The sequence below is a fragment of the Poecilia reticulata genome, chromosome 6 (genome assembly GCF_904066995.2).
Source record: "Poecilia reticulata chromosome 6, P_reticulata-male-v2, whole genome shotgun sequence".
Lineage (NCBI taxonomy): Eukaryota > Metazoa > Chordata > Actinopteri > Cyprinodontiformes > Poeciliidae > Poecilia > Poecilia reticulata.
Window position 1 is genome coordinate 24,560,814 of NC_088835.1, and position 60,948 is coordinate 24,621,761.

At 39.4% G+C, this 60,948-nt stretch overlaps 3 protein-coding genes and 1 long non-coding RNA gene across 6 annotated transcripts; all 4 read left to right on the forward strand.

Moving 5' to 3' along the window:
- Positions 1-963: 963 nt before the first annotated feature.
- On the forward strand, positions 964-8,865 carry LOC145552002 (uncharacterized). Its single transcript, XR_014087929.1, has 3 exons — positions 964-7,405; positions 8,358-8,384; positions 8,466-8,865. It is a non-coding gene; the product is annotated as an uncharacterized LOC145552002 (long non-coding RNA).
- A 10,942-nt stretch (positions 8,866-19,807) lies between these two features.
- On the forward strand, positions 19,808-26,091 carry skor1b (SKI family transcriptional corepressor 1b). 2 transcript variants are annotated; one of them, XM_008412185.3, is made up of 8 exons: positions 19,808-19,926; positions 20,238-21,958; positions 22,299-22,392; positions 22,508-22,612; positions 22,716-22,775; positions 23,243-23,317; positions 24,716-24,790; positions 25,148-26,091. In XM_008412185.3, exons 2-8 carry the CDS (start codon positions 20,252-20,254, stop codon positions 25,243-25,245), a joined length of 2,214 nt encoding a protein of 737 aa, XP_008410407.1. In that variant the 5' UTR covers positions 19,808-19,926; positions 20,238-20,251; the 3' UTR covers positions 25,246-26,091. The 2 variants fall into 2 exon arrangements, with proteins under 2 accessions (XP_008410407.1, XP_008410408.1); XM_008412186.3 differs by having other exon boundaries at positions 25,151-26,091.
- A 199-nt stretch (positions 26,092-26,290) lies between these two features.
- Positions 26,291-39,310, forward strand: pias1b (protein inhibitor of activated STAT, 1b). Of its 2 annotated transcripts, none has more exons than XM_008412184.3 (14): positions 26,291-26,418; positions 30,350-30,782; positions 30,967-31,051; positions 31,178-31,225; positions 32,130-32,220; positions 32,336-32,470; positions 32,583-32,688; positions 33,836-33,909; positions 34,121-34,281; positions 34,932-35,065; positions 35,158-35,335; positions 35,586-35,722; positions 35,859-35,896; positions 37,291-39,310. In XM_008412184.3, exons 1-14 carry the CDS (start codon positions 26,395-26,397, stop codon positions 37,615-37,617), a joined length of 1,971 nt encoding a protein of 656 aa, XP_008410406.1. In that variant the 5' UTR covers positions 26,291-26,394; the 3' UTR covers positions 37,618-39,310. The 2 variants fall into 2 exon arrangements, with proteins under 2 accessions (XP_008410406.1, XP_081464352.1); XM_081608226.1 differs by having other exon boundaries at positions 30,464-30,782.
- A 109-nt stretch (positions 39,311-39,419) lies between these two features.
- morf4l1 (mortality factor 4 like 1) lies at positions 39,420-45,439 on the forward strand. The gene is made up of 12 exons (XM_008412183.2): positions 39,420-40,274; positions 41,780-41,826; positions 41,923-41,990; positions 42,077-42,163; positions 42,303-42,380; positions 42,492-42,517; positions 42,626-42,717; positions 42,842-42,943; positions 43,525-43,613; positions 43,732-43,904; positions 44,827-44,911; positions 44,989-45,439. The coding sequence occupies exons 1-12, from the start codon at positions 40,235-40,237 to the stop codon at positions 45,071-45,073; spliced, it is 972 nt and encodes a 323-aa protein (XP_008410405.1). The 5' UTR covers positions 39,420-40,234; the 3' UTR covers positions 45,074-45,439.
- The last annotated feature ends 15,509 nt before the right edge of the window (positions 45,440-60,948 follow it).

A 60,948-nucleotide genomic window follows, 5' to 3' on the forward strand; every position in this document is an offset into this window, starting at 1 on the left:
CCTGGCAGTGAGACAATGGCTGGGGCCACGAGGGGCTCGCCAGCACCAGGGACACAGGACTGTCCTACCTCCTCCGTCAATGCAAGGGGACCAACAAAGGCTACCCGTCATTCACCGCGCACAGACGTTTTTAATTAATTTTCACTCGGCTCTCCTCAAAGTGCTTACGTGGGGATGTTGACCCCGAGATCTGAATGTAGATCCTCAGCTCCGGCTGTCAGAAGGTCAGCAGTATGGACTCCCTGAGCTGGAGCCCTGTTTTCTATAGCTGTGGACTCAGGAGGCCATGATCATTGTCCTGACAAGAAGGTCAGCGAAGAAAATGGCAACGCTGTTTCATAAGAGCACGCCTCACACGGTAAACAGCACCAGCTAACTACTTCATATCAAGGTTATCTGGAGCAGCTATCCACTGGTGTGCCTTGAAAAGATTCAACAGAATGCGCTACTTTTATTTATTTCATGTAAAAAGGTCGAAGCTGTTGATAAGATCTTTGGGAGTAAAAAAAAAAGCAGTAATACGACTAGTGACATTCCTTTGATATTTCTCAATGATAAACCTGTGCATGTGGATTATGCTGTAACAGTATTCCACTTTATGATTTGTAAGTAAACTCATGTTTTTGTTTGGCTCAACGGATCAGATTTGAAGTTTGGTGCAAACTTTTGGAGGGCCACATTTTACATTCACCCATCCAAAGTACGAGACCCAACAAACATGGAGCAAATCAAAATGAAAATAAAAACAACTTTACAAATAAAGCTACTTTGGTGGTGAAAAATATTAAATCACATCAAAAAATAATTCTCTTATAAACCCACAAACACTGATTAGCTATAATTAAGAAAGAAAATAATTATCAAGTTGTATTTTAATAAGTGTATCCCAAAGGTTGTTTTTGGACAGCATTTTTTCCTGAGTGAAGAAAATTCTTAATTACTTTCTTTTGTATTTATAAAAGATTATTTATACTTGAAATTAAAATTTGTTTGCTCTTTTGAAACATGTTGGTGTGAGAAAAAAAGTAGAGAGGGAGACGAATACTTTTTACAGCAGCTGAACTATTGAAGACAGTCAAAGAATGGAAAACTGAATACCACCAAGTTAAGACAACTCCATTCTCAAAACTGTCAGAAATGTTTATAAACATACAACATGTTGTCATATGTGCATTAGATGGCATATCATACAGTATAAATATTTTGGTGTCCATATTATTAGATCATAATCTGTAACAAAAATGTTCCCATTTGGAAAACTAACTGAAAAGCAGAACATGTTGGGTAAATCCAGTCAACTGTTTCGAAAGTAATGCGATGTGAAACATGTCTATTATTACAGTTCAGGTGAGTAATATTTTATTGATTTTCACACTATTCAACAGACCAGGAAGTTACAGACCACTTCCCATCCCTTCACTGTCTTCAGCGAACACATCTGACATCGTTGAGGTTTGCTGGCTTACTGTTAACATTAAAACTCTTCTCTACAAGTGAGATATTTACTAATCATACCGTCTTAACAGAACTCCATTTGAAAAAAAAAAAAAGTCCACCTATCCCCTTAAGTACCATTCTCGCACTCTAAATGCGAGAGTCTAAATCGGGTCAGCCAGAGGATAAGCAGGATGGAAGGTCATCAATGTGCTGTTGTCTTAAAGCTGTTCTTATTTGGATTACAACACAGCAGTGGTCACAAATACTTTGTAAGTGTATGGGTCTGTATGTGTCCACCTTGCATCCCCTGTAGAGCTTTCTGATCTGCAGAGGCTTTGGTGGATAAAAGGAAGCGGGATTTGTGACATTTGTTGAACGTTCCAACTGTGGCCTGGGGAGCTTTTTAAATAAGTGCCTCTGGTTGTGTTCTTTGGTTTATCTCTGTGTTAACCCTCTTTTGTCTCAGCAGGGGCCCATATTTGGTCTGATTAGCAAATGTTACAAAAGAGGGTCAGGTGGTGGCAGGAGATCTCTCTTCAAAGCCATGTCATCATGTGAAATGCTCCTTCTTTCACCTTTCCATGGTGAGATTAAACTTTTGACCCAATGATCTACTTTTATCTCTCTGTTGGTCATACTAAGATGTCTTCTGGTCACATTTTCTTTACTTTTATGTAACATTTATGCCTCTAGACCAAATCAGTCTCAAATAAGTCCATCCCGGATTATTATTTTGGTGTAGATTTAATACGATCTCTGACAAATATTTTAAGATGTCAGAGGAATTTTGTCTGATTATTTTCAAAATCTTTTTGAATCTGGCCCCGGTGGCCGGGGTAAGATGTCCTCTGGTCCCTAAAACCTTTAGATCTAATGGTGGACCATTTTGCTCACAATTAATAGAGCCCCCCACGAGACCAAGAGCCTATAGACTCATGGAAAATACTGAAGCACCCCTTCAGGCAGCCAGCTAGACGTGGCTTTCTTCCCCGTCACTCACATTTGCCGTAATGGCACGAGAGCCTCGCTGGCTATTCCCAAACGTGGTGTGTTTGGATGAGTGTGTGTGTGTGAGAGAGGGAGAGAGAGAGAGAGAGAGAGCCCACTGCCCCAAGCATGTCTCATTTCAAAGTGCTGTCACTCCTTGCTTCCTGGCATCTATTAACATCCACCATTATCATGCTAATCTACATTGTATGATTACATAAAGTAATTTATGCACACTTCTACACAGAGACTATAGTTGAATGTTTAAAAAAAAAAACATTGCACAATTTTTGACATTTTTTCTGTTATGTTTTACTTGTGCTTCTTTTTTATGACTTTGCTTGTAAATTGTCCCATCAAAGGTTTCAGTGTCCCTACCTGGTGAGAAAATTATAGCTCACATCGCAAACTGAGCCATGCTGCTTTGTTCATGAGGAGAGGACTTTCCCGGCTGTTCTCTTCAGCTCCATATCGGAAGTGGCAAAAATGTGTTTTGTGCTGAAAGTGGAGGGCAAGAGATGAGCTCTCTTCCTCATTTATTCACAGCTAGTGGACTAATTAGGAATGCAGAAGGCTGTTAAATTAAAACTGAATTGCACTTATTAACATTTTAACTACCAACCCCACCCTCTTTAGACACTAAACAAGGACAGTTTCAGCTCTAATATGCCTGAAGAATCCCGCTGAGGCGACTCTTTATGCAACTCTAAAACAAAAGACGTTCCTTAAAGTAAAATCTCCCTTTTGTTTAAACAACCGAGCACTTAACATTCTGCGTTACATGCCGAGGCTCCCTGCACGCTGTCAGGAGATGCACCACCAGAGCTTCTCAAACTCTCTGCTTAATGGAACGCTATTTGTGGTCAGATTGGATGGCTAATGGTGGTCCCTTTGAGGGTAACTCTCCAAATTAAATAGCATGGATTCACATCTGTCAGACAAAACCAGGAGGCTCTTTGTAATCAATGACCCAAACCAATGGGGCTCCATGGGGGGGCACCTCTGCTACGAAGGCAGAGAGCATAAGAAGCCACTGGGGATGGAGGCGACTCACCTGCCCTAACCGAAGCAAACAAGAACCGGAGGAAGGAGCGCCAGCAGGGTTAATGTACATTTATAGAATGGGTCAAGCTGCTTCAGCCAGTCGCTGATTTATAATGCAGGATTGCAATGTGACTAAACTGTAAAGGGAATTCTTGTTTTTCTGTGCAAACATTGCCGTCGGTGTTGTGTTAGAACGTCGAACCCCATTAATTTTATCACTCCCCCTCTCTTGTTTCTCTACGTCTCTAAATTTTGTTTGGAGGAGAGACTAGCGAGACCTCCCGCTGTTGTGGAGAATTTCCTCTCGTTGTTAATTTTCCCCGCTCCATATGGCGCCGCAGACACTTCACCTGCAGGCTGTGGCAGGCTGTAGCAGGCCGCGTGGCAGCCAGAAGACGTCCTCGGGCTCAGGCTGTCATTTACGCAGGCCCGTGCATCTGTCTGAGCAGAAGAGAGCACAGCAGAACAGAGAGAGTTCTTACCTTCGCCTCGCAGCCTGGATCCGACGCTCCTCGTCCGATTTAATCAGATTCCTAAATATCCTTTTACAGCCTGACACAGGATAAAATCGACACAATTCTTTGATTTATTTATTTTTTTTTAGAATTCTGTCTATTTGGTGCTTTTAAGAAAACAAAAAAGCACTGATTTATTTTCTAAATGTTCTTGTATCGTAATTGCTACATTAGGCTTTTGCAGTCGTGTAACTATCAGATGTCTTTATGCACTCTAAAAACCAAACATTGGCCCCATTTTTCCATGGATTTTCTTAGTTGATACAGCAAGTTTTTAAGACAAAGCTATTAGAAATGTCTGACACTGAGGTTGTAAAGTTACTAAAGTCCTTTTCGTAAGACACAAGATAAAGTGTCAGAGTTTTCTCCAACTGTACGAATCCCCAAGCAGATCCAGATGCCTCTTCCCTGATCTTTTGCTACACACTGTTTGTCAGCTGGCTTAACTATGGCCACTGTACACTTTTATCTCAAGCACAACAAAAATAAATTTGTGCGATAATTTTCCTAACTTTTTTCAAGGTCAGGTAAAACCTTCGTGGCTGAGAAATTAAATCACTGTTTTGCTGTAGCTGAACAGATAGCCTGATTGATTAGCTAACATAAACTTGTTGTATTCTCATTCTTACTTTACAAACAGCAAAATACTAAATTTAGCAAGTAAATTTATGGAATGATTTTTTTTGTCTGTGTTTCATAAGAAAAATAACAATAAATTTGGTATTAAACTTATAACTATTAAACCATTATTTTATATCTATATGTGCCATGAGAATCTCCCACCAGCCGATGCCTATGCCGAAATGTGCATCGCGTCTGTCAGTCTGTCTACGTGTCTACGTGTTTGTGTGTGTGTGTGTGCGTGTGTGTGTGTTTTCAGGGGCCTTGGAGTTCGCCTATGGCAGATCCACGGAAGAGAGGGTTTCATCCTGGTTTGTCATTGATTAGAGAAGGGTCTTTAATTCCTTCCCACCCCATGTTGTGATTCATTTGCATTTTGTGTCAGGAGGTAATGGAGTTTTGCTCCACGGTTTGCTCTGAAAAATCTTGAAGATGTGGCCTAATGTGTATGCAGCCGCTAGCAAAGAGCTTTCTGATTGATTAAGTCTGTTGCGTCGGCTCATTTTTTTCCCCTCCTTTCTTTCTCGTTTTTGATTGGACTACATGCTTCATAAATACTTGCGTGAGAATAGATATAAGACTTAAAAATACATGTCAAGATGATTATTAGACAAATTTGTAAAAAATAAAATTGCTACTGCTGTTTGTATTTTGATTTTGATACATATGCTGCTTAATAGCCAAGCTCTTGTAGCTAAAGCCAACTGTAGCTTCAAATCAGCCAGTGTCAGTTTTTGAAATGAGTGATATGGCTCTGTGCCCAGGGCAGAATGACTTTGTGTAGTGAAAGGTGCCATTTGTTGTTGTACATTTTGTACTGACCCTGCTCTAAATTATACCTGCTAGTAAAGACGGTTATTATTTGCCTCCTCATAGCTCACTGTAAGGAACTGACTTTATATAGTTTCAATAAGATGCACCATCTGGAGGTGAAGGGTCAACCAGCCCAAACAAGAGAATAAGAATCAAAGAGAATAAGAAGGAGCATTTTACTAAATTTTCAGATAATAAAATGCAACTGAATTAAATTACCCATTAGATTTTAAGCATTTTTATGATCATGTCAACAGTTAAATCATACGCCACTACAGCAAAATAATAAACTGAGACACAAAAGTTCAGCCCAGATTATAAGTGTCGTGTATCTTGAAATAAAGAAACGCAGATAGAATTTCTAGCTGGAGTTATCTGATAGGAATCTCATCTTATTCTGTCTGGAATGGGATTTGAAGTTAGGAAAAGCACCGTTACACTTGGATTGGCTTGAGTTTTTAATTTAAGGTTGTTTATTTTTGAGCAAAGATTTGAAAATATTGGAAATAAATATATGTCACTGTTTGGCATGTCATGTTGTGGGTCGGGGTTAAATCTGTGTGCAAAACTTTCATGACTCCACAGAGAAGCAGAGTGGATTCCTGTAAATTGCTTCAAACTTGTTTGAAAGTCAGCTGGGCATCAATCAGGGCAAAAGAGGAGAAGTGTGGGCATTTCATCTGTACATTTACTCCTGGTCTGCTCTATTCATACAGGAAAAATAAATATCTTTGCCACAAAAATGTACAAGGAATCCACAAAACTCCAGTATCTAAAACAACCTGCGCTCACACCTATTTATTCATCCAATTGAATTTCTATTATATTAAAGTGCGGCATCAGCACTCAATCACTTATTGTGAGATGTGACTCATTCATCTGATAAATATGTAAATTGAAAATGTTTTATAGTTGATAGCCAGCAATAATCTCATTTGGAGGACTTAACACAAATTGGATGAGAAAGTGCAGCTCATAACAGTTAGCAATGAGTGAATTCATGTCTGAATTAAAAAGAAAATGAACAGGGGACAGAACTCCTCTCTTTTTTTTTTCTTCATTATTACAAATGTTAATGAAAAAATGTTATTGACTTGAACAAATGGAGAATACACCTGGAAATGTATATTAAAACCTCACTTTCCAATTTCTCTCTCTGTGTAGTTTGCAATTATAGTTATTTCGGCGGCAGTGGGGGGAATTAATTTTCCGTGCAGACTGATAACACGAGCGGCGTAAGGAGAATGGATATTGTGCAGGATGGGGGGTCTCTGGGTATTTACAAGGTGTGGAGGGAGCAAAGCTTTATTTAATTGAGAGGATGAATCAATAACAGCTGCGGCGCTTTTGTCGGACAAGGCCTCGCGAAATGAGCAAGTGATTTAATGTGGACAATCTGCAGCCAGACGGACGGCTGATTGAAAATGTTTTCGCTCTCGAACATCACGAGTGGCTTAATGCAGGTGGAGAGCCTCAAAAACTTTTTAGAAACCCAGGAAGACCAGCACTTTCTATTGATTAGAAGGTTTTTTTTTAATTATGGCTTGAAAAGTACCGGGAACAATTTGTCTCTCGATGATGACAAGCTCGCTTGCGGCTTCTTTGTTGCTTGTCGCCTTTTTTGAAATGCGTGAATATTTTTAAATCAAGAATGAATAGTTTCAACGTGTCCTTCTTAATTTGAAGTGATCCATTTTGTTAAAGCCATTACCAAAATAAAAAAATCACTTGCTGTTAATGGCTTCAACACTTGTGTCCTTGTGAGGTTTTTGAAAGTGTTTTTTTTTTTCTTTTCCTTGTTTTAACTTTACAGAAACTCTTTCCATCAGTAAGAAAAGCTCTCAGACATCTCCCCAGTTCAGCTCCCTTTGTTGCCACTGGATTTTTGGTAAATGTTTTCTCAGATCTCACGTATGCATCATTGCTCCCACGCCATCACTGAAATCCTTTCTAGAAAGAAGAAGAAGGAAAAAAAATCAATCTTAAAGGTAAATTAGCCTCCCCTTGCACACTGGCAGGCATCCCAGTATGTAAATTCATGTGCTAATTCACAACATGATTTCATCTGAACTTACAAGCAAATGAGGTTTTAATTGAAAATAAGATTTTCTGCAGAGTCCCTCACAGAAGACGTGCGACGAGGGGGAATGACACTTTTCCCAGATTGTTTTTAAGACACAAAAAAACACTTTTCTCTCTCTCTCTCTCTCTCTCTCTCTCTCTCTCTCTCTCTCTCTCTCTCTCTCTCTCTCTCTCTCTCTCTCTCTCTCTCTCCTTTCAAGCCATTTACAGAACCGTTGTATGTATCTCTATGTTTGCCCACATTCTCCAGCTCCTTGTCCGTGCGGAGAGGACTGGCTATTAGCATTTGTATATTTTCATTATGCTAATGTTGTGTTAGCACATGCCCACAGATTGCCACCACTGGTGCAGTCATTCTGTCTTGCTGAACATAAAGTGGCCGAGTGGGTCATTTTGATTATGACACACTAATTACATATTGCCCCCACCACAAAGAAAATAAAAGGGAAGTCAAAGCAACCCACAGTCTTTAACGATAAGCTTTTATGAGTTGGTCGAGAGAAAATAGGAGAAAAAATCTCTACCTATGGCCCTGACGGCTATGCTGCACACATGCTTCACTGCTTCCCTTTAAACTTCCTAAATTGTGTTTCACAATAAATAGATGCCCAAGCCTTTAACTGCCAGTATTAAATTAGATACCATTAGATGTAATAGAAAAGTCTCCCCCTGTAATATTTTCATAAGAGTTTGAGGCATTTGATTAATCTGACCACATTTTATTGCATTAATGATTTTTTTTTTCCTCCCTTCCACTCTGCTGTAAAGACATCGCATACAGGCTAATGCTGTTTTTTTTTTCCTTCTCCTTCCTCTCTCTCCCTTTTCCCCTCTCTGCTCGCTCTCATTCATCCTCAGCCGTTATTGCAATGCATTGTTGATGAGGTGAGTCGGCGTCTTATGTGCTTTCACTCCTAAAGTCATTCCTAATGGAGTGGAAACCTTATATTTTGTTTCCTAATGAAGCACAGGAGTGGCAGACAGCTCCGCTTGGGCTGTCCTATGGCTGCCTGCAGGTTGAAGCCACCGGGCCGAGCCAAGCAGCTCCGAGGGAGCCAGCAGGAGACGCCAGGCCGGGCCAACACACACCCTGTGCATCAGCTTACACTTTTACAGGCAGCAAAAAGAGTGTGGAGAAAAATCTACGAGGAATAAATAACTTTCTGAGTGGGAGATGGATTTAGATCTCTAGAGTTTTCTCAACTGCAAGTGAAATTCTGCACTGAAATTTTTACTTATGTGCAAGTGTCACAGACAGCTTGATTACAGAAAGCCGTGTGCTTATTAGGACTGGGCTGAGTCTCGTGACGTGACGGCCTCGAGTGAAACACCACAGTTTGAAGGCATTTCTGAAAAAAATAAATAAATAAAATTAAAAAAAAGACATTATCTAATAGATTTAATTTAGAACACTAAGGCAACAACTGACTCCTTTGGTAAGATACCAAGCAAATAAAGCCTTTTTGTGGTCCCTATCTGGTGACTAGATTGGGAGGTTTTCTATGCCAGTTAGTATTTCGCTGTGGGTCCCACTGCCAAAGGTGTTTCTTCACTTCAAGTTATCCTTCTTCTTTGTCTTTTCTGGTTTGCTGGACCCCTCAGTGTTCAGGTTGCTGCTGCCACTACATTTTGTGCATCAACAGCTGGTTGCTGCTGGCATCTTTCTTGGATCGCGTTGTTGGTAACTTAGTCATGCATAGAGATGCCACATTTGACAAACCTTAACTTTGTTAAAATCTTTCTCAGGATGGTCCAGATTTCATGTTTGGAGAAGGAAAGTTGACGTCAAAGAGCATCAGATATATCCTGGCTTTCCGCCAAGTGGTGCACCATCAAAAGATTACCGAAGCCCCCCTATTGAACCAATCTTCTTTTCCAACACTAGTGGAAAAATTGGTGATCCTTTAAAATCTTAAAGCCATCAGGAAAATCAGCAGCACTTTGGTCTCATCCCAAATCATCTTGAGGCTATTCAGCAGAGCAGAGAAGATGATATGGTATAAAATATTTGTATCCTCCATCTGATCATTGGTAAAAAAAAAAATGCATCTTCAATTCCCAAACTAAATAACGTCAAATAAACACTGAATTTTACACTTTTTAGCAGAGGGACTTTTTTTTCTCCAGTAGAAAGCCTAGTGTTTACCTGCTTATCAGATAAACTGTAGCTTTAAATACCTTTAACCTAACAGCAGTGATAAGTGGTGCTTCTTTAGTTTTCACTGAAAGAATGAGCCAATTTGTTTTTTGATAAGAGATGGAAAGCTTGCTGACAGGCAGCGTTCAACAAGTGGAAGAAGGAGGCCACTGCTCTGTTCTCCATACAACTTGAGAACATTTTTGTCACTTTTTTGGGCTTTTCAAGGACTATAAACTGTAGCGAGAGTAGGAAGAGGAATTTTAGTGATTTTGAAGCAAACCGATAAAACCTTGGTATAACCATAATACCAATAACAAAACCATGTCTAGTAGATGAAAATATTCTCTCTCAAGTTTCAGTTTGTCATTTACTCTCTTTTAACATTTTTTTTCTTTTATGTTTAATCCTATGTTGCATGTCGAATGTAAAACAAACTGTAAGTCCATGATAAAATGGCAAACCAACTGGCATTACTAAAAAAGTCTAACAAATTGTAATCTCTAAAGATGTGCTGTGTTGGTATGGATACTGTCTCACTAGAGAACCCATAAAGAGTAGGAAATTATCAGACTGAAGTTGCTAGGTTGACCCAAATGCAGGCGTGATGCAGACAGGACCGTTGTACACCAGAGCTTTTACTGAAAATTCAAAGAACTCACAACAAATGAGCTGGAAGCACCACAGAAGAAGAGCATCTGGAGACATACTGGCTTGACAGCTAGTAACAGGTCAATAGAGTGAATAGAAACCTGGAGGATAACTGCTGACTGATAGCAAACAGGCCACAGCTGTGAAGGAAGAGATGATCTGAAGGAAGGTAAGTGAAGGTAAGTGGAGAAAATGACAAAACACCAGCTGGCAAAACAATAACACAGGCATCATCAGGTAGTAAATAACTATAACAGGAAACATGACGACACACAAAAGTAACCCATAAACACTTAATGACAGTTTGCCTGTCTTAATAGGAAAGCAGCAACACTCTGCTTGATTTGATTTTCAAAAGCTAGCATAACTGTGCTAGTTTTACACCAGCTGCTGTTTTTCAAATTTTTTCTCTTAAGTCCAGATAAATAGTTCATCAGGACTATTTTTTGTATGTGTTTTTTGGTTGGCAGAGGTTTTTCTCATTGTTGTTCCTTTCCAGTTGATAAAACCTAGATAATGATGTTCTGGGTTCTTCTGTGTCTGGATTGGTCGCTGATTTGCTCCTGGTGTCATTTGTGAATAATTCTTCTTTATGTGGTTCGCTGGAGTCAAAAGGCCTTAGAAATGTCAAATAGGTGTCAATGACCACTTTTTCTTCTGTTCTTGAAGTTTTTACGCTGTGGATATTATGTCTCGCTCTTATAAATTGTCTAAGCTTGCTTCCTGTTGACAGGGTTCTGTTCAAATGATTTCTTGATTTTACAGGTCAGGTAGCAAACTGAAGAAAAACACAAATAATATTTTCACATATATCAAGTTTGGTTTGAAAAGCCTTTTTCCCTTGAGATAGTTGATGGTGACAAAATCTACAAAAATCTATAAGAGAGCAAAAACATGTTGCAGAACTGCATAAATGGACGTCAATTAAACTTGTTTGTCTGACAAAGTGCCTTGACATGACCTTTTGTTCTAATTTTGCACTACGTAAATAAACTTAATAAATGAAAACATCAAACTTGGACAAACAAGGTTTCCTCTCATCAAATATGGGTCAGCCATCATCATGACGGTCCTTTTTAAAGTGACATTTGGGCTTAAGCTTTGATTTCCAACACTTCTTTTAAGATATTGACGATGTGGAACAAAGCAGCCAAACAAAAATACAAAGGCCAAGAGTTATCAATTTATATAATGTGAGAATATCATTCTTTTTTTTTTAAATGGCAGAGGTCATTTGTAGTAACGCGGCGTTACTCCTGCTTTACATCCGACATCTGATGGCTTCTTCTGTACCCTCAATGATGAGGCTGCCACTTAACGAGGCCAGCATCTGACTGCTCAGAGCTCTTCAAACTGTAAAAGATACGCCAAACTAAAGCGTGATAGTGGAAGGTCCTTCAGCAGTCATAAATGGATTTGCAAACCCGGCCTGTTCACCATGTGCAACTCGGTTTAAGCAGAGCAGAAGAAGCGGCGAGGCTGTTGCACTCTGAGCTATTCTGAGCTGACGTTTCACAGCAAGGTCACTTTTAAAACAAAATGTCTCCCTCGCTATCTGGGTCACAGCGCATTCTGCTACTTTCTCCGAAACTTCCCTCCTGCCTTTCTTCCGCTGCACCACAGCTTATAATTAAACACACACAATTATCCCAAATTTAATGGGATTTCAGGATCGGGCTTTTATTTAAGAGGTAATGAATAATATTTTAATTGCATATGTAACTGTGAGAACCAAATGTGCTTCTCTCATCACGTGTAATTACTACCACATATTCCTAGTGCGACGTTCTGAGAATGCATTCAGGATCTTTTCCCCTGCATTTCTAAGGTTGATGAGCTGCAGTAATTGTAAAACGACTCAGTGGGTGGAAGTGAGGAGGAATAAGCACACTTGAAACATATGGACATGGTCCTATTGTTTTCTTTTGATGTCTGTAATTAATGATATAATGCATGGCACTGAAGTGGTTTGACCTCTGATACGACGATTATTCAGAGTGTGGCAGCATCAATCAAACTGTGCTTTTCTCAGATCTATTCCTGCGCAGCCCCTCAGGGACAGACGGAGCACCCACTGTATCCTCATTTGTATTCAGCTGACCATGACCTCACTATGAATGATTTAGACATCTATATTTCAAATGTAGTCATGTTCGCCGCTGCTGAAGTTCATATATATATATATATATATATATAAAACTTAAGTGGACGGTTGGCTGCCTCAAAAATAGGAGAAAGAAGTCATTTTCTTCACAGTACTTTGGTGTATTTACTGCTTCTTTGCCTCTGTTCCTCCATTCTGGATACAACTCGTGTCGGGGGAGATGATGTCTCCGTGTCCAGTAATGACAGGCTCAGTGGTGTTATTCAGCCTCTCCGCACCATAATGCGAATGTTTGCCTTTTGGATGGAGGGCTGGCCAGATTGTTTTGGCTATTTAGAAGAAGCGACATGCATCACTGCCCCGCCCGAGGACAGAAGTAGGGGTTGATATCCCACTCCAGCAAACATCCAAGGCCCTCCTTGGGACGGGCGTATTAGAATAAGCTGTTCCATTGTTAATTTAAATGGCTTAATGCATCACTCTGAGGTAACAGACTGATGTGAGCGGCAGAGGAACCCCGAACAAGTAAGAAGGATTGCGATGCCGACGGGTGTTTCTTTAATATCAAATCATATTGAGTCCTGTGTTACTTCAGTTTTTCCAAAGGCAGCTTCCAGGCTATTAGCATAAAGCTGCGGCAGGATTGGTTTGTTCTCTGGTCCTTTAATTTCACCACAGCTCCCAGATGTTAGGTCTTTGTCTCACCACTGATCCCCGGCTGATCTACGATGTTGTCTGCATTCCGCCTGCAGTCCGTTGTGGCTGTGTGTTGTGTTATTGGGTCAGGTGAATCTATCAAGGACAGAGAGTTGGGCAGTTTACACACCAGGGGGATAATTACAGGGTGATTGGTGTCCTCACGCTCTCTGCTCTCACTATCTTTGTCTCCTTCCTGCGAGCTTTGCCCTTACATAAACGCACACAGCATGTGTCAGCTAACACAAATAAATAAAAAAAAGAAGTAAAGCTAGGATTCAGGAGCTCTTACTTGTCCCATCTCTGGGGCCCACTTTTAAACATCTGTGTTTGTTTGATAGAAAACCTGTGCAGCTATTGTTTACAGATGCTTGTGTACTTATTTACACCAGCTCGTTGAGACGAACACAAGAGACCGCAGCCTTGTATTTCTCCAGCAACTCATCCCCCTGCTGTCATTAACCTAACCCACTCACACAGACTGTTCATCACCATTTCACACATATGGATCTCACTCCACCCTGATTCCTCACATCTGCATGTCCTTTCTGGGACGTAAGCTGTCGCTCAGGTTGAATTAATTACTTTGTGCAACTAATTACTATTTTGACCCTTAACGGAGCAGCTTGACAGTTTTTGGAATTGCGTTCATACAAAAGCGGCAGCTCCCACTGACAGCGAGAAAGAGGTGGCACCACGGCGCAGTGTTTGGTCAGAAGTTTACATGCATTCAAGTTGTTCCTTCTTTATGCTTAACTTTAATCCTTTTTTTAAAACGAGAATTGGGAAATTTTTATTTTTAGGGGATTTTCTCTAATCCATGCAAGGTCACAATTATACATGCAGATGAAAATACATTCACACACAGTCAGTAATATATTTAGATACAACCAATAATAATAATACTATGTGGATATGGTATGGCACAGACATCACAGAAAGCTTGAGCAAATTATGTTCAAGGCATCTAAACGGATCAGAGAAAGTCCTGATTTGGTCCCAGGTCATCAGTCCCAGTTTTGTTCTTTTTGGTTTGTTTTTCCACTTTTTCTACCTGAAGCTCCATGAGGATTCCCTGTCTGTTGGTTTAGATTTGTTTTCTTTAAATAGCCATTTTATGGAAAGGTCAATGACACTTGAAGGGTGTAACAGCTGCCCCATTCTCAACAACTTCCTCATTTTTTAAATACATCGTTCCATATTAATGACACGTGTCCAATATCAACTGTCACATGTGGTTATGTTAAATATAGTTTCACAATTTCTACCAGTATTTTCTGAACCATTCTGGTCCACTTCTTAGTCATTGCCTGGCAGCAACTTTTTTACCCACTGCCATCAAAAATGAATTAAATACCGGGCACCGGAGGAAAATAATGACATAAATCATAGTTCTGCTTAAAACGTCACGTGACCAATTATTTCTACAGTTTCAATCCAACATGGTTGACTGAATGGCCAACCCCAGAAGATGTGAAAGTTCTGTTGACCGCTCTTATAATCTGAGATAGATGCCTAAATGTTAGACATCTTTGGGATAATGTGTGTGTGTTTTCTTGTTTCTGCAGCACATTTTAAACAGCACATTCTCATCTACATTTACTACATCTTGTGTGATTTCTAAAGATTGCCATGCGAAAACACTTCATTTGTTAGACACAGTGATGACAAGTATGTCGCACACTTGCTCACTTGCGGGGTCTTGATGGAAATCTCTGGTTTGCTGTTCACACACATACTGTATAAGCTCTTTACACTTCCAGATTTTGAAAGCTTGTCAGCAGAGGAAAACAGTGTTATGTTTCAGCACCCCGGACAGTTCCTCTGCAGAGACCGGCTGGGCGTTCGAGACCCTCCCGTTGCCCCCTCACTTTGAAAATCACCGGGGAACCACCAAGACGGAGTCCAGAACTGAGATTTACCACTTCCACATCCCGGCCATGAGCGTGCGCGAAGCTCTTGTGCGCCCCAACGAGTCTATGTGGTCACCCGACTCCTTCCCCCTCACTCGCATATCATCCACCCAGAGCCATTCTATCTGTATGGAAATTTGGGCTCCACAGCTGGAATCCAGCAAAGCACTGTCATCTACTAATAGTTATTATCGCTTTGGCCTGCTCTCTCTTAAAAAAAAAAAAAAAAAAAAAAAAGAAACCCTCCAATACAAGCACATCACATCTTTATGGTAATGCCCTACAATATAGCCCCCAGCTATGGTGCATAGACCTTTGTTATCATTACGATAATTCCCATTCTCACTTGACTCCTCATTACACTTTTGAAAACTGCTTGGGGTTGGGATGTAGACAAATTTCTGCATCTTCCTTTTATTGCACTGCCGCACACGCAAAATTTACATCCCCACCATATAAAGGCAGCAAGAATGACAATAAGTCTAAGAGATGCTTTTAGCAATAAAGAATTACTTAAAAATAGTTAATACACATTTTCACATTTGTTCACATTACATGCACAAACCTTAGCGGATTTTGCAGCTTATTTTACATGGAATATCAACATTGTACTAAAGGGGAAGAAGAATGACACTTTCCTTTCACATTTGTTTTACACAGAAAATTCTGAACTGTGTGGTCCCTTTTACTCTGACATCTCTAAATAAAAACCTATAGCCTTTAACAGTTGCTTAATAAATGGAGTCCATCTGTGCATAGTTTAATCTCATTATAAATAGAGCTGTTGTGTGAGGGCCTCAGAGGCTTGTTGGTTGAGCAAACAGCATCAGGGAGACTGAAGAGCGGGTTTAGAGTGAGGTCAGGCTCAAAAACAAACAAAAAAAGCTTTAGGTGTCTTATGTAGCCATGTTATATTCATCAGTAAAAAATGACTGAAGAGTCACGCTGTCAGGATTCTTTTCTTCAGACGGGACAGTGACGTTCGTCCCATAGCTGATGGGAAGATAAATATAGCTAATTACAGGGAAATACTGCAATAAAGCCTGTTATTGAAGATTTGATTAAAAAAACATTAAACACAGTGCTACAAGGGAATGGCTTAGGACAAAGCATATGTATTTGCTTGAAAGGCATAGTCAAAGTCCAGAGCTAAATCCAATGAGAACTGAGAAAAACCTTCAGTGTGAACATGTGCACAGCTGGTAGAAAAGCACTCTAAAAGACTCAGTTTCAGTTCAACGTGTATTGACCACTTTTGAAATGGATTTCTTTGTTTAATAAAGGAAAATAAATCATCTTTCCTACAGTTGTACACTTCATTCTCTTGACTCATGGAGGCTCTTTGTCAGCGAGACCCTTTCTAACATACCAGAAGATATTGCTTTACAGATAAACCGACTGGCTAATAAACTTTCCAAGTGTTTCAAAGTAATTTCTTTTTAGCAGTGGATGAGATGAAGCAAAGGAGGTTATCTTTGTCGAACCAAAAAGGCGGTTGATTACCTCCAGATTACTGCCTTGAAGAGCTTCAGCTCAGCTCTGCATTACAAGGAAAGCTCAGAGAAACACGGCAGCATGTGTCCTTGCTCCTCTCCATGAATGCCCACACAAGGCCCCCGGATAGCACACACAGAGACTCGCACACGCACATACAAATAGTAATAATTGCAGAGTGATTGGCACAGCTTGTCCCGTGCAGCCTGTGTCCCACTCTTGAAGGCTCTCCTCGGAGCACCCTCATTGTCACGCAGCCTTTTAGCACCTTTGTTCCGGCCTTCCCCCAGGACCTCACAGCTCACCATTGGCAGATGAGTCCCGCTCTGTGACAAAAGGGTCCCTGTGCTCAGTCTCATTTGATGCAGTGATGAACCCCACCCCACCTCTCTCTTCCTCTCGCTCTCTCTCTCTCACTTTCACTCCCTCTCCCTTTTCTCTCTTTCTCTCACACACATACATGCACACACACACACACACACACTAACCCGCTACACTCCACCTCCTTGGAAGATGAAATGTTCCGTTTAGCGGTGCACGATGTGGGGGTCAGGACCCAGGGGTGGGCTTTTAGGAGACAAATAAACATCCAAGCAGGAGAGGGGTGATGTCTTGTTTACGCATTAGCAACCATTTAGCAAGTCTTACTGTTTTCTCAACACCTCTCCTGTGGCCTCTCAAACAGCTGATCTTCCTCCTCCAGTTGTGCTTCGACATCTTGGAGTCACCTGTGCCGTCCATTCCTGCCTCTGATCAGCCGTAAGTGACAAATGCTGCATCCTGACTCATTACCACATGAAAGCAAACAGGAAAGATCCAGAATAATTAGCCTGCAGCACATTTTCCTTTAAGAAAAATAAAAGAAAAAAAACACTCCTGATTATTGTCACACCCAATCAGGGAAACATTCACACTCACAACTGCATCATTCTAACACCATCTAATGAGGTGATGACCAACCACTTGTTATAATTGCTTCAGTCTCCTTTTAATTTTCAAGCTTATTAATCATATGTAGGGTTATTTAAGAATGCATAAATTAATCTTAGATTAAAAAGCCTATCAAAGACTCAAAACAATTAAAGAGCAAGGTAAGATTTCCCCTGGGCTGCCACTTTTATTTTAATAGAGTGTTCAGGTGATTATCATACTTTGATGCAGCGCTGTGATTAATGCAGACACTTTTAAATGAGCTGTTCTGCTTCACAGAGAGCTGGAATCAGCTCGAACCCGACACTGACCTCACTAAGTTGTTTTCTTCTTCTTTTGTTTTGAATTTTTTTTTTGAGTTTGTAGTTAGAGTTTTTTTTTTTTTTTCTTAAGTGCACATCATTTGCTGAGGAAAACATAATATCGGATTTATCGTCTTTTAAAATACGGGCCAAAATTAGAAATGTATTCCTGAAGTGGATGATGTTAAGAATTGTAAAAAAGGTTTATTTAGATTGTTTTGCGCACTTGAACGAGTGTTTAGTATCCTTGACCTTCATTTGGATTGATTCACGTCACTGACAATGAAACCCTCCGTTTTTACGATGCATTGCGCTGATGCTCCTCACTGATGCTCAGTGATCGGTAGATACACAGGTGAAGGGCAAAGCTGTACTCCCGTTAAATTTGTTCACATTTTCATCCGCCTGTTTCAAATTGTTTCTTTTCTTACACGGATTTTTTTTTTTTTTCATGAATCAGTTTTAAAATAATCTGCTTCATTCCCAAAAGCGAATGAGATTTGTAGATTGACATATGTGGAAATTATTTTAAAAACAAAACAAACAAAAAAAACATGGTGCGGTTTACATAAATCACATTTGAATATTACCCTAATAACTTCTGAATTAAATTCAATATTCAGCACCTGCATGTTGGAAGTAAGGTTTTATTTATTTATTTGTTTGTTTATTTATTTATTTATTTATTTATTTATTTATTTATTTATTTATTTATTTATTTATTTATTTATATACTTAGTCAAGACCTGCAAATTCAAACATATGAGCATAAATAATTAATTATTTTTTCCCAAATCCCCACGAAAGTGTTTTTTAAATTATTATTCCAATCCAGTTTTACTTATAAAGCAATTTACATTAAGACCACCGTGCTGTACAGAATACATAAAAACATAAAATTTACAAATGCTACAAGAAAAGCCACACAGAAATATGTATGCATTTTTAATTTTTGGAGTTTCTCATAAATTCACAACTTGCTGATATTATCACAAGCATTGTGTTCATCTAAATGTTGTATTGACCACTGCAGCAAGATGTTTTTAACTTATTCTAAATATTTCATAAAACTATTCATGTTCGAATATCACTTGAAAAATATAATAATAATAATAATAATAATAATAATAATAATAATAATAATAATAATAATAATAATAATTAATAATAATAATTTTATTTCAATTACTGCTCCAACATTGCATCTTCCCCCTCTGAGTACATAATTACGCACAAACTGTCATTATTGCTGTGTCCAGCTCTGTCCCGCTGATGTCACTCAGGCCAAGCAGAACGTGTCACGTTACCTTCATCAATATTATATCAGCGGCTGTCGCAGCGCGGGGGGCCACATGAAAATGATTAACCCAAAACCTTTTATTGACTTTCAGGAAGTTTAAATGTCGGTCGCTGATGGCGCATTGTGTCTGATTCTTTTCTCTGAGCTGAGGGGGGGGGCACCATACGGGGGGGAACCTCAGAGCAGCTGTTTAATATTATTCTCCGGGCACAAGTAGTTTGTAAAGTGTGAATACGTGGGAACCCAGCACGTGACGGAGGCCTGCACCAAGCATTCATCCACCACGCGCATGACAATGTGTCAGAGGGGGGTCTGCTGTTTTAGTGAATCCCACATGCAGACTCCCGTTTATTCTATAAACAAACACACCCAGTATTAGTGTGTTAAGGTCGTTTAACTTATATCGCTTCGAATAAAGCGTTTACTTTGTTTACTTAGCTCCTCTTAGAGTTCAGCACAGACCTTCGGGCTCACACCAAATCATCTTCATTGGTCATGAATCCATATTTAATGCGGGCTGCTCGTGGAAGTGGGAGTGTCTTGCCCTAAGTTTTGCAGTCACTTGATTGCTGTCGTTGTCGGTGGGGGTAAAGCGACTGTTAGGCGAGGAGGGGGTGGAAAAGGTGGCCGGGGGGCGGGGGGAGCGGGAGGGGGGGGGGGCGGTCTGTACTACAGTCTGCGTGCCATGTGGACACCGCTGCTCCCGGTGGCGCAACACAAACCGTCCGCGCACACAGACCGCGCAGCAGAGAGACGGGAGGACACAGAGCAGGAGGGAGGCGTCCCGCTCCTAAAGCAAACACATTTGCAACCTCCAGCATAGACTTTTTATTATTTCTCCGGCATTCATTCGATCACAGTCACTCGATTTCGGAGGTGATCTGAACAGGACCGTCAAAGGTGAGTTTAGGAGACGGATTTCTTGAGCACAGATGCGGTCTGGGTGTCAGATGGAGGCTACTTTGGAAGCTGCGCGCATGTGTTGTCATCGTTGTAGTTTGCAGGATTGCTCAGTAATGACTGTAAGAATTAAAAAGTCACGGGCAAAAAACAAAAAACTGCGTCGTAGAAAGACTTATGATAAAATACATACTAGACATTTGCGTAAAAAAGTATTTTCAAAAGGTTCTTAAAAGCAAAAAAGTCTTAATTAAAACTATTGTAAAGACGTATTGCAACTCATGTGTCCAAATTAAATGTCATCTTTGCAGCCTGCAGGTCTCCAATGATGGACTCCATACCTACGGGACGAGACACCACCAGCTCTTCGCCAAACTCCAAACAAGAACTTTCCTACCCCACTACCAACTTGAAACCCAACCAGGTCGGCGAGACCGTTCTGTACGGAATACCCATCGTGTCTTTGGTGATAGATGGTCAGGAGAGACTTTGCCTTGCGCAGATATCAAACACGTTGTTGAAGAATTACAGCTACAACGAGATCCACAACCGACGCGTGGCCCTGGGCATCACCTGCGTCCAGTGCACCCCGGTGCAACTGGAGATCCTGCGGAGAGCCGGGGCGATGCCAATCTCCTCCAGGCGCTGCGGGATGATCACCAAACGCGAGGCTGAGAGACTCTGTAAGTCGTTTCTGGGAGCGCACTCGCCTCCAAAACTTCCCGAAAATTTCGCCTTCGATGTGTCTCACGAGTGCGCCTGGGGAAGCCGAGGAAACTTCATCCCGGCCAGATACAACAGCTCCAGAGCCAAGTGCATCAAGTGCTCCTACTGCAACATGTATTTCTCCCCGAATAAATTTATATTTCACTCCCATCGCACGCCGGAGTCAAAGTACACGCAACCGGATGCGGCTAATTTCAACTCCTGGAGGCGACACCTCAAGCTGTCAGACAAGGGCAGTGCCATGGAGATCATGCACGCGTGGGAAGACGTGAAGGCCATGTTCAACGGGGGAAGTCGCAAGAGGACGCTGCCGGGGAGTAGATCTGGGTCCAACTCTCCTCTAAAGCTGCAGGGGCCAAATCGATCCCAAGACTCGCCGGAGATCCCCGCAAAAATCCTCAGCTGCGAAGACACTCGGGGTGCTATGACCAGCGCCCGCAGCTACCCGGTCATTCCGGTGCCCAGTAAAGGCTTCGGGATGCTACAGAAAATCCCTCCGCCGCTCTTCCCTCATCCCTATGGCTTCCCAGCTTTCGGTCTGTGCCAGAAGAAGGATGACGGGATAATGGGCGAGCAGAGCAAAGCGGGGCTGCCGGGCGTCCTGTGGCCTGGCACCAAGGACAGCGCCTACCCTTCCTTCCCCATGTTCTGGCCCGCTGCGGGCCCGCTGCCCATGCCCCCGTACGCACAGACTCCACACAAGCCCCCTCCTGAGCTGCTGTGTCCTAGGCAGACAGAGGTGGACATTTCCGAAAGCAGCGACCGCAGCACCAACACGTCCAAAGACAGCGTGGTGGACACCGACCGCTGCTCCAGCACCCAGTCCATACGTAACGAAGACGACAAATCCGGGGACGAGGGGCGGCCCGCGGAGGGAATGAGCCTCCAGGCGCGGAAACTCAGCTACGTGTCCGCTTTCAGGCCCGTCATTAAAGACGCCGACTGCATCGCCAAGCTGTACGGCAGCAGGGGCGCGTACAACGGCTGCCGCACCGGCTACTTATCACCTGATTTTTTAAGCGAGAGCTCCAGCTACCGGTCTGTGTCCCCGTGCGTGGACAGCGAGGGCGAGCCGGACGTGGACGTGGAGACAAACAGATCGCCAGAGGAGCAGGACGACCCCGGGCCTCGGACTCCTCTTGGTTTGGCGCACAGCGCTTCACCGAAAGACTCGGAGTCCTCAAATGGCGCAGAGGGGAGCGAGAATGAGGCGCAGAAAATGAGCCTGCAGGTGGCCCAGTCCTCTGACAGAGAGCTGCAGAGCAAACAGCTACCAGAGCACCACATAGCAGCACCTTTCACAGAAGTGAGTCAAAACTACTAATAAATTCGATTTTTTTTTTTTTTTGCTGATTTTTAAATAATTATTTGTCTGTAGTATGTCTCTACTTTTTCTATTTCCTTTTTTTTTCCCATGTGGAGGAAATTTGATAATAATTCCCAAAAAAGAAAAAAGGAAAAACAACAGTCACAAAAAATCCAATTATTTTGAAATAAATATATTAAAAAAGTTTAACTGAGTACAGTGCATTCAAATATTATTTTTATATTTATTCATTTATTTATTTACTTTCTTTTTTTTGTTTTTTCTTTTTTTTTTAACTGAATTTCCAATATTGTCCTGAGCTCGGTTGCCTTTGCTTCAGGTTTACACACCGGACAGAGCTGAGCTGCAACAAAGGAGCAGCCCGTATCAATTCAGGCCGACCAATTACCTGACGGCAGTACTGACTACAAACGGTAGATTATTATTGTTTTTTTTATTATTATTTTAACTTTTTTTTAAAAAATGCGGCAAATAGATTTTTTTTCTTTTACTCATTTAATTTTCTTTTTTCTTTTTCTTTTTTTCAAGACGAGAGCGCAAGGAAGGAAGAGCCGTCTTCCACAGTGGAGGAGATTGAAACAAAATCTTTTAATGGACAAAGCAGCGAGGAGAGCCAGCGAGAGCCGGATGAGGGTGAGCTCGTGAGAGAAAAAATATATATATTTTTTGGCTGTATGCATGCACGCTTTATTTTCAGAATAATGAAGATGTTGAAACCTCATTTGTGTGGATCTAGGTGAGGACGCGGCAGCCAGAGGTGCACCATTACGCAGAGAGTTCCAAAGTTTAGCAAAGGGTAAGATGACTGTTTTTATAATGATCATTCTTAATAGTAATCGTAGTAGCAGCAGTGTACTTTGAGTAATAACAATTACATTTTCAATATTTTGTCACGATACAGATACATTGAATCCAACCGAAACCAAATTATAGTTAGAAAAAAATACAAATAAAACCTAAAAACAAAAACCGAGTATCTCGAACCTTCAGGTTCAGCTTGATCAGCTTCTGATATCCACAAATGTCCTCAAAAGAGGAGGGATGCGCTTTCCTTTCGTGCCTTTATTTTTAGACTAACAGACTCAGGAAGCTGTGCTCTGAATTTCCATCCTAAATGATGGCGATGATGATGATGATGATGATGATATTCTCATCATCGTTGTGATTAAAAATAGAAAGCTGTCCTAGATGTAACGCAAAAGGCTCCCAGCGCCTGTTTCTCTGCTCCTCCACTAACGCTTCCTCTTTTGCCTGCTTTTTTAGAGGAGCTGCAGAAGCAGCTGGTGGAACAAGTCGAGCTGAGGAAAAAGCTAGAACGCGAATTTCAGAACTTGAAAGGTAAGAAGACACTTTAACGCAGCGATGATTTGGATTTCTGTCTTCCACCAAGTGCAAAAGATTTATTTTAGGGTTTATAATAAAACAATACGTTTTGTTTTTCTTTCTTTTTTGTCACTGACATGAATTGGGTTTTAAAATTGTTAAAATGTGTTATTGGAACTGCATACATAAAAAATCTATTGACTGGTTCTCAAACGATCACAAATCTATCCCCCACATAAGAAACTGGGTGAAATTAATGAAAAAAAAAAAAGATTTTAATGACAAAAATAACAGCACTGTATTTCCCTCTAACATATTTGCAAATTCTGCAATGTTCTATTTTTCCTGTGAAAAAAAATGGCCAAACCAACTACCATTTAAAAGTGGTTTTGTGCCATATTCTTGGAGAAGAAACAGTCGTTGAACTTTTCCAGTAAAAATAACATGGACGTTTTCAGCCTCTGTGAAAAACGTCGATTAAAGAGGGTAATTCTGATCTTTAAAATTGTTTTATAATGTGCAAATCTTTTAGTACCGTTAAATCGTTATGGTAAAGGCTTAAACCGCTCTTAAAATCTGACTTGGGCGGTTATTATTATTATTTACTTATTTATTTATTTGTTTATTTTTGCCCATATTTTATATTTTTGAACTCTGGTTTAATAACATGTAAATGCTGCTTTTTCCCCTCATATATATTACGCATTGTTTCAAACTAAAGTTAGAGTTATTCAATCACTCTGATAAAAGGATATATTTTCTGCAAACAACAACAAAAAAAACTTACAAGATTAACAAAATCGCAACATTACACAAAATTAGATTTTTTTGTTTTTTTTCCAAATTTCTTCGAATTAGTTGTAAACATGATCTGCTTTCTAAATAATGCCCAATAAAATATCAGTCTTCCATTTCTAAATGTAAATCTATAATTAAATATAGTCATGCGACATTTCTGACCAGTGTTCATTATCAAAACACGCAAAATTGTTTTAAGGCGAATTTGACGTTGGTCACAGTTCAAAAGATTTTTTTGTAGCTCTCACTTGGGAACAGCGCCCTCTATCTGTTGTTTAGCAGTCTGACAGTGCATAGTTGCAATCCGGTTTATGCAAGCTTCCTGGTTTTATTTAAACCTAAAATTATAACAAATACGCCAATAAAGTGTGAAGCAAACCTAGCTGCTTATTTGTGTTTTTTTTATTGTGATTTATTTGTGATTGACTGAAGTTATGTTTTGCTTCTCTTTCTTTCTTTTTTCTTTCTTTCTTTCTTTCTTTCTTTCTTTCTTTCTTTCTTTCTTTCTTTCTTTCTTTCTTTCTTTCTTTCTTTCTTTCTTTCTTTCTTTCTTTCTTTCTTTCTGTCTTACATCCGAGCGGAACACCACATTTAATGTTGACTTTTGCTTCATAGATAATTTTCAAGATCAAATGAAAAGGGAGCTTTCCTACAGGGAGGAGATGGTGCAGCAGCTTCACATCGTCAGAGGTGAGAAAAATAAAGCAAATGAGGGAAAAGTCACAGCAGAAGTTTTCAAAGATGTGTGCGTAGTTTAAATTCAACCCAATTTGCCTCATTCTGTCCGTTTTCAAGATCTTGTCTACTTTTACTAAAATTGAATTTACAAATACGATCTATTGCGTCCTGTCTCATGGCATAGCTGAAGGATGTTACCCTCAAAGCAATGATCAGTCCGCCAACAAAAAAACGTGATTTGCTATAAGCTATGGTCTCTTGAAATGTCTCTCAACCGTCTTTTATTGTAAATAAGAGCACGGATATTGCGTATCTATAATCTTCCGGAGCCGTTTGCTTGTGCACTATTGATTGTTTTTCTCCTTCTAGAAGCTCACGACGCTTTACACCATTTTTCCTGCAAGATGTTAACTCCTCGCCACTGCACGGGATCCTGCACATTCAAATCTCCTCTGCTGCCGCCTTGAGTATTGGACATATTTATTTGTAAGGCAGATGATGGGTGAAAAGGATCCATCTACCGCTTGTGTTAAACACCAGAGGTTGGGGGGGAAAAAAAGTGGAATATAAACATCAGCGGAAAGTTGGAGGAACTGAACTGAAAACAGACCAACCTGTAATTATTTGTAAGATTGAAAGAAAAAAAAGTGTATTACCACCCTCAGTATTTATGAAACCTTCCTGCATACGTTGTAATTTTTTTTCTTAAAATTATGCCATCAACTCATTTCATTTTTGTGGCAAAGTGCAATGACAGTGAATGTCCTATCTTGAAATTAATTATCTATGGGTTTTTTTTGTTCAGAAATATTTTTTTTCTCTTTTCCTCTATTACAAATAAGTATGTTATTACTTTTTGTCTTTTCTTTTTTTTTTTTAGGTCAGTCACTCACATTCAATTAAATGCACTTTAAATGAGTCACGGGAAATTACAGCAAAATACACTGTTTGGTAGTTGTATTTGTTTTTGACGAATGGGAAAAACACATAATTTAGAGGAGGAAATCTGTGCATCTGCGTCCATATATTATAATAAGAGTAGATTATTTGTCCCTGTAACATTTGTTTTCATTGTTGAAAAATAAATCATTTTATTGAAGAAACGTGGCACATTTTGGCGTCGGTGTGGTAATTACTGTCAGTTCTTTGTATTTTAATTTTTTTAAATCAACCCAATAATATTATCCTGCGTAAGTGCTGCTTTGTTAGACTAAAAAAAATCACTATGTTGCTGATTGGTCGAAGTAAGTTTTCACTTGTATATTGTGGTACCGTAAAGTAACATAAAATAACCCAATATATTGATTTTTTTTTTTTTTAAAAAAGTCACCAGCCTACGTTTTCGTCTGTTGGTAACCTACAAATCGTAATATTTTCACCTAGGATTAACACGTCTCATAACTAATGAGATCATTCAGACAAAACAGTCAATTTTAGTTTAAAATTATTTAACCACTAACACTGTGTCCGTTTTATTCAATTATGCTTTCGTTCATAGTTTTAAAAACATGCGAGTGATTACTAGCGTTACAACAGCGCCCCCTTCTGGGATTCGCAGAACAACATTCAGTCCCTTGAGGGAGACAGTGTTGCGCATGCGCACCTAATGTAACGAGATGGCGGAGAGTGCGGAACTGAAGGTAAACCTGCTCTGTATTTTAGCTTGCCGAGTAGATGTTTCAGTCACTGGAACTTGCATTTTAACGCCACATCACTCTTGGTATTCGACAGCAAAGAGCTGAGTTGGGTTGTTATGGAAATATATGATGAATAAACAACTGAGCAGAAACAACCAGAATACCGTTAGCTTTCTGCTAAGCTCGTTAGCATTAGCTTTGTTATTGTTGCCGACGTTCCCGTTAGATTTCCCCTGCGGTTCTCCTGATCAAAATCTAATATATCGCTTTCATTAAGGATGAAACCGTAACGATTGCCAGTATTTTAAATTTAACAAAGCAGCAGTTTCGGCTACCTTTTATTATTTTTACACTAATGTTCGAACGGTTATCTGTTGAAAATGGGCCATGTCTATTCCCTGGAAGAGAAGCGCATGTTAACTTGAAATATTGCTTCCTTTTTCTAGGAATGGTAGTCTCTGATAGCAGATCCGGTTATATGATAATGCTTGGGATGTATATCCATTTAAAAATACATGGCGATGGTAAAAAATGAAGAATTTGGTTTCTTTTAGGACAAATGACAGCATCGCATAGCCAATGGTAGCTAGTGTATGCTAACTAAATCTGTTATCTTCCTCACCATCCTATTTTCATACATTGTTATTGTATCCTGCGCATGATAAGTGCTTTCTTTAATTTAATGAAACCACACTTATGTGCAGAAATGCTGCTCCTGCTTTATAATAGACATTTACTTTGACATAATTGTAGCTGTTAAGCGACAGTTATTTTTGGAGAAGAAAAAGGAAGCTTATGCATTGATAATAAAACAGCTGCTATTCTTTGTATAAAGTACAAAACATTCTTTCAGGCTGGGTCTAAGGTGTTATGAGAGTGTTTACATCTAGACTCGTTTCCTCATGAAACAGATAGAAGTTATCCAGGTTTATAGTAACTTCAGAATTGTCTAAATTCACAAATCAAGATAACATACCCAGAGATTAGAATATGCTAAATTGACCTTGATCGTCTGCGACTGGTGATTGGCAGGACAAATATATTAAAGGCTATGTTTTTTCACCCTTATTCTTTACATGCATCAAAAACTATGAACTCACTCCATCTTTGGCCTCAACGCATTAACCATGCATATGCTTTGAAGTAGAGGTGTGCCGATCGATCGGCCACCGATCATAATCGGCCGATTTCCGTGAAAAAGGGTATGATCGGTGATCGCCGATCACGGTCTCTTGTTGCCGATCACACAAACTGGTCACCTGCATCTCATTTCGCAGCCTGCATGTGCAGCTGGTCTCCTCTTTCCTTCACACTGAGCAAACGCGCAGCAGCAAATCCTAAGCGACGTTGAACTATAACGCAGTGAATGAATGGGGAAGTTTGCGTGTTGCGGCGGAAAATTGAAGCACGTCAAAATGCATCAACACGACTCATCTAATATGACATTAAAAACAATGCCATACTTCAGTGGTCCCCAACCTTTTTATTACCGCGGACCGGACAAGACTTGGAAAATTTTGCTGCGGCCCGGGGTGGGGGTGTGTGTGTGTGGGGGGAAGGGGTGTTCCCGCTAAATCCTGAATATACCCAATTTGGGTTGTCTTGGAGTTTTTATCGCAACCTGTGGGGTTTTTTCCCTGTCTGGGAACGAGAATACGACCTGCTGAATGTGACAGGTAGCCAATCAAAAAGCGCGGTGACGTAAGAACAGAGGGGAATCCCAAACAGCTGACAAATGCAACTGAGTCCGGTGGATATCGGAGATGATATGTGGAAATGTTTATTATTAAATCTAAAGTTCATTATTATCTTTATTCAGTTAAAAATGTTAACTATGAAAAAACATTCACCTCCAAATCAATAGTGCAGCAAATAGAGCGGCTGCTCCCGTCGTCTTTTATCCACCGGCTTTTCTTTTTGTTACGTCTTTTATTCAAATGACTCCATAAACTATCACTATTGCTTCTACATGGTTATCCGTGTTTGGTTATTCTAAATTCCCGCTATGTTGGGGGTTTTACTTATCCTCTGGAATCGCGATGTTCGTGACTGGAATCGGTTCGTGTTGCTCCTGCCTTGGACACACGAACCGATCGAACCTGTTTTACTTTTATCAGCTCTGTGGTCACAGAGATTTGGAGAATTCTTAAATCTTTCCTAAATCTTTCCGTCTAAACCAGACTTAAGACTCGAGCTCTACTCATCTCCTCTCGACCGCAGCCCAAACGCTCTGACTCTGGTCGCTATGATAACGTTTACATATCCCTTCAAAATAAGATACAGATGCGCCACAAAAACGAACATTTTACTTTCATGAAAACTTTAACTCAGGATACTGACTAACGGGAGCCCTGAGCTTGTTTCTCTGCAACTAGACGGTCCCATCTGGGAGTGATGAGAGACAATAACACCTGAAGTGTTGCTTATATCCACAGCCTGCTTGGTCTCTACGTGGTGAAGCAGTTTGAAGCTTCATTACCTCATTAGCAGCTGGTCGCCGCATGTTACGCAGAGCGGGGTTGTAATGTGGGACTCACCTACCGGTCCGGGATAAATCCATTCTCCTGTCTCTTCTCTGGGCCTTTTCCCCTTCACAAAGAAACTTTCCAAAGACATCTGATCTGTTTCTTACTCATTTCGCTGCTTGTGGGCTCAATGTTGGCGTGCAAGTAACAGAGAGAATCCGGTTAAAGGATTTTCAAAATAAAAGATCCTCCAGTCTCAAATAATACATAAAACGGAAATATTTCACTATTTCTTGCCCAATTGGTCCACGGACCGGGTGTTGGGGACTACTGCCATACTTGACGGGAGTTTGGCTACATCGAGGCTCACTGCAGTAAAAAATACATATGGAGGATCCGATAGCAGGTAAAGCAGCGCACAGCTACAAACACTCACTCGGATTAGCATGACGGTCAGAAAGCTAAACAAATAACCCGCAAAATTATTTAAGTCTTCGAGCTGCGATGTAAGACGCTGGTTCTGCTCTCGCTGTTGAACCGCTGCTACGCACTACAGGTAGTAATATTTCACAGACGGAGCGCCGCATCTGCTCCACCTGGTAGTGACTCTCACACCGAACCTCTGCTTAAAGCTGCAGCATCAAACCTAATAAATACATTTTACATACGTATTAAAACTTTCGCTGTCCTAACATGAGACAGATAATCTCAGAAAAAAATAATCGATCTCCTCCCTGCTCTGCATAATTACTCCGCTCAGTCAGAAACAGCCAATCAGAACTAACAGTAATCAGCTAGCCGCCATGCTATCAGGAAGTTTTCATTCAGTAACTCAGGTGGCTTAAGGTGGCTCTTTATTGTGATGGAACCTGTATTTGCCTTTGAATGTTAAGTTTTATGCTTGAATTTTTTGGCAATGTTGAGAGGTTTTATTTTGACTTTTTGCATTATTTAGCCTCTCCAGAGCCTTCATATGTTATCAGTCTGTTAAAGATAGTATTACTGATAGCAGTACAATTTGCACAATGCCTGTTGTTTTTTTGTGGGGGAAAAGTTATTAAAAACAAGTTTTTGTCTAAATTAAGGTGAATTCATGGTTCCTTTTTCCACATAATGTAACCGGTAGTGTTTATGTTTAAAAAAATAATTATGTGATTGGTATCGGTGATCAGTATCGGTGATCGGCCCTCATGGGTGATCGGAATCGGCAGGGAAAAAACCTGATCGGCACATCTCTACTTTGAAGCTAAAGTATGGATAATCTGATCATTTCTTTCAAACTACTACCTCTATATTAAACTGGGCAGGAGAAGGCTGATGGAAACATCTCTGTTTTTTAAATGTTTCATATTAAAGAAGAAAAAGTGCTACAGGTTATTTAATAGAGGTAGTAGTTTCATAGTGGATTAGAAAACTGCGTTTTCCCAGTTTTTATAGATCCTTTTCCCCACTCTTCATTTTTCCACCAGCAAATGGTAATGAGCCTTCGAGTTTCTGAGCTCCAAGTGTTGTTGGGCTATGCAGGACGGAATAAGCATGGGCGCAAACATGAACTTTTGACCAAAGCTCTCCACCTACTCAAGGCTGGCTGCAGTCCTGCTGTGCAGATGAAGATCAAAGAACTCTACAGACGGCGGTTCCCAACCAAAATGGTTTCGCCAGTGGACCTAGCTCTTCCCGTTGTTCATTCTGCGTCCAGCTTGCCCACTGGCCTCGCTCAGCTAGGATTCGACGGCCACAGCTCTCCCTCACCACTGCTGCCTGTTTCTCTTCTCGGACCTAAGCATGAGCTGAGTCTGCCTCACCTCTCCTCCGCCCTGCACCCTGTACACCCTGACGTCAAGCTCCAGAGATTGCCATTCTACGATGTTCTAGATGAGCTCATTAAGCCAACAAGCCTGGGTGAGTCCACAACCAGCTGCTCAGCTGTGTTTATAGTTATAACATTCCTCCTGCTTTGAGCATACCACTGAAGCTTTGAAATCACAGGTACAGCTAAACAATGAGTCTTGAGAGACGTGCACACAAAAAAAAAACTTTCTGTAGTTTCTCGTCTGACTTTGTGTTTCTGGCTTTTTTCTCAAAGTTTCAGACAACAGTCAGCGCTTCCAGGAAGCATGTTATGCCTTTGCATTAACACCACAGCAAGTTCAACAAATTAGCAGCTCAATGTAAGTGAGAAAATAAAGGCACAAACAGTGTATAGTGCCGCTGCTATTTCAACGTGTAAAATTCCTAACTTTGAATTTGTTTTTGTCATTGTATTGTGTAATAAACCGATGATTATAACTTTTCAGGGACATATCTGGGACCAAATGTGACTTTGCTGTTCAAGTTCAACTAAGGTATTTCCAACACACACTTTATTTTGAGTATCAGTCTAGTGTTTGACATATTTCTGCTTTAAGCTCTAAAACATACAAAAACAATAAAAACATCACTGAAATCCTGCTTGTAAGTTCAAGTGTCATTTAAAGCCGTTCATACATCTGGAACTTTTCTACATTTTGCCATTTTAAAGACCAAAAAAATCAGAATCCACTTGTTTATTAGATAAACAAACAGCATCCCGAAGAGTAAGGAGCGTAGCAGACGGGTCAGGAAATAGTTGCAGAGGAGTTTAAAGCGGAGTTGAGTTGTAAAGCAATGTCACAAGTGTTGAAGATGGAGGAATGTTTAGTTCTCTCCCTGAAAGTGGAGCGTGAGATGACTCCAAGCCTACTAAATAATGGATTCAACATTTCCTGGCTCACTTAAAGATTGAGCCAGGAGAGCGTCAATCAGAACAACAGCCAGCTCTGTAACTCTTGAAGAGAAAATCTGTTGATGGAGGCATCCGCTCCATAAATCTGATCTTTATATGGAAGAGAGGAAAGAAGAAAAAGACTGATGAAAAGGTTTTTGAGAAGTCCCTTAGCCTTTTTGTGCCTGACAGTCTGACAGCTTATGGTTTTAAAAATATCCCATTTTACATTAGTCTCTCACCAAGGCACACATTTCATTGTAAAAGTACTCTCATATCACTATAAACAGTAATAAAATACATTTTCAGGAAGTGCTCTACATACATCGCAAAAGAAATCCTATATTATTGAAGTAAACCTAGTTTATAGTGGAAATGTTTGTCTATTAGAATCCAGTTGCAGTTACTTCACAGTTAAACCGTAATCAATTATTATTATTATTATTATTATTATTATTATTATTATTATTATTATTTTATTTTATTTTATTTTTTATCATTTTCAGATTTTGCTTATCGGAGACGAGCTGTCCGCAAGAGGACCATTTCCCCCCCAATTTGTGTGTGAAGGTTAATGGCAAACCATGTAATCTCCCAGTAAGTCTAAGCCTTATTTTGCTATGGTTTAGAGTTTTGTGTGGTTTCTTTTTATTTTGCTAATGTGAAATAAACGTTTTTTGTGTGTTTTATTTTTTATTTTTTCTGTTTACAGGGATATCTCCCTCCCACAAAAAATGGGGTGGAACCAAAAAGGCCCAGTCGTCCCATCAACATAACGTCTCTTGTCCGGCTATCTACCACTGTCCCCAACACAATTGTGGTGTCTTGGACATCAGAAATCGGAAGGGTGAGATTACTGTATGAGAATGTTGAGAAATAATAATAATGGAGCAGTATGTGAGCCATCTGCATGACATTTGTGTTTTGTTTTTGTTTTTTTTGTTTTTTTTTGTGGTCAGTGTTTTTCTATGGCGGTGTATTTGGTAAGACAGCAGTCATCTGCAGTGTTGTTACAAAGACTACGGGCCAAAGGGATTAGGAATCCTGACCACTCAAGAGCCTTGAGTAAGTAAACACTTTGCTTAATAGTAAAAAAAAAATGTTGGGCAATAGAAACAACTTGCTTTAAAGCCATAAATGAGCAGTGTATATATCAAAGTATCAAATTTTGAGTTTTTCTTTTCTTTCAAATTCTGGTCTTGACTTGAAAGCCAAGAAGACCTTTTCCAGTTTTAATTAAAAACGGCTGTGCTGTAGGAGTGTTGTGACTGAGATGTGCTTCACTGACAAAGACTTATTCCATAAAGTCATAATTATATTTTTCAGTCATTGTTTACGTCCAGATTTACTGTGTCTTGTTTTGTCTGGTACAATTTTATGACGCATGTCTTAAGTGACATAAAATTTGGATAAAATGTGACACGACCGTTCTGGCTGCAGACGTTTTGACAACAATTGAATACATGTCCGATTTGGGATATATGGCCAACAGTTTTTCCCACATATGGAAGTGGTACAAATAGTTGTTTTTTGTGTGTGTGTGTGTGAAAAGATTAGAATTGGGCCGCTCAGACTTCCTTGAAAAAGTCGGATATAGGTCGCATGTGGTGAAAAATATCAGATTTGGGTCGCATTTGCCTGCTGCGTGAATGTAGCCTTTGTTCTTTCTGCGCTTCAACACACCTGAGTCAAATAATGAGGTCAGTAGCAGGACTGGAGAAGTTGACTGCAGACTGAGGAGGTAACTCAGCTGCTTGACTTGTCCTGTGTTGGACCAGAGACATGTCTAAATTTGGCAGGATGAGGGCCTGGATTTAAAGATCCCCCACTGTAAACCTTCAAAGAAAAACACATCAAAACCGCTTGAATTTTAAGAACACATTAAAGAGGAATGAATTTAAGCCATATTTTACATTGTTGACATCACCTCGGTCTGTTTGTAAATGTTAAAATGAACCGTCCTCCGTCTCTGAACCTTTCTTCACAGTGGCTTTGAAGATCTATAGTTCCTTTAAAGTGGTATATACAACATATGTTTACCGTATCTAAACTACTATATGATTTCAGTTGTTTAGTGCTCCTTTTTGTTGCTTTAATTCATCTAAATGTTAACCTAACTTTACTGTTTACTGAAGGTTACATAAATACGCTCGTGGTAAATATAGATGGCTAAGTAGATGTTTAACCTTCTTTCTCTCTTTCCATCTGACAGTCAAGGAGAAACTGACAGCGGATCCAGAGAGTGAGATAGCGACCACCAGTCTACGAGTTTCTCTCCTTTGTCCTGTAAATACTCTTTAGTACTATCCTGCTCATTTTAAGTCTTTGTGATCACAATAGGGTTTTAATTTAAAAAGGATATTATTTGTGCTGTGTAACACATAGTATCAAAAAGAGGGACGGATATTAAAGAACCAAACTGTGCTATTTGGGGTTTATTATTAGGAGTCGGTCACATTTTACTAACTGCTGCTCTCTTGTGTTTCTCTTTGTACAGCTGGGGAAGATGAGGCTGACCATCCCTTGCCGATCAATGACATGCTCACACCTACAGTGCTTTGATGCTACACTTTATATCCAAATGAACGAGAAGAAGCCGACATGGGTGTGTCCGGTTTGTGACAAGAAGGCTCCATATGAGCATCTTATTATAGATGGGTGAGCGCCATCGTAATTCATGTCAAATCTTCTAAAATTTGGTTTAAAATATCTGCTATGACTAGAACGCCCCATCTCCTCAATTTTGTTCATAAAACTTAAAATTATTGTTTTTTTAACTCTACATCCTGGTAGATTATATCTGAAAAGGATAACTGTGCAGCTAGCTGCGGAATAACACAGCAGAATATTTTCATTATTTTCAGAATGTAAGAAGCAATTTTCCATCATTTAAAGTTTGTGTAACGTGTTGCCTGTTGCATCATTTTCGAAAAAAACATGTTTATTGCAATATTGTTGAATATTCCAGGGATTATTTCAGATGAGATTAATCCAAATAATCCCAACTTGTCTTTCTTTTCCATCACTAAATTGCGGCCATCGTGGCCATGAAGATACAATCCATCAAATCAGCCAAATAAATTATTTACCTCAGACCATTAATGTATAACAACATCTTAAATATTGCAACAGAAATGACACTGTTGTACATAAGGATATTGCACCGGCTATTACATTTCAATCTATTGTCCAGCGCTACTAATAAATATATATTGTGTCTTGAAGGAAATTGATCTAAATTGTGATGAAAGTGAACATTTTGGGCGAAGCTTGTGTCAAAGGTGTTTACAGGTTGCTTGTTTTCACAGGTTGTTCATGGAAATCCTGAACAGCTGCTCTGACTGTGACGAAATCCAGTTCAAGGAAGATGGAAGCTGGGCCCCCATGAAGTCAAAGAAAGAAGTTCAGGAGGTGTCGGCGTCCTACAACGGCGTGGACAGCGGTGTGTAGCTGGCGCTTTCCGCAGCCTCCCAATCCAGTATCGATCCTTGAACACAGAGTGAAGTTTCTTTCATTTCGCTTTTCTGTGGGTAGATTTGTCCAGAACAGACTCGCATGAGCACAAACGAGGGTCGTCTAACGACAACAACAAGAAAGTGGATGTGATTGATTTGACACTGGATACCTCCTCAGAGGACGAGCAGGACGACGAGCCGCCTCCGAAACGGGTCTGTCCCTCGCTCTCTCCTGTTTCCCCGCCTCCAAACAAAGGGTAAGTTTCAAAATCACTTTGTTAGTTTTCGTTTAGAAACATCCCGAAAATTAGAAGATCATCAAAAAAATTGATTTATTTTAGTAATTTAATTCAAGGAGTGAAACTCGTTTACTGGCAAATAAAGCAATGTATTTCAAGTAGTCATTTTGGAATTGAAAACACTGAATTGAAATACGTTACGATTCTTTTAATTTAGTGAGATGCACATGAAATGTCTCTGATTTTGTGCTGCATTGTCTGTGTTTAGAGTGTTGAACCTGCACAGCCAAGCTTCACCCGTGGCCAGAACTCCCAGCATGCCCCCTGTGGAGAGCAGCTACATTCCTCCCCCGCCTCCTCTTATTCAGGACTACCGCCACTATTATCACACAAGCGATCTGCCTGGTAAAGCTGGTGCTTTCCCCTAATTTCACTTAATCAAATCATCTAAGAAGTGCAATTTCCAATAATTTTACCGCTTCTTGAATCAGAGTGTTATTAAAAAGGTGAATGAAGTTTTATGATTTATTCTTTTTTACAGATCTGAATTTTTTCTCCTTCCTCCAAAGTGACAATCAGGTATGTCATTTATAAATGTTCCTCTTACATCACTGGATTGAGTGATATTGACAGTTAAAAGCAAATACATTTATTTTATTCTGTGAAATATATGATTTAAATGATTCAATGATGATACCTTATACGTTATACATGTTTCTGTAAAAATCATCTTGCAAAGTAAAAATTTCACTCTGTTTACGCTATAAGTTAGCGTTTGTTACTTATAGGTTTTGTTGTTTCGTACCCATCACAGGGACATTTTAGAGCTGCTTTTGATATTGATTAATTTAAAAAATATATATATATTTTCATAGACTACTCTGGGTCAGTTCATTCAAATATGTAATAATGGGAAAAATTAACTGACATTTAATACCGCTCTGAAAAAGTAATTGGCTAGTAAATATAATAAGTGGTTGAGCCTCATTTGGTGGTGACAGCTGTCATCAGCTGGAAAATGAGCCTTTCTACATCATTGTGGAGAGATTTTGACTCACACCTGTCTGCAGAATTGTTGTACCGTATTTTCAGCACTATAAGGCGCACCGGATTATAAGGCGCATAGAATAAACGCTACAGTAGAGGTTGGAGTTATGTTATGCATCCACTAGATAGAGCTGCACTAAATGGAATATCAACAAAACAGTCCGACTCCGGTCGGTCGGCGAGGAGAGTCTTCCGCGACTGGGCCGGACGATGGTCACCCTTCTCCGTTCGCGCACAGCATGTTCATGGAGAACGTGGTGCTAAATGACATGCAGACGACCTGATTATAGACGGTCGGTAGATAGATAGGTCAGTCAAACTTTATAAACAAACCAGCATTCTGACAACTATCCCAGCATGCACCGCGCGCTTCTTCTACGGGCGAAAATGAAGTCGGCGGCTGCTTACCGTAGTTGCTAGACCTGTTGTGGCTCAATATTGGTCCATATAGAAGGCGCACTGTCGGCTTTTGAGGAAATTGAAGGTTTTTAGGTGTGCCTTATAGTGCGGAAAATACGGTAATTTAGCTACATTTGAGGTCTTCAGAGGAAGTTTGAAGTCATGCTACAATATTAGTGTTTTTATTTTTTCCCACAGGTCCAGGTTGGTTTGGAAAATTGTTTTTTTCCCTCATAATAAGTGAAAGCGATAGTATTACTTTGTTTTACATTAGATCTTGTTTGACTTGAAATGTCTCTCTTTAATAAAGAAGTGAAAGATTTTCACTGCACTACAAGCACATGAGCATGAAACAGTTTGTAGGCATGAAATAGACATTGTAAGAAATGAAATGGCTATGTGATTTGGCAAAGCAGCAAATTGAGCCAACCCCACTAAAACATTGAGTTGAACTTCGTGTCGTGTGGCTTGCACTGTGCGTCGCTCTACCGCTGGTGGCTAACAATGACTCCTTTGTGTCGTGGAAGCATTACAACATGGTGATGGCTGCTGCAGCGGCCGCATCAGCGTCCGCATCGGAGGACCACGACCTGCTCCTCAACCGCTTCCTGCCCTACAGCTCCTCCCAGATGCTGCGGGAGCAGTCGTGCACCCCTGGGGGCAGCACCCTGGCGACCGCCAACGGAGGCAGCAACAGTGGCAGCACCAGCAGTTTGGTGTCTTCCAGCAGTCTACGGGAACGCGACAAGGAAAGAGACAGCCACGGCCTTTCTGGATTGTCACGGTCCTCTATGGAGGCAGCGGCGGCGGCGGCCATTTACGGCTCCTTATCTGACGTTATCTCTCTTGACTAGATCCACGTTGAACTGAAGCACAAGGGAGACCTCGAACAGGAGTTCTTTTGTAAATATTAAAAGTGGAAGATGAAAGAATACAGTGCTATGTACAGAGAGGAAAAATCTATTTTCAATTTTACTTATCATATGTATATAAACTTGGGACGCCTCTTGTCCAGTGCGTTACTTCCGTTGATATTTTTGTGTGAATACTGAAGACTTTTTCCACACCTCTTCATGTGGTCTTTGATTATATTGTAGCTTTTGTACCTGGTTTTTACAGTTTGTTTCGATATTTTATGTCAACGGCATTATTTCAGCATACATGCACAGTCCCCAGGCAGTCAACACCAAACGGGACATGTTTAGAATATAAAGAAAACAGGCTTGTTGTTGATGAAAGGTGAGCCTCAGCAACACGGGAAAATGTGTAGCACTTTATGTTCTAAATGGTGTCATCTTTGTCATAATGTTTTGACAGCAGCAAGATTGGCCATTTGTTTTATTTTTTATTTTTTGCCATCATTGTACATTTATTTTCTCTTAACACATTCATGCTGTGGTTGTTGTTTTTAAAGAATTATTTATGATGTAAGTTATATTAGGTGTGTGCTATTTTTGAAAGAAGCATTCCTATGCCTCTTGGAACTGTTGCCACTAGAAATGCAGGAGAGAGTGCGTGATCCTTGTGTTTCATTGCTGCTCTCTTTCTCTTCTCGCTCATCTTAGTCGAATCAAAGAACAGTGAACACTGTTTTATTGCTCAGACTCTATGTAATCTACACCTTAATTGGGAGAAAGTCAGGTTGATCAGACTGTTTCAGTGTGTGAATGAAGGGCACTGGTCCAGCTAGCACCCACGATTGGACCTTTATATATGGTAGATATAAGTATATATATATATATACTTGCAAAAGTTAGCATTTTTCTTTAATGTATAACTGTTTATTTTGTGTATTACTCAAAACTTAATAGAAAACTAGACAGAAGTGACCAGCTGACAAATTTCTGCTCCACATACAAGACATGGCTAGTTTCTGGTCAGTTTGAAAGGCTATAGCTGTGTTTATTTTTTTATTTTATTTTATTTTCAGTTTAAATAAGTAAATTACATTTCATTATGTTGATGTTTTATTATAGCACTTGTTTCCTTTTGTTTTCGTGCATCGAATCTGTGTGGAGCAGTTAAGCGTTACAGTTCCCAGTTAGTCGTCTTCAGCTTTCTCTGTCTGCTGGTTACCTGCAAGCTCACCTACTTGAGTGCTATGCGATTCTGTAGTGAGGCCACAGGATACATAGTCTTTTTTTTTTTCTTTCTTTTTTTTTTTTTGGTTTTTAATGTATTTGCAACAGCCTTCAAGATTACTGTGATAGTTTAGGTTTTGAGTGAATCACAACATACATTTTGGCCCAGAGGTAAAACAACTTTAAAGTCATTATGAATGCCTCCCTTTTTTTTTTTTTGCTTTTCTCCTTGACTTGTCTTTATGATTAGGTTTATTTATTATCATATATACTTTCTGCATTGGTTTGATTTGTGAATATGCATTGCTGTCATTGTATGTGATATTTCTTTTGTAATTATATAATTATTGCTATTTAAAAATATCACTGTTGCTTGACATGCATTGTAACATTTTTAGTTTCTGTCTGTTTTGCTATAAGATGATGTCAATAACTCAATAGACGCTTTGATCATTTTGAAAAGAGATGAGATCTACTGTGCTGATTGATATTGGCAAGGATTTAAGCCTGTAGAAAGCAAACAAAAGGTCTTTGCAGGCTTAGTTCTCTAAAGATTCCTCAGTTACATGAGGCATTAAAAAACATTTCACATAATTTTTAAACAGTTTACATAAGTAAAGCAATTGGTTGTCTAACATATTAATTATAATCACTAGTTTGGCTGTAGCTGCTGGATAAAAAGGTTTCTAAATTTGGATAGGGGTAAAGGATGTTAAAACCTGAAGTAATTTTTAAGTGAATTTTAATGTCCAACACTTTGGGCTTTTATAATGTGAGAGACATTCATTGACGCCTCTAGTCAAGATGTTTATACCCAAGATAAATTTATGTTTTATTGCAACATTATATTACGGAAGCACTTAGTCTTCTCAATTAATCAAGGAACTTACCTGTTTTCACATTCTCTTGAGTTTGTGATTATAAGAGGGAGGATGCTTTCTCCATCTAACTACACAGATTTTGTTAAAGATCTGTATATTTGTGGTTAAACCTGTGTTTATCTGTAAAAGAAGCGGGTTTAAAAAAATAGTAAAGAAGAGGCGGTATTTGCTCGACAGGTTTGATTGAAAGTTAATAAAATAGGCAAACATCAAACTAAGATGCTGCATTGGTGGGTTGAAGATAAAGATTAGAAAGTCAGGATTAATAAAGAAAAACTTGATTTGACTTTAAGCAGTTTACTTGTGAAGTCCTCATTATTTCATGTTTGTCGTTTAACATTTTGCACTTTCGTCCCAGTAGGTGGCGGTTACGTATATTATGCTGGTTGCCAACCACCAAAAAACATCCACCGAAGAAGAAGAAGGATGACGTCATTGGATAGCGGCGCCGCGGTGGACTGGAATGGGACCTGAAGATTTTTCCCAAATTTTGATAGCTTAATCCATGAATGGCGCCGAAACAGGACCCGAAGCCTAAATTTCAAGAAGGTATGTAATTGTTTGTTTGTCGTATTGTTTCGCGTGAGTTTCTGTCCGCTTTAAAGCGCCTAAATATGGCAGTTGTTGGAGGTGGAGCGGCTAGCCGTCATTGTTGCAATAAAGACACAACGGGTTGTTATTAATTAGATTTGATAGTTTTAGCCGTGTATCCATGGCTTCAATGAAGCTTCTGATTTAGAGTGCATTGTGTTAATTTTAGAGAGAGTTTTAACTTCATTCAGATAGCGTTAGCTACTGAGAGACTTCACCGCCCACCTCTGACAGTATTTTACTAAGCTAACCGTTAGCTCAAATCTTGCTGACTTTAGTCTTTCTAACCATTGTCTATTGTTGCCATTTTGAGTATATGTACATACAGATAGTATTAGTTTTTTTTGTTTGTTTTTTTTTATGGAAAAGCGAACCAAGCTAGGAATGCCACGCTTACTTGCAGCTGAAAAATCCGTACTTCGGAGCAGAAGTACCCGCCAAGAACCGAATTGTTTTGTTTGATAGCTTGCCATAATCTTCATATCAGCTCGGAAGAATATACATCTATGACGAGTAACTGTTTTGAAAGTTAACGCTAAAATCAAGATGAATGCCTTTTTTGATAAAGTACAGTGTACGGAAGCCCAGAATGACCATAGAAGTTATTTGCAAGGTTTAAAAAAAAAACTACAACCTGAGCCTTTTTTTTTTTTTACTTCCGGTATATTTCTTCAACGCTAAAGGCCGGACAAAACAAGCAACTCAAAAATGATGTATTGCAATGTTTGTCTTTTTTTTTTTTTTCTTTTGACTGGTTTTGGTAAATACTTTCAAAAATAATTTACTCGGGTCTAAAGAGCAAGTGAAAAGTTTAGTTTTGTACACAATTTTCGGAATTTTTGTAACTTCCGTCTGGTCACAATTAGTAAAATGCGTCTCACCTTCTGAAGGCGCTGACCATTTCGTTCTTTTGTTGTGTTTATTTTAAAGCCAAAATGAATCAATTAATGTCTGCCTGGATATACTTATTACCACTTTGGCAATCAATTAACTAAAGTAATCATGAAATATCTTTATTTAGTTTAACCAAGAGTAATTTTACTTGTCTGCATAATCCCTATCAATACTTGACACAGTGGGTAAGACATTTTTTACACATAATGTAGATGGGCAGAGACAAAATAGCAACATGTTGCTGTTAAACGGGAAATAGCAAATTGGCTAATTGCTCCAGAGCCTCCATCAGATCACAAATAAATGACACAATGATCTGGACTCGGTTCAATTTTCTTTGCTTGAGTCAGAAATTAGATAAAAATATTTTAAAAGTCATCTGTTCTTTTTTTGTTTCTGCATGTTTTTTAAGGAGCTAAAAAAAATTATGTAGATGGAAAAAAAATCTTAGAAACATAATTTGTAGGGTCATAAGAAAATAAGTTTGTCTGGCGCTAAAACATGTCCTTTCCTGTTTATAGTTTTTCATATTTCTTCAGTGGAACTTAATTGTTTTATTTCCAATGCAGGTGAAAGAGTGCTGTGTTTTCATGGGCCATTGCTCTACGAAGCTAAGGTAGGCCTCCTTAGTTAAACTATCCTTATAATCGCCCTCTTGATTTTTTTTTTTTTTTCTTTCAATCTTGACAGTAATTGGTAATTCTCTTTGCAGTGTGTTAAGATTAATATCAAGGACAAACAGATCAAATACTTCATTCATTACAGTGGTTGGAATAAGAAGTGAGTGTTCAGCTCGGATAATAAATGTCTACACTTGCATATTTGTAACAGTGGCTTGAGTACTCGAATAATATTTTCTCTTTCAGCTGGGACGAATGGGTTCCTGAAAGCAGAGTTCTGAAGTATGTGGACAGTAATCTTCAGAAACAGAAAGAGCTTCAGAGGGCCAATCAGTAAGTCCACTATGATGTCATGCATTCAGTCTTTTCCGTTTGATTTAATCTGTTTTGTTTTCTCTCCTTAATTTTCTGGAAAATTGTCTCATTTCATCAGAACCACATATTCTTAACTACACTTTTTTTCTCAATTTAGAGACCATTATGTAGAAGGGAGAATGAGGGGAGCTGCACCGAATAAGAAGATCCCTGCTGCATCGCAGAAAAATGATGTGTGAGTGATTGTGCCATTGTTGGGTTTTTTTCCATCTCCTCTTTTTTTTTTTTTTTTTTCTTTATCAAACTTCATAACAGAAACTTGAGTTGTATTTTATTTTTTTTCCAGAAAAACCAAAAAGAACAAACAGAAGAGTGAGTATATATGTTGCTTTACTCTTAAACATTAAAAGTATTTAAATTAAAAGAGTTGATTTTCGCCTACATTAGACGTGTTAATTAAGTAAATGTGTGTGTTTGCAGCTCCTGGAGCAGGAGAGGGAACAAGTTCAGGAGGAGATCCAACCCATCCTCCCAGGAAGAAGAGAGCACGAGTTGACCCAACTGTTGAGAGCGTAGGTCCAGGATTCCATATAATGACTACGTTCAGAGCATAAAAACAACATATTTTTGATCCTTGAAGGACATCATTCATATAAGGTGCACAAATGAAACAATGTTTTGTTTTGTTCTACTTAGGAGGAAACCTTTATAAACAGAGTTGAAGTTAAGGTAAAAATCCCAGAGGAGCTTAAACCGTGGCTTGTGGATGACTGGGATCTGATCACACGTCAAAAACAGGTACATAATCAACATTTTGTCATATTTCCATATAGAGTTCTCATCACACTTGCGGTGCATTTGGTAAAGAGTCTGGTAAAAAAAAAAAAGACTCTTTAAAAAGTTCATGATTTCAGTCTCTTCAATAATTTTATCCCAGAGGTTATGGAAGAGAGAATATTCCTCAGAATCACATTTTCAGCTATTTAGAGTTGAGTTTTTTTTCTCTGTCTGTAGATATGTACAGATTTAGGTAGGTGGCTGTTTTTCTTCATCCCATTTCCTGGTTTACAATGACCAGCACTTGTCCGGTCTGCTTGAATGTCAGGTTCTCTTACATTTTTAAAAATGGCTAAAAGAAATTGATTACTGTTGCATCACCAGGCAAACAGGAAGTCACGTATTACTAACTGAAAGTTTTTTTACCCTTGTATTAGAATTTTTTCCCCCCAGATGGGTAAATAATAAATAAAGATAGATAAAACCAGGGTGAGATTATGCTGCAGCAATAAAATACATATTTTTTAAGGCTTTTAAGAGTTCCAGTAAGTAAGCCACAGAGAGAAGCTTCCAAAATTATGTTTCAATTTGTTTTTCTTCAGCTTTTTCACCTTCCAGCCAAAAAAAACGTTGACGCTGTCCTCGAAGACTATGGAAACTACAAAAAATCAAGAGGAAACTCTGACAGCAAGTAAAGACTTGCCTTCATATTATTATTTTTTTCCAGGATTTGTTTTATAGCCAGCTCCAGAAATGCCAAGAGAAACCTATGTCTTTACCGGTGCAACTTGTTTTCCTTCAACACCCAGGGAGTTTGCTGTGAATGAAGTGGTCGCCGGTATCCGTGAATATTTCAACGTCATGCTGGGGACGCAGCTTCTCTACAAATTTGAGCGGCCTCAGTACGCAGACATCCTGGCGAACCACCCCGACACAGCCATGTCTCAGATCTACGGCGCGCCTCACCTGCTCAGACTTTTCGGTAAACACTCGAAACAAAAGAAGAATCTTTATAAAGAATGGTTGTGAATAGCAGCAGTCAACAAAAAAAAAATAATTCAGATGCTTCAACTGCTTTTAGGCTCAGTTTCATCTCCTACATTTGGGTTGAGAGATTTTGAGAAGAATTAAATCGACAATGTATTATGTTAGTTTAAATAATAGAAGAATTAAATTGACAATGTATTATTCAGTTGATTATTTACATACCTTTTGCCTCATTGTCAATATCTTAACTTATTACTGAAATACTGAAAACGTATTACTGAAAGGTGATATTTATCAGTATTATATTTTTTTCTAAGATTATTTACAGAAAAATTCTGTCCCGTCTTCAGACGGGACAGAATTTAGGCCATAAATAAATTGAATTATTATTTTTGTATATCAACAAGTTAATAAATGTATTTGTAAGTGTTTTAGTGATGGTATATTTTGATATCTAATCAAAAATGAAATGCAATTAGAAATTTTTTTGGAAGCAGTATATGATTATTTAATCTGTTTTTGAGTTTTGTTATAGTTTTTGTGCTGCATTGCAATTTGAAATAATTTAATGTGGCTCGTCATGGTAGATCCAAACATGTGATTGGCTGACCTCCATAGCAACCAACTCCACTGACTGGTGGACGGCGATATCAGATAAATTTACAATGTGTTGCAGCATAAGACCATGACATTTACATAAACAATTACTTTTAAACAAGCTTATTTTGTGAATATTAATGCATATTTTAGGTAATAACATGAATAAAATGCATAGTAAATAAATGCTGCATTTTCCCTTCTTTAATGTTTATAAAATATATTCCATTTGACTCAAATTTTAATAATATAGTTTTGGCACTTTTGTACCTCTTTATTCAAAAATCCATTCAAAGTTGATGAATTTTTTGTTTTGACAGTGAGAATTGGGGCCATGCTGGCATACACTCCCCTGGACGAGAAGAGTCTTGCGCTGCTTCTCAGTTACCTACAAGACTTTCTCAAGTAAGTTCTGGTAACTTATTCAACAAGCCTTCAAATGAAGAACCTGCAGCATAATCGAGCGTTTGTTTCTTTTTCAGGTATCTCGTTAAGAACTCTGCGTCACTCTTCAATGCAAGCGACTATGAAGTTGCTCCTCCAGAGTACCATCGAAAGGCGGTCTAAATTTTATTTTATTTTTTTAGTTAGATCTGAAACCTTTGTGTGTTAAAGATCAGAAAACTCTTTCAGTTGAAAAGAAACGACTTTATTTGAAGCACAGATTTTGTAACATTATTTTTGCTTCTCAGAAGAATCATGTGTGAATGAAGTTGGGTTTTTTTCCAAGAGGAACGCTGCTGAGAACTTTTTCCCCCGTATTGGTATATTTTTGATTACCACTTTTATGTTTACTTTGCTTTTTTGTCTGAGGCTAATTCACAGATTTGGACAGCACCGTTTTTTTTTTCCTTCTTTTTCTTGACTTGAAACAGATACTGGTTACAAACGTCCTGGAAGCAGTTATTTTCTAATAAAAGTCTTTCATTCGTTTCCTGCTGTGCTGTCTTTTATAGTCCCACTTGGTTTGTTTGACGTCACTTTTCTATTCCTTATTTAATTAAACTGATATGTAGTTATTGTTAGTAACACCTGTCTACCAAGATCAAATATAGACTATAATTCATTGGCTTTCTGTGTCTAAAGATGGAAATTTTGTTCATTGTCTTGATGAAATTAGCTCAATCTGAGTCAGTTTGGTTAGAGGAAGTGTGTGAACAACAATTTTTAACTTTTGCCACAAGGTGGACAGGAATATACTTTGATCCAAGTCATTCAAATGGTTTTCTTCCAGGATTGCTCCTTACTAAACTCTTATCGAGTTTCTCATCCACTCAGGAAAAAACATTAATGCGCCATAATACTGCCACCACCATGTTTCACTTCCGGATGTATTTTTGTTGTATTATAAGTTCTGACTTTTAAGCAAACTGGTTGACGTTGGAAGATAATTATGAATGGAATAAGATATTGATAATTCAAACTCTCGGGAAGAATTTCAAACAAGCTTACTTTACCTTGAGACGCAAACTTTCAAGACTGTCGTATCCTGCTCTGATGGCTTTTACCACAGTGTAACTCTGCAAACATCTAACATAAAGGCTGGTGGAAATAATTTTCTGCATTTGCTGTTTTTTTGTTTTTTTTTGTTTTTTTTTAAAGAACATAGTATATATTTTGAAGTCAAGTTCTTTCTCCTTTCTGCCGCCTCCATTTGTTCCCCCGCCCCCCATTGTTGTGTCTTCACACCATGAAAAAGAGAGAAACCAAATATTAGCTTGAGGCTGATTTGTGGTTTCATCTGTGAGACACTTGCATTTATTATGGCCAGAACAATTTTAACTCTTTTTCTTCTTTTTTTAAAAATAATTTGTTTAATCCAAGTTTCCCCAGCCCTAACCAGAAGCAGATGTGTTTTTACTGTAGAGTTCTCACTTCGCTGCACCCTGATGGCTTAAAATAAAAACACCATAAGGAAGAGCCACATTTACTGGGGCCTCCTCTGAAAACCCACGTACCCTGCTCCTTGTTCCTCTTGCGTTACTGCCACAGCTAATCCTAAACATAACGGGTCCGGCCACCCTCTGGGCCGTCATGTAAACCAAGAGACAAAAGAGCCATTTAGTGGTGTCATTATTCAGAGAGGGACAAATTATACATTGTTTGCACAAAACACCACTTCTTAGTGTGATGGATGGTTTTTAGCTATTTTTGTCCTAGTAGTTTCTGTTTAAAACGGATTGAAGATTAGTCCTAATGCACCAGAATAGCTCATGTTGGAGGTTTTGGAGATAAAGTCCAGACTGAGACGGTTTGAACGTGTTCAGAGGAGGAACAATGGTCATATCGGTAGAAAGATGCTGAGGTCGAAGCCAGTGGGGAGGAGGCCAAGAGGAAGACCAAAAAGGAGATTTATGGATGTGGTGAAAGAGGACATGAAGTTAGTTGGTGTGAGGTTAGAGGATACGACTGTATGGAGACGGATGATTCGATGTGGCGACCCCTGAAGGGAAAAGCCAAAAGAGAAGAAAAAGATTTATGAGCACAACTGCTGAACATGTGAGAAGCCTTGAGATAAATTCATCTTTTATTGCACTGTCTAAAATTGTAAAAATATGGTTTTAAACTCTGTTGACCTTATTTTGCCACAATTATCAGTAGCCCTGACAATTCCTTTGAAATACTTAGATAAATCAATGTGCATTTAAACACAGCTCTGGAAAAAGTTAAGAGACCACTGAAAATGATCAGTTTCTCTGATTTTACTTTTTAAAGCTATATAGTATGTTTGAGTAAAATGGACATTGTTCTTTTATTTTGTGAACTACTGACAACATGTCTTAGAAATTTCAAGCAAAAAATTGAGATTTATTTGCAGAATAAATCTAATAATGAAAAAGATGCAAAGCTTTCAAACCTCAAATATTGCAAAGAAAAAAACAAGTTCATATTAATTTAGAAACAACAATACCAAGGTTTTAACGCGGGAAGAGTTCAGAAATCAATATTTGGTTGAATAACCAAGGTTGTGTGTGAAAGAAATGACAAAAAGTATTAAACTTTCCCCAATGTTCTATTTTTTCAGATATACCTGTAAATTCCTTGAGCTTAAAATAATTATTGCAAATTATAGTCTAATAGTTCTATATTATATATAATAAAGAAATATATTGCAAATATAAACAATTCACATTTTGAATACTCCAAATCAGACAAATGTGCACCAGCAAAGAGTTGCAGTGCCGTTTGGAGTTGAAGCTTATTTTCTTATTTCCACGTTTTGTAAAATTAATTTGCCACTCAAAGTCATTTCCTCAGTCACTTGTTTTCACATTGTCATCTTATCATCTGTTCCACAGCTGCTGCTGTTGCTTCGAAAAGTCTTCCACCTATACAGTTTGTGTCAGTTCCTACTTTAACCACCAGATGGCAGGATTGTCATCCTAATATATCACCAAGCGGGCATTTGTTGTTGGTATTTTTCCTGATTTTGGTGTTGCTTTCTGTTCTGGCTTTTTAAATTTTTTTATTTAAGATTGGTTGCACTGTAACAGAAGCTCGCTGATCCAATGTCTCTGGAGAAAGATGGTATTGTTTGGAGTATGTCATGCCAATAACAATAATTTTTAAAAAGCCTGCTAACTCAACCGGGCTGCAAACTTAAAAGAAAATCTTGCAGAGACCCCAAACAGCTTGGTCTTATTAGACATCGAGTGTTATCAGTTTATCTTGCTGATGAAAGCCATTTGTGTTACATATGACTCCTCCAGAGCGTATCCATCTGCTCCGAGCTCAGTCTGTGTTTAATGTGGTTGTGAATGTTTCCCCAGACTGGGACTTAGTGGTAGACTAATTACACAACGGGCAGGCAGCCTCGGTTGTACGCCGCTGCCAGAGTCTTGTGTGACTGTATGTCATTAGTACTGGAAAAGTTCCTCGGCCACAAAGGGCTGCGGTCACCCTGGGCCTTTAAAACATGAAAGCTGCCATGCCGCTCCTCTGTAGAAGGAATTTGCAAGACATAAACAGCCTGTAAAATGGAAAATCACATCTGAGCCTGTTTGTTTTCCTGAAAGGAGGCCAGAATTGGTAATTCTTACTCAGATTCTTTCCAATAACAGTGAGCAGTCCAAATAAAGGACAAGGACTATTTGATCCATCTGTTTTCACTGTGGCGTAGTAGTGGTTTTATGCTTAAGATCTCAACTTGGCTGGGCGGAAAGAAACTGTAGAGACTTGAGAACATGTTGAGGCCTTATTTATTTAATTTGTACATTGGGTTTATCACCTGTGTTGTGACAATATTTCTTTTCTACAGTAAAGCCAGCTGCAGAGCATGTAGTATATTCACTCTGTCACCGTGTGTTTACAAAGAAACCCCACTAGGGGAATTACAACATAACACTGCAGCATTATGTTAGTTTGTATTTTTTACATGTCACACAAAAAATACAGACTTCATTCAGCTCCTTTTCTTAACACGCAAATGCATGTTTCTTACAAATGTGGCACAACTTAAAGGAAAATGAACAAAAAGATGTATTGGCAAGAATCATTACATTATAGAAATAATCAGTTCAGACACAAACTTTCTTGCTTGTTGTGCAAATACTGTTTGCACAAAAACTATTAAAAGAAAGAAAGAGTCAATTTAACAAAAGTTAGTTTTTTGAAGTAAATATATATTAAAAAATGTCTGACATACAATGAAATGTACAGTCCAGGGGTTAGAATACGTCCCCCCACCCGCTTGAATCTTTTTGCTAATTACCTCACAATCATTAAAAAAAAACAAAAAACAAAAACAAGTTTTCCAATTTCATGTTTGCATGGAAAAACTTTTAAATCATGACTTTTTTGGTGGGCTGCACAGTGGAACAGCTGTTGGACCTGTTGCCTTGCAGCAAGATCCTAAGTTCGAATCGAATTGATAACGTATCAATACGTTATCAATACTGTATAGTTTTGGGGTTTTTTTCTGCCAACCAAATATTGAAATTCACCTCTTCTGAAAAAGATGCACAGCGAACAAAAGAAGCCTTTCTCTGAAACATCTTCCTAGATGTTCTAGATGACACACATACAAAAATACCTTCTCTGTCAAACCGTGTTATTTCTTTACAAGCTAAGAGGATCTTTGGTTCCAACTCTATGTTGGCCAAAATAATGCAGCAGAACTGCAAAGGCCCTGAGCTTCACCTCGTCTAGTTAGTGTCCAAGTGCAAATTAGCCCTCCGGCGAAACAGTTAAATGCTAATTTAATCTACGGGGACTTCACTTCTCTTTCCTCACATCACCTTGGTGGAAGAAAATGGTGCTTCCTTTTGATGTCGAGCAGAGATGTAAAACGCTGTGAACTTGCAACTGAATATCTAAAAAGATAACCCTCCTTCTCTGTCCCTCATTAGGCAGAATGTAGAGCTAAAACACCTTTTCATGTCACCACATGTAAACAGCTTAATGTGTACCTCTTTCATCTGCTGCTGCCCCAGAGTCTCACCGCTGCTTTGATCCACGCCTGAGTGTCTGAGCACGATCACACCTCTTCACAAAAAACAAAAAAAATGTTTCCATTTTAATTTGGATTTTTCTCACAAACTCGTTTCTCAACACCTCCACTCGGACGATGAATGCAGGGTGAACGCATCTAATCATTTTTGACACCTTTGAGGACGTTTCAACAAAGAGCTCTGGAAGCTTTGTTTTAGTCTGCTCTCAAAATAAGTCTAATTTTCTTTTTCTTTTTTCTTTTGTTGAATTTACCAGACCTTAAAATACATTACATTTTCATAAGCAGGATTTATTTTCAATGAATATGCTCCAGCAGACCAGTGTTTAAGAGGAGCATCAATTTATATGAAGATGTTAGAGTTATACATTAACTGTGCAAATAAAAATTTTTTCTTTTTATTTATTAGTCACCAATGAATGTAAATTAATTACACAAATAAGTCAGGGTTCTGTAATTGACTGGAAACTGATGCACAACATTTCTTTACCCTGCAGAGGGCAGAATTGGCTGATAAATTAGTAATTAAAAGAAGACAGCAGACAACACTTATAGTTTCTAAACATCTACTGGATGGGGATGCCAAAAGTGCCACAATCAGATAAACAGACAAATAATTACATAATTATTTATTCAAAATAAAAAATAAAAATAAAAAAAAATATGAAGGGTAAATATTTCAAAGGCAAAACTCATGTAAATGTCAATTACACTATAAAATATAATTCACTAATTTCACCTCAAGTCCATTTCAGACCAATCATCTTGCCTAAATCAATGTCAGACCCGCCCACTTCTATGGAATGCCTCTTGGGGCAAAACCGCGTGAATATTTCACGTGACTGAGTACGATGCAAAGGCAATGTGTAAAATATGTGATGTTAACCTGTCTAATATGTGTCAAAATCTCGTGTAATTAACATGTAAGCTACGCATAAAATAAATGCGTTGTTTGCACAAACAGCCTCTGTTATTGTCCCTTTTAGGCAACGTAACTTCCTCTGAGTTTTATTCGCAGCTCTTCTCTTTGGCTGTTTCTGATTAAGGGCTAAAGCGGTTTAGCAAAGATGGGCCGGGGGTTCATCCCACCTTTCTATCCATTTCATGAGTAAATATATAAGCAGATTGAATGAACGGTTGCACTGAACTACTCTTGTTTTAGCTTCTTAATCATATTATACAATACATACATTACACAAAGTGACATGGACAGTTTGAGTACCGAGGTCAAGACAAATCCCTCACTCCGTCAGTACAGTTCTAGGAGCTGTCATGGCTGGGGCTTTCAAATGAAATGTTGGCATTAAAGGAAGGAAAAAATATATTTCTAAACGCTTAAGTTAAATTCCATCTGTTCCTGCAACAGGGCATATTTTTGTCTTATGCTTTTTACTTGCAATAAATTCCATAGTGTTGCGGTTGTTGTCCACAGTAATAGCTTTTGCATTTGCCCTGGCAAGCCTCTCCTTCAGCAACCCAATATATATATTTTTGAGAAACCTAAGAAAACTCTTCTGTTTTATCCAAAAATCTCAAATAACGTTTAAAGGTCAAAAGATAAGACGGAGATAAGATAGTAGCAGAAACGCGTCGGTTTGGGCTTGCTTATCTGCCTCACTACTTAAAAGGCTGTTAGACCTACTAAGAGTAGTTTGTCAAACTTAAACAAGCTTGATGTTAGACAACATATTTGAAGTTAAATCTAAATAGTTTTGCAAATTTTATTTTGTTGACTAAATTAGAGAAGATATTCCTATCCTCACTTTTGGAAATCATAAGCTATTTTGTCTCCTCTTATTTGTGCTGACATTTTCAGCGCAAATCATATGTCGGCAAAGTAAAGGTGACTCTAATAAAAATAATATATCCATGGTGACCTTGGACTTAAGAAAACACAGTTGACCAACATCAGCAGAAGACATGACACCCCACATCATCACTGACTGTGGAAATATCCCACTGGACTTGAAGCAACATGGATTCTGTCCGTCTCTCTTCCTCCAGACTCTGGGACTTTGATTCCCAAATGAAGTACAACACTTTACTTCCATCTGAAAAGAGACCTTTGACCCACTTAGCAACAGTCCAGATAAGACGCTTCTGTTGCTGTCTCTGGTTCAGGAGTGGTTTGACACAGAATTGCGACATCTGTAGCCGACATGTGGGATTCATCAATGTGCAATGAATCTTGGTGAGGTGACTCCAGTGTCATTTTGCTTGACAATCCTCTCATCTAGGTGCAAATTTTCCATCCACAATTTTTCCTTCCACTCAACTTTCTATGAATATGGTTGAATACAGCACTGAAACGAGCCAGCTTCTGTAACGATGACCTTTTTGTGGCTTGCCAGTGATTGTCCTCTGGACATCTGTGAAGCCAGCAGTCTTATTTACTTGCAACATTTTTTAGTTAATTCAATGATTAGACTGTGAAGGCAATAGTTACAAGTTGACTATATCACTTTTTCACAATATGCACATTTCTGAGACTTACTTTTTTTAAAATTGTTGTCTTTCTGGGATCAATAAAGTATTTTTGCATTTAAATTTTGAATTTTCATCAACAGTAAGCCGTAATAATCAAAATTACAGATAAGGCCTTGAAATATGTGAAAATGTGGAGGGATTCAGTTTCTGCAATGAGTGACTATAAACATTTAACTTTGCCATGATATTCAAATGTTTTGACATGGACCTGCATACAATATACAGCAAAATAACATTTTTTTTTTTTTTTTGTCAGACGATATGCCTTCATTTGTATATATGATGAACTGCTTTTCCTAAAACAGCCAGACTGTGGCATATATAGTTCAGATTTCCAGGACTGTGGAGCTGATATCTCATTAGGAGGCTTGAAAACTTGACAGATTCTCCTCCAACTGCGCTGTCGGTCAGTTCCGGGCCGGCGGATTCCTTCTGACCTCGACGTGCCACAGCGTTGCCCTCGGTGCTCCAACTACCCGTGCTGCTTGTTGACAGCTGCTCCCTTTAGGAGCTGCTTGGGACTGGCCTGATGCTGACCTCCTGCCAGTCCACTGAAGGCCCGGCAGAGGCTGGCTCAGACCAGGAGGAGAGGGCGAAGTCGAGACGAGTAACAAGGAGTGTCAGAGAACGCTTGAACGTCCACAAGAACACATAGGGGAGTTGAGGGAAAACTCTTAACACATTTCCACTGTGCAAATCAGAGTGCAAACTGTTAATTAAAAAAAAAAAATTACAGCTTTCTCTTTGCCTGCAGGTACTTTTCCTAACTTATAAATAGTTGTTAGGAGGTAGAATGACACAAATGTTTAAGCAGTCGGTGTCTAATTTGCAAGTCGATAGAATGCGGCATGAGCTGGCCTCATGTTGAGCCGACTGTGGGAACACAGAGCGGTGTATGATTATAATTTTAGAGGAAAATGTTAGGTTTCCTCTCGGCTCATAAATAGTCTATCATCATCGAGTGGCACACGGCTGAGCAAAAAAAAAAAAAATTAGCCCAGAATTTTGTGCTGCACATCAAACACAACTGGCAGAGTCTCAATTAATGATTAATATGCCAGCTGTTGGTGGCGGTGGCATTTCGAATATGAAAAGGACTCCCATCGGGACGTTTGATCACCTGATGCAGTTGTGTCGGAACACAACAACAAAGCTGTTGGAGGCGCCGTTGAGCGAGTGAGCTCAAATGTTTTGAGCCACCTCCTCCATGATATCATGAGATATTTATTGTTACAGTGGAACAGGTCTACGGAGCCCTCCCAGCAGCGAGGCCCGCACCCAAAGCAACGCTCCGTTCACACTTCAGCGCCGAGGATGTCGCAGATGCGGCCTTCACGGCGTATTCTGACCCCGGAGGGCCAAAAGAGAGACAGGAAGCAGTTGGCTCACGCTCAACTGAAGCGATGCATGGGACTTTCCCACACGCCTCGGGACGCTCCTCTTCCAGCCCAGTCTGTGGTTGGAGCGTGTGTCTGCACCACTTCACACCAGGGAGAGTAAAAGGAGGAGGAGAAAGAGGAGGAGGAGGGAGGCTTACTGTAGAAGTTGGAGAAAACTTTTCAGAGGGGATTCATTGCCCCTTAGCAGAGAGAACAGCATAAATTATTTGCGCTGGCAGATGTTCACAGACCCAAATATGCATGAATTTGTAGAGCTGGCAGGCTTCCCTCAGCCAAACTTACTGCTTTTCACGATGCGTGCAGAAGCAGTTGTTATTCTGGCTGTTTTACAGAGAGCATTAATCTGAGCTGTCAGCACCACCAACCACTTTGGTGGAAATTATTTCACTCCTTAATAAGGGAACTCTGGTGCTATATTACATACGGCGGTCGGACGAACATTCTTGGTGGGTCTGTCATCATGTAGCTGTTCTCCAACAGTGAGGCTTCTGTGTTTGGCCCGTAGCACATTCTGTAACCAAGAGATGAAAAGAATACTCTAACTAGACATTAAATGGAACCACAGCCTCTCAAATTCTCACTTTTGATGGTGATGTGGAGTGCCTCCTGCCAGCAGGAAGGAGAAATTCAAAATTGTGTTGACTGATCAGTGTAAATTGTTTAACTGAAGCTGAAAACATCTTGAAAGCAAACTATTTACCGAAATATATTTCCAGGAAATCAGAATGGGAAAAGAAGTGTGATTTTTTTTTTAACTGACCTCCGTCGTGTGATAAAATAGCACAAACCTTCTGTTATTTTTTTTATTATTACATTTGACAGACATCACGAAACTCAGCAGCTCCTCCACAACTGAGACTCGACTGAACATCACTGTCATATCACAGTAAATGTGAGTCCACATAGTAAGGATTTATAGACAATTTGTCAAGCTAAAAGGAGAAAGGCAGGATATTTTTTGAGTGCAGTGGCTTGGAGACCCAGCACTGCACTAGTCTGGTCTACCTGTGATGATGTCTCCTCTGGTTTTCACCGACTCAGACTTTAATGTGCTCAAACATGTATCAGAAAGCATTTCCGAGCAACTGCGTCAAAAGAATACTTTATATTGCCAAGCCATGCAGTGGTTGCGCAAGTCTAACATTTCTATACATAATCAATCTGTCCGCTTAGACTGCACTGCACTAACGTTACTGTCCAGTTACCTCAAACTAATGCTATGTATTTGGTTGGAAAGCAAATGAACCTCCGCCTATTCACAGTTCAGTATTCGCAGTTTCACCTATTTCTAGATTTTTTTTGTGTAACTTTATTCCTAAAATCTGCCTTATTCTAGTGTATAAAATATTCTAAAGAAAAATGCTGCTTTGGAAGTTCAAATGCAATAATTGGCACGCTATTGGTTGGTGTTTGCAAAGCAGCCAATCAAGGAGTGGCATTTATTGACCTTGGTGCTGACTGGCCCAGGAAAAGCAAGTCATTGCTGAATGTGTAGACATATAGGGATAACATTTGGAGAGGACAGACAATATGTGCACACATAGAATTAGAAAGTAAAGCTAAAATTATGCACTTTACCACCTGAAAGACCTTATGCTTACAAACAACAGCCATGGTTGCCTTGAGGGTCTGGTTGTCAATTATCTTAAAGCTATTGGTTGCTAGCTGGTGCATAAACTGTGTTTTTTCCTTTTCACTCAGTCTTGGGTTGACCCTTTTCTGACTGGCTAATATATTTTAACCAACATCCTGGGGAAAATGTTTTGATTAAACAAACTGTTTTTGGTGGGAGAGGAATAATCCATATTTTATGCTTTACTTTTTTTTGTGAAGCTCATCTTTTTCTGAAACGTTGGGGAAAGTCAGTGTTCAATCCATTATTTTCTGTTATTTTCTCAATACACAAGCAAACATTTTTTTAACATAATTCCCATTAAAATATTGCTTCCCATCTAGTTGGAGGCATGTGACTGTACATTTTGCAACAGGCAAAGCCCTAAATCTTGTTCAAACAGTTACTTATCTGCTTTAGAAACAATAGAACGGTTGAGTTGGATTTATTTTAGTTCAAAAGTTTGAGATTTTCTATCTCTTAAATGTAATACTACTGTTTGCCACACAAACGCTACATAAAATTCTTGCAGTAAAAAGTACACCTCAAATTGTGTGGTACTTAAAAGAGGCTTTATAACTTAAATAATCACGCCACATTCAGAGGTTTCTATTTTCTTCGCAACAAATGTTAGCAGATATGAAATTCGCAGCATGTGGTACTTTTTTGTGGCTTTTACCGTAAAGTTTTTGGAACAGCTTTAGACTGTTACTTTGTGCATGAGTCAAAGTCTTTATAGTTCTCCCTATTGGGAAGGGATTTTGAAAATACATGTTACAGTGAGTTATGCGATTAGTTATTCTGGTCATACTGGGCTACAGTCATTACAACGGCTCTACTGAGCATTTTGAAAAAGGAGTAATTTGTGACTGCAATGCGCTGCCTGTTGAGGTAAAATATCATGTTGCTATCTATTCAGTCATTTTTATAGGTACTGAGTCATAAACCAAATATGCTTCACACCTGCATGGGAAGCACATAACAAAAAAACATAGCATAGTAAAGCTATCATCAGTGCTTGGAGATGCAAATAACAGCAATAAAGACAGATGAGACAACCTGAAACTGTCACGTTGTATCTAACTGCTGAGGGAAAAATGACTTACAGCCTTTTCAGCCAGAGAGCTTTGGCAGACTGCCACTTAGCTAGGTCCCCTTGAGGGCCCTTACTCGTGAATCAGAGAAAATGGGAATTACACATATTAAAGAGGGTAAACGTCAGTAATCACAGCATTGGGAGGGTGCTTGAGGACTCATCAGGCATGCCTTTTTTAGAGACACTTGTTTCAAGGAGCCACGGCGATCAGAAGCCACCGGCAACGCCAGGATTACACAGTTCACCGTATGAGATTCCCAGTCAGCACACCTGTGTTTACACCTCAGCTGTGTCTGGCCTACACACCGATGGAACGCACTGCCGAAGCACCACCTGATCCCTCTGAAGCGCGCTCGGCTTACGCTTTGACATATCGGTTGTTGTCTTCTGTCCATTGATATTTCCAGCCTGTTTGCCTTGCATTGACTGTTGTGTGGTCCCTCGCGGCGGTGGACCTGGTGGTTTTTGACATGGGAAAGTTTGTTTGTTTGTCTGTCTGCTCTGCAGAGGTCATGCGGCGTTGTGTTTGTTTGGCGGGTCAATTGAGTCCACTAACAGTGGAGGCCTGGGGAGGAGAAGCGATGGAGGGAGAATCACACAGGCTTCCTCTCCTCCCTGTGTGTTCCTCCTCAGCTGGAGATGGCCAGACCACAACTCCCTGATAAGATTTCTGGAGTCGCTCCACATGACTTACCGCTGTTGGTACTTTGACAGAAAACAACCCTCAAGGGAAACTTAGGCAACCATAAATATTTAGGCATCAGAGTGCTTTATGGAGTTTGTTGTAAAAGGATTTATAGCAGCCTGGGAGGCGATGTATCAGTGTCCCAGGACCTGAAGCAGCCAGTGTTTACAGCATCGCATGTGAACTGAACCAAATAAGCACTTGAGAATAAGGAATGCAAATACCTCAGCCTCTCCAAACAGGTTCCAGAAAACAGGTGCCAGGAAATCTTGGTTCAAAAATCATAATGACCAGCAGAGACGACTCACAAACAAGTTGAGTCAAGGCCTTATATGGGCTGATGATAAGGATTATGAGGATCTGGTGCAAAAACACAGAATGACTGCCAGAATGTGTTCACACTCTGATGGGATTTAGAGGTAATCTGGGTCTAATTTATGTTTTAAAAGAGAGTTTAAGACAACAGTTACAATTAATTTGTTGTCATAAAACTGACTGATCTGTTATCTCTGTGAATTCTGGATTTATTGTACTCTTCCCCCCTGTGTTTCTGTTAAGACAGAATAGTATAACAATTAACTTTGTGATGAATTTTTGAAGAGCATTTGACAAATTTTTACAATTTACTTTTTGCTAGACTTGTTTTCTGGTCTTGTCTTTCTGGTTATTAATAAGTATGTTTATATTTTTTATTTTATTTATTTATTTTTTCTTTATTACTAGTTATCAGTAATATTAGCACTGTCAGGCTTTTAATAGTATTTACTATTCTGTCTTTCCATGTACAGTTTTCTCTCATGTTTTGCTTTTTTTTTTTTTTGGAGTTGATGCTTCGGTAACAACTTTTGGAGTCGTCACCTCAACAAACTGTTCCCAACGCTGCATTTTGTTCCCTCAATAACTTCACAGGAAAGTACTTTTTTATTAACCTTTGAGCAGTTTTGATCTGTTGTATCTTTATTCTAGCAGTCCTTTGATGATAAAAAAAGACAATAGGGGTGAGATAATTAAAACTACAACAAAGAATACATGAACATTTAGAACAGCAAAAATGAAGAACACATACAAAGCCAAAAAAAAAGTCAAATCATCAGAGGTATGCAAAAGTCCCATCCCAACTAATAACAGTTGCTTTTCTATTGACAAGTCCAACTCTGGTTAATTCCTGGTCAGTTCTACTCCAGTTTGCAGTGTCTCCATTACAATCTCTGTTCCTCACTAGTCTGGGCATAAATACAGGCAGGAACGTGGGCAGGTCAATAATGTTTTCAGCAACATTCATCAACAGGATGTGGTTTTGATGGACTTAACTGAACCCAGATATTTAATTTTATCTCATAGAAATTCATTGCCGGTCCAAATATAATGAAAGCAATTCAAATTAGCTTATTTCTTTGCTGTACGTACAAATCTATGGACATAATGGCACTTTAGTTTATGTTTTTAAATGTGCAACCTTTTGGATTTAGGTACTGCAGCCAAAAAGATGTAAAGTAATGTCCACACACAAACTTTATTGAAAGCAAAAATCCCGAACAAAGAATAAAATTCACAAACTACTTTTACCTAGTTCCAGAGCTGCACAGTTTCTTCATTGCGTCCTCCTTCCCGTAAAGATAGGCGCAACTTACTGAGCTACAAAATGATGGTCATTCTGCTGCAAAAGTTGACACGTGCTCCTACTGCTTCTCAAGATTAAACTCCTAACTTCACTCAGCGGCCAGCTTCAAGGTGTCAAATATGGCTGATACAAGGTCAATTTTCTTTTCACTTATTTTTGATACAGCATTTTCAAAACAACTGAGGGTAACAGTTACTTGATTGTGCTATAAAATGGCTCTGTGTGCCTGTGAAATACATAATATCCCTCCTTTAAATTGACATTAAATAATTTTCCTGCCATACTGATTTAAACGGGTCCAACACATTTTAAGACCAGTATGGAACCAAAAAGGTTGCTCTCTTGTGACCCTGCTAAATCACTAGGAGCTGCAGGCTGCCTTGGCAGTCTTCACCACCACTCTTCCTTCACCACCACTCTTCCTTACCTTCACTCTCCTCATCAATGTTTCATGAGGGTGTTATCTGCATCCCTCTCATCTCTGCCTTCCACCTCGGATCCTGTCTACCCTGGCGCTTTCATCTCTATCCTACAGGGCAGTCGGACATCTCGTCCTCCATCCACGCTGCCCCACAAGCCTCAACCATCCTCGCGTCTCCCCTCTTCACCCTCCCCCTGTTGCTCTGCTTCCTCCCCGCAGGGTCACACGGCCGCCCCGTCCCAGATTGCCGTAGGATCAGGATTCCTCATTATCCTGTTAACTGTACATTTATCTGACAAGACAGGGAGAGCGAGAGCGACCCCCGGCATCATTAAGCTTTAATGGACAGCCTAGAAATGAGGGAGACGCCATAAAAGCAGGAGCCGAACCAGAGTTTCTCTTTAATGTCTCTGATCGCCCTGACAGGATTATTAATCAGGAACTAAAGGAATTTAAAACCTTTGCTCTTGGCTTCCTCACTTAGAGTCTTTAGCTTGCACCATTACATAGCAAGCCAGGGTCAGGAGGTCTGCAGCTAATTGGTTCTACAGGGTTTTGAATAACAATGAGCTGAGCCCAATTACTGAACTACAGAGAGGTGGAGATGAGAGGAGAGGGAGGGAGGGCCCAGTGGAACAGGCTCATAGAGGATGCAGGGAGGAGGAGGAGACGGGGGAGGCTGTTTTCACGGCTGCCGTCTCTCTCCTCCTCGGAGTGGGGATATTAATGAGATCAGTAAATGAGTGCTGGCGCAGATGAGGATGTGTCGGTGCAGAAAAGCAGCCGTCCTGGCCCTGTAGGACAGCAGCAGCTCCTCATTCCCTATTCTATTTGACTCATAACGAAATATGTTTGCCACGTTCTTTTTGTCCCAGATTTTCCTCTTTCTCCGTATCTCGTGTTCATTTATTAGTGATATATATTTTTTTCTTTTCCCTGACATAGGGGATCTTTAGAACTGCAGCTCTTTGATGGCACCAAAGAATCTCAGTCTGTCTTGTAACGCATTAATGCTTGTCTTCAGGGGTTAGTATTCAGCTGCGGTTAATGCAGTTAGTCCCAGTCGTTTAGAAACACTTCACCACTAAATCTGTACTCACTTAAAGAGGCATGCAGCAGACGATCTTTCCCTGATTGTCTGACCCCTGCTGCTTGTTCACATCAACGCTCGTTTTTCATCCTCTCACTGATCCATTTTTTGCAAGCTGCTGGTCAATTTTACAGTTCTGCAAAAAAGAATGAACACATTAGTTATCAAAACCAAAAGGTTTCTAAAGGGATTTTGAGTTAAATAACTGAGTCATAACTAAAATCTAGTTGGCCTCAGAAGCCACACAATCAGTAAATAGAGTACACCAGTGTCTAGCTTAAGCTTAATGAATCTTATAAAGGTGTCTGAGGCTTGTTGGAACATTAGTAAACAGACAAAATCATGGGAGGTCAGGGAAAATGTTGTGGGGGCCTGTAATTAAATTCACATTGTGCATGTTTTTGTACTTCCATTTGGGTCTCTACTGCTTCTAAAAACAGTCCAAGGGCATAAAAAACACCCAGCATTTTTATAGTAATAAGTTAATGTTTTGTGGTGTGTGGAAAATGAGCCATTTCTAAAACCTCCTGTTTTTTAAGTCACATTCGACCAGCACTGTGCCGTTACCTAGTAACCCAAAC

Bases quoted from the DNA above. Each gene is read 5' to 3' on its own strand.
- skor1b (XM_008412185.3), top strand. From the start codon at position 20,252: ATGATGGACTCCATACCTACGGGACGAGACACCACCAGCTCTTCGCCA. The intron at 22,776-23,242 runs GTAAGATGACTG...CTGCTTTTTTAG, and splicing joins GTTCCAAAGTTTAGCAAAGG to AGGAGCTGCAGAAGCAGCTG. The intron at 23,318-24,715 runs GTAAGAAGACAC...TTTGCTTCATAG, and splicing joins CGAATTTCAGAACTTGAAAG to ATAATTTTCAAGATCAAATG.
- pias1b (XM_008412184.3), top strand. From the start codon at position 26,395: ATGGCGGAGAGTGCGGAACTGAAG. The intron at 34,282-34,931 runs GTGAGCGCCATC...TTGTTTTCACAG, and splicing joins GAGCATCTTATTATAGATGG to GTTGTTCATGGAAATCCTGA. The intron at 35,066-35,157 runs GTGTGTAGCTGG...TTCTGTGGGTAG, and splicing joins CTACAACGGCGTGGACAGCG to ATTTGTCCAGAACAGACTCG.
- morf4l1 (XM_008412183.2), top strand. From the start codon at position 40,235: ATGGCGCCGAAACAGGACCCGAAGCCTAAATTTCAAGAAG. The intron at 42,718-42,841 runs GTAGGTCCAGGA...TGTTCTACTTAG, and splicing joins TTGACCCAACTGTTGAGAGC to GAGGAAACCTTTATAAACAG. The intron at 44,912-44,988 runs GTAAGTTCTGGT...TTTCTTTTTCAG, and splicing joins TACCTACAAGACTTTCTCAA to GTATCTCGTTAAGAACTCTG.